Source organism: Ictidomys tridecemlineatus, chromosome 10, assembly GCF_052094955.1.
Source record: "Ictidomys tridecemlineatus isolate mIctTri1 chromosome 10, mIctTri1.hap1, whole genome shotgun sequence".
In the NCBI taxonomy this organism is placed as follows: Eukaryota; Metazoa; Chordata; class Mammalia; order Rodentia; family Sciuridae; genus Ictidomys; species Ictidomys tridecemlineatus.
Window position 1 is genome coordinate 115,203,788 of NC_135486.1, and position 60,948 is coordinate 115,264,735.

The following is a 60,948-nucleotide window of genomic DNA, read 5'->3' on the forward strand; positions in this document are numbered from 1 at the left end:
TCCTGAAAGAGAGGGAAAACCAGTATAGTTGAAGGAGGTAATCAGAGAGAGAGAGGATTGGAGGGCAAGGGGAGGCACTGCGAAATGGAATTGATTAAATTATGTGCATGTATGAGTCTGTCACAATGAACCCAACTATTATGTATGATTACGATGCACCCATAAAAATAAATAAGTAAGTAAATAAAAAGGAGGAGGAAAATCACAATATAATCATGTGGTAGATTGGAGCAAGAATAATCCAGGAATATAAATGCATCAAGAAAAGAGAAAGGGGCTGGGGATGTGGCTCAAGTGGTAGCGCACTCACCTAGCATGCGTAGGCACTGGGTTCGATTCTTAGCACCACATAAAAATAAAATAAAGATATTGTGTCCACCTAAAATGAAAAAATAAATATTAAAAAAAATAAATAAAAGGGGCTGGGGAGGTGGCTCAAGCGGTATCGAGCTCACCTGGCATGCACAGGGTGCTGAGTTCTATCCTCAGCACCACATAAAAATAAAATAAAGATGTTGTGCCCACCGAAAACTAAAAAATAAATATTTTTTAAAAAAAGAAAAGAAAAGAGGAAACTACATGGGTGCTACCAACATCTTGATCACTTGAAACAATGCCTCACATGGAATCCCCACTGCACAGTCTCCTCAGTGATCTTCTGCTCTTCAAATCCTAGATCCAAAATTTAAAAAAATAAAAAATAAAAAAAGTGTTTCCAGACTTTGGTTTTACTCTTTTCTTCTGTGCTTAAGACTATTGTAAATCAGAGATAACCATACATGTTTGCATTTTAGTCTCCTTGTGTTCTAAGGTTGTAAAACAATTTTTCTTCCATCCTGTATTTATTGGCCATTGCTAATGTTTTGAAACATAATGCTTTTCTCCATTTTGGATAGAAATTTTTCTAAAATGTATGCCATCTTCCTGCAGGTGTATGGTTAACTCCTTTTTACTGACTCCATCAACAATACAGACATCCTACATACAATGTGCCCCCGCAACTTCATAACACAAATGTTCTCACCATACATTTCTTTTTTGTTTAATATTTTTTTTTAGTTGTAGATGGACACAATACCTTTATTTTATTTTTTTTTATGGGGTGCTGAGGATCAAACCCACTGAGCCACAATCCCAGCCTTGTACATTACTTTCTAAAGAAAAAGTAAACAGAATCCTCATATACTCAGATAATTTGCCCAAATAAAAGTGAATCCTGGGCTGGGGATGTGGCTCAAGCGGTAACGCGCTCACCTGGCATGTGCGGGGCGCTGGGTTCGATACTCAACACCACATAAAATAAAAACAAAGTTGTTGTGTCTACTGAAAACTAAATAAATATTAAAAAATTCTCTCTCTCTCTCTCTCTCTCTCTCTCTCTCTCTCTCTCTCTCTCTCTCTCAAAAAAAAAAAAAGTGAATACTGGGGCTAGGAATGTAGCTTAGTGATAGAGTGAGTGTTGAGCATGCACAAGGCCCTGGGTTCCTTCTCTAGTGCCTCAGGGGAAAAAAATCCTTCTTTCATGTCACTCATTGTAATAATCTGTGGATTTGAAAATTTATAGTAATTTCCAACTCAAGAAGTCTGAACTTGATAAAATGCCATCCTTGGAAAACTCTAAGTCATTTTTTTAAAAAACAACTTTTTTAATATTTTATTTTTTAGTTGTAGTTGGACACAACACCTTTATTTCACTTATTTATTTTTATGTGGTGCTGAGGATCAAACCCAGGGTCTCACATGTGTGAGGCAAGCGCTCTACCGCTGAGCCACAACCCCATTTTTTAAAAAACATGGTTTAAAACAAATGTTTGCTTTGAAATGTTCAGAGAAGAACTCAAAGCCTGTTTAAAAATAAAAACAAACTCTATCCTGTCCTTGGGGCTTAGCCTTTATTTCTCAAACCTTATTTCAGACTACCCTGATAGTTTTTACTCCATTTACGTGGCAAATTAATTTACAAGAATGAAGTGATTCATACACACTTGTTTTCCAATTTCCTTTTGGCCAAAAGTTATAAAACATTCAGTTTATGAATATGCTCTGTCCACAGTCATCACTTTTACCTCCATCTCACTCACATCAGTAAAAGGTCCTTTTCATGGGAGCAAACCTATAATTACAGTCTGGTCCCAACTACATGGTTCTGCTGCTGAAATGTGAGGAACTGTCTTACATTTTCTGCTGCTATAACAAAATACCTGAGACTGAGTAATATATTTAAAAAGCAGAGATTTATTTGGTTCTGGAGGCTTGGAAGTCCATGAGCATGATGCTTCCATCTGACTAGGGCCTTTGTGCTGCATCATTGTGTGGCGGAAGGCAGAAGGGCAAGAGAGAGTGAGAACAAGACAAAGCCACTGTGGTGATAACTATCCTACTCCCACAGTAACAATGCTAATTGGTTCACCTCTTATTAGGCCCCACCTCTCAACCCTACTGCATCTGGAAATTAAGTTTCCAATACATGATCTGTCAGTAACACACTCAAATAATATTCTAGCAGTATCATACAACATCCAGGGAAGTTTCTTGATCCTGCCCACTGTTGACCTTTTGCTTCTGAATCTCATCTCTGTGCTTGCCTTGAGTACACCTCTCTTGGTGGAACATAATTTTCAATAAGCTTCCTGAAACAGTGCCTGTGGAGCCAATATTTTGAAACTGAGCATATCTGAAAATATCTTCTTTGTTTCCCTCATAACTGTGTTTTTCATTTGGGTATAAAATTGGAGTTTGGAAATTATCGTCATGTGAAATTTTGCCTCCAGACTTCCAATATTGTTATTAAGAAGTCCAACAGCGCTCTGATGCTTAGCCTTTTATGTGAGACCTCTTTGTTATTCCTGGAAATCTTTGCGTTCTAAACTTTCATATTGACTGAGTTCTTTTTTTGTTGTTTATTTGTTGTTTCTTTCCCATTCATTTTAGGAGAGCATTCAGTGGACTTTAGGTATCTTTTATTTTTGAGAAATTTTCAGTTTGGGGTGTTGGAGATTGAACCCCTAATTTCACACATATCAGGCAAACACCAAACACTACCACTGAGCTACACTTCCAGCCCCACCCCTACTACTACATCATTTTCTGAGTTTCCTCTGAAATTCCTTCAGTTCTAATGTCCTCTCCTGAGTTGATGCCCTCATTTCCTTATGGTTTTCATTCACAATGTTAATCTCTTTACCTTTTTCTCCTATTTGCTATGATGTTTCCTTAATCCTTTCCTCTATTTTTTTTTTTTACTTTTGCTCTCGAATTTTTCTATTTCCAAGACATTCATTTTGTTTTCTAAATGTTCCTTCTATGGATAATTCTGCAGTTTCTTCTCCGATCTCAAAGGACATTCACTAACTGCAATGGGTTTTGCTAAGTGTTTTCTTCTGCTCCTTGCACAGTCCTGGTTTCCCTGCTTTCCTCCCTTTGTGGCCAGTGTTATGTAAACCACCCAACGATGGCCCCGAGTTGTTTTTGTTTTTGTTTTTTTTCACAGTGTGTTGCAAACTTAGCCCAAAGCCCACCACCCGGTGCTGAGCTCAACTTCTTACACATTCAGTTGCCTTAAATATATCCTGAATAAGCATGTTTAGACATTTAGAGCCTGCCAGCTTTGCATACCCTGCAAAAATACATCCAACATCTGCCAGCCATAGATAAGATAAACCCTCAGGGCTATAAAACCCCCACCTATTGTGCTGCAGAACTGTCTGACCCAGAGCCTCCCCTCCCTGCCTTGCTGCTGAGTGATGTCCCCTACACCTAAGCACCCTCTCTGATCCCTTCTACCCTGAGTATTTCCGTGTCCTCCTCCCCTTCAGGGTCCCTGTAAGGTCTCCTGCTGAGATGATGTCTTCTTTGTGCTCCTGTCAGAACCTTGCCCTATAAAGTTTGTGTACCAGGATGGTGGCAAACACCTGTAATCCCAGGGGCTCCGGAGGCTGAGGCAGGAGGCTCAAAGCCAGCCTCAGCAACTTAGCAAGGCCCTAAGCAACTAAGCAAAAACTTGTCTAAAAATAAAAAGGGCTGAGGATGTGGCTCCCCTGAGTTCAATCCTTAGCACCCAAAACAAAAAATCTCATTGTGTGATACTGCCACATTGTGACCATGACCCTGTCATTTTCCCTGATGAGCCCCAAATCCTCGAACTCACCGCATCTACCCAAGAAATGTGAGTTTTCCTCAAATGTCTGGGCTATCCATTCACAGGTCAATGTGGGGCTCTGGGAAGCTGTCTAGAATGCTCTAGATGTGGGCAGGCTTTGTCCACAATGAGCTTCCCTGAGATGATCTGGTGGCTGACAGTATCTGTAGATCTTATATTTTGGTCATTTTCTCCTGAGAAAAGTTTTGGTCTCCTTCCTGAGGGTTCTAGATGCCAATGGAACTTGACCCTTAAAGGTGGGAGGGGTATAACAGGGCTGCCAGTCTATGGTGGGACTGAGATTCCACAGCCTGCAGGTCAATACCCAAACCCCAGCTGGACTGGGAAAGCACCAAGCACAGGCGTGGAGTGTCACGGGCCATCCATAGGTTGCGTGTGGGTCACCGCTCATGGAAGCCTAGTGGATAGAAACATCTGGTGTCTGGGAATGACCAGTGGACATTTTCCCTGGTCACCAGAGACATTATGAATTTCCATCCTGCTCTGCCATGGCCCACACAGCCCCAGAGATGGGTGTGACCTGCCAAGATGTCAGTCAACCTGCTGACTCCAAAACATCATCAAGCAAGACTTGGTCCTTGAAACCTTATCCCTGCCTTTGGTGTATGTTCCCCCTTAAATGAACCACCAGAGCCATCTTTCATTTGTCTAGTCCCAACTCCTGTGTGAACTGGATGTATCAGGGGCTCAGTTTTGTAAATATACTTCCGACTCTTTTGTCTTTTGTTCTTCACTAATTATTTTAGACATTTAGGTGGCTTACACCTTCCTGAACAGGAAAAAGAACCCCCAATGAGATGCTGGCCATTGCCCCCATTAGTGGAAGGTGTGGGTGCTGTACAGAAAACATGGAGATTAAGTAAATATTCACCTTCCAGATGTTAAAAACCTCCTCTACTCCTGCCCAGATGTCTGCTTGTTCATAAAACAAGAGACTGCAAACCTTTTCTATAGAGAGCCAGGTGGTGACCACTGTAGGTTTTGCAGGCCACAAGTCTCCCATTATAGCACAGAACAACCTTTGATAATATGTAAATGGAGGGGCATGCTGTATTATAAAAATAAGTGCATTTAAGAATGCTAAATTTTAAATACCATTTTATTTTCACAGGCCATGATTTTTTTCAACTACTATAGAAAAAGTAAAATTCTTAGATCCCTGGCTGAACGAACAGGTAGCAAACTGCAACTGTCCCAGCAATCCCTGTCCTACACCTTCAGGGAGAGTTCATTGTCAAAGGCCTCTGAGCCTTTCTAAAGCTTCCCAGCATCAATTTTGGTCTGTAGGTACAAGGGTTAACTTTTCTTTCTTCCTCATGCAGCCTCTGCTACGTGCCATGGAAATTGCCTTGGAATGGAAAAGGTAGTAACAGCAATTCTAAGAGTTTCTGCCAAGTTCTACCCTTGGTAGAACAAGTTGTTGATTGTTTCATTTCCCTGAGTTTTAACCAAAGTGATAAATAAGTCCCAGTGGGAGGACACATCTGGAAAAGTGGAGGCCCTGAGACAGAGGGTTGACTCCTGGCTGAGTTTACCCAAATCAGAGCAATAAAAACTCTTGTCAGGGGTCAGGGTTGTGGCTCAGTGTGGTAAAGCACTTGCCTAGCACGTGTGTGGCACTGGGTTCAAACCTTAGCATCACATAAAAATAAAGGTATCGTATCTATCTACAACTAAAATATATATTTAAAAATTTTTTTAAAAAAACACCTCTTGTCAGTAGAGTAGTCCTCAGCTAGTCATAGCTTCAAATGATCAAAGAAAAAATGTCCCCTTTCTTAGTTGCAGGGGCAGAATTGGGGTATCCAATAAAAAAGAGCTGCTTCTGGCCATTTGCAAATGTATAGTTGGGAGCAGGTCAGTGATCTAGCTAAACCTCAATGTCTTAATCTTTTTTTTTTCTTTTGATACCAGGATTTGAACTCAGGGGCACTCAGCCACTGGATCACATCTCCGGCCCTATTTTATATTTTATTTAGAGACAGGGTCTCACTGAGTTGCTTAGGGCCTCTCTAAATTGCTGAGCCTGGCTTTGAACTTGAGATACTCTTGTCTCAGCCTCCTAAACTGCTGGGATTACAGGTGTGCACCACCACACCAGCTCAATGTCTTAATCTCTTAATCACTAATAGTCATTACCAAATTAGGTACTTGTGTAGATTAATACAATAACATAAAAAGTCCCAGGATGGGCGTGTAGTTCAGTGATAGAACAGGTGTCCAGCATGTACAAAGTCCTGGGTTTGATTCTAGCATCACAACATAAATAAACAGATAATTATAAAAGTTCCTGTCCTGTAAAGGGTGCTCAGCGAGTGGCAGATATCATTCCAATTTATCTAGACAAGGAAATTCAGAGAAGTTAAGGCAGCATGCAAAGGGCACATGTCATGTGGAAGCAGAAATACAATGTGTTTTCTTGTCTTTCTATTTAATATTCTTTCTTCTACCTACACTGCTGGAAGAAGTCTTTGTTCTTTTTTACTGCATTTGACACACTAAAGTAGGGATGGTGTCAGGGCTGTGATATATTAGGAAATAAAGATTCCCTTTCTGATAATCCCCATCCCTGGCCTGGTGACAGACCTTCTTCTTTCAAAGTCAGACTCAGGGCTCAGTTAACCTCTCTATATAAGAAGGATTGTTAGGGCCAGGTGCAGTGGCACACGCCTGTAATCCCAGCAGCTCAGGAGAATGAGACAGAAAAATTGCAAGTTCAAAGCCAGCCTCAGCAATAGCGAGGCACTAAGCAACTCAGTGAGACCCTGTCTCTAAATAAAATACAAAATGTGGCTTAGTGGTTGAGTGCCCCTGGGTTCAATCCCTGGTATCCAGAAAAAAAGAAGAAGAAGAAGAGGAGGAGGAGGAGGAGGAGGAGGAGGAGGAGGAGGAGGAGGAGAAGGAGTAGGCTTCCCCCCTCATTTCCACTTCTCCTCCCTGGTCACCCTGCCCAATCCCTGCCACCTCCTGATGCAGGCTCTCTTGCCTGGGCAGGGCTTCTATGCCTGGACAGTTACAAAGATTCTTTGTAATATGTTTACAGGATGAAGGTTGAGAGCCTGGGTCTGGATGTACTGGAGCCACATGGGCCCACCAGCCCTGTTTACAGAAGGAGAGAGGGAGCCAGAACACATGACCCTGTTGCTGAGGGACCAGGATCAAACACATCCCTGAAGTCCAGAGCCCTGGTGCCTCAGCCTTCTTGTTTCTGGGCTGCAGCACCAGAAGCAGTGCAGAGGAGTTTGTTTACTTGCTGGGTGAGAGACGTTTGCACAGGGAAGGTGTCAGCAGCTGCCATCTGGCTGTTCTGGCTGAGAGCACAGCATTTGCAGGTCAGGCCTCCTCTGACCTCCTGTCCCCGCCAGCACTGCATCTGAGATCCTCATCTCTTCTTTGAGAGTGAATGTTGACAATACAGGAGAAATTGGGTGTTTTTTTTTTTAAGAAAAGCCTATTTTTACATTTTCCTCCATATAATACATACCAAAACCAAAAGAAAAACTGTGTAGGATGTTTCCCTGTTTTAATATGCAAGGTGGTAACAAAGGCAGTTTTCTGTGCTTACAGAATGGTGAGGTGGGCTGGGGTGTAGCCCAGTGGTGTGCACAAGGCTTGCCTGTTGTGCACAAGGCCCTGGGCTTGATCCCCAGCACCAAGTGGGTACCTATAAAGTACCTTGCAGTTTACAAAGCATTGCCATTTGCACAATTTCATATAAGCCTCAAAAGAGCTAGGTAGGTAGCTATCGCCAAAATCATTCCTAATTTACAGATGAGGAGCAGCAACATAGAGAAGTCAAGTCAATCCACAAAACCACACACCCAACAAGAAGCTAAGGCAGAAAATGACTCCAGATCTTATGCTCTTTCCATTCTGTCATCCTTGCTCCCATTGGCTGAAAGTAAGGCAAGCAGAGAGCCTGTTCCCATACACAACCACCTTGCAGAAGTCTCCTGGGAGAAGAACCTCACATCTCAGGGATGTGGTGGAAGCCAAGATGGTGAGCCAGAAGGGCACGCTCCAGGATCCTGGGGTCCATCCTTGGATACCACCAAGAGGGCTTTCCCTACAAGCCAGATGAACCTTTCCATGGAGAGACTGAGATCCAACCTTGTGAAATTGCAGGTAACATTGAGTGTCCTGCCAACCAACTGAAATCACAGAGGTAAGGGAGTCAGCAAGTGACAGAATTATGGAAATTTCCTTCCAATGCTTGCCCCTGTCTCTCTGCATTGAACCTGCACACATCCACCTATGGGCAGCTGCCCTGACTACTTCTTCCTTTTATAATCCCAAACACCAAACCCACCCAATAGGCATCTTTCCATCTTCCTCCCCTTTCTCTCTCTACCTCTGTCCCCAGAATCCAGCTCTACAGCCCAGTCCAAATTGCTTGGATCAGTGCAGCCAGTTAGAACTTCTCTGACCACTCAAAGGCCTCGGCTCTGCCTCAGCACCCATAGTCAAGCCACCAGACTCCTTCCTGGTTCTCCTCTCTTTCCCCAATTTCTCCCTCAGTGATCACCTTCCTAAAATAATAAACATGTTGTTTTGTTTTTCAGTTTTCAAAGTACCTTTGCGTATGTGCATCTATTCATACATTCCCACACATCTTTTTCAAGGTGCAAGATCTCTATGCATTTCCCCCATAAACTATTTTTTTCTGTCTTCCCTTTCAGTATGCATGAATTCTGCTGGTCACCATTCTTGCAATCAACCCACGTTCAGCTGTTTCATCACCTTCCTGATAAAATGCTATTTATAATCTTTCAAGTTCCCTTCCCACTGCAAGGCCTCCCTCCCTTCAAAATTCAGACTTGACCTTCTCCTTTATCTTTTTTTTCCCTCTATATTCAGGGACTGTCATAGATTGGTAAAATCATACCATAACCCCTAGAACCAGAAACTCTTGGGATCTTGTGGCAGGTAAATGACAGCTCAGCCCATAGCCATTCCACCCTGTGCTGCCTGGATGTGTTTGTGTGTCTGTTGTGTGCTGTCTTGTGCTTTAAAGCTCCTTGGAGCTGTGATGCATGATGTTCCTTTTTCTTTCTTTTTTTTTTTTTTTTGGTACTGGGATTTGAACCCAGGGGCACTTAACCACTGATCCACATCCCCAGCCTTTTTGTATTTTATTGAGAGACAGGGTCTCACTGAGTTGCTTAGGGCCTTGCTAAGTAGCTAAGCCTGGCTTTGAACTTGCGATCCTCCTGCTTCAGCCTCCAGAGCCGCTGGGATTACAGGCGTGAGCCCCCACACCCAGCTCCTCTTTCTTTATAAATTACTCAAATGTTCAGAATATGTAATGGATTGGTTCATCGGCTCTCTAGATTCCAGGCCAATCCTGACATGTGCTCCCTGTCCTCTGGGATATGCTAGAGGCAAAATCGGAGAGGTGTTGATATAAGTGACTCCCAGTTTTTCTATGATTGAAACCCTAGGGCTGGAGTTGAGGCTCAGTGATAGTGTGCTTGCCTAGGACATGTGAGGCACTGGGTTTGATCCTCAGCACCATATAAAAAATAAATAAATAAAATAAAGTTATAAAAGGTGTTTAAAAAAAGAAAGAGAGAAAGAAACCCCAATGATCAAAAAAGACTTTGTAGATTGCTATCAGGAGCAGGGGGAGGGGCCCAGCTCCTAAAAAAGAGCAGGATCAAAGCCTAAGTCAGTCCTAAATGGACTCGTGCCCTAGGCAAATGCTTAAATCGAAACATCAGGCACAGGAAAAAGGTAGGAGTCCAGAAACAAGGACTAAGAAACAAGGTAAAAGGAGACCTGGTTTCTCAAACCAAATAGAAGTCTAGTTATGAACCTGGTGCTACAGGTGAGGGGCAGCTCATCTGTGGTTGGACCAATGGTCCCAGCTGACAGGACTCAAGTAGAACTTGACTTTCTCCTCCTTCTGGATCACCTTTATGTTGCTTTCTTGTACTTACAACTTAAGGACAGAAGAAATGGCACCCTGGTCCAAAACCACGATTTGCCAGATCTAATATTCTGTCATTATGAGGGATATTTTTCTAAATGTGCACATATATCCTGAAAAAAAAAATAAATAAACCCAAATGTATTCTTAGCTGGGCATGGTGGCAAGGAGCTGCAATCCCAGCAGTTTGGGAAGCTGGGGCAAGGAGTATTGCAAGTCCAAAGCCAGCAATTTATTGAGGCCATAAGCAACTAAAGAAGACCCTGTCTCAAAATTTTTAAAAAATAAAAAGGGGGGCTAGAGAGATGGCTCAGTTGTCCTGGGTTCAATCTCTTGTACTTTAAAAAAAAAAAAAGTATCCTCAAAACAGCTAGATTGATTGATTAGTTGATTTTTCTTTTCTTTTTTTTTTTTTATACTAGGAACCAAACCCAGGGACGCTCAACCACTGGGAATGTGTTCCCAGCCCTTTTATTTTTTATTTTGAGACAGGGTCTCCCTAAGTTGCTGAGGACTCGCTAAGTTGCTGAGGCTGGCCTTGAACTTGCAATCCTCCTGACTCAGCCTCTCAAGCCGTTGAGATGACAGGACTTGGCAACAACTAGATTTTTTTTTATATACAATTAATTAGAGATTTATGAGTTACGCTCCTCATCCTGTCCAGGCGCTGGTCAGCCTCAAAAAACCTCAGGCTTGCATCTTCCACTGAGCTACCACAACCCTGATAAATGCACTTTAAGGGATCATCTAGTGTCCCTTTTTTTCTGATACGATATTCCCAACAAGAAAGGACCCCTCTCGGGCTGTAGCTCAATGGCAGAGCGCTCACCTAGCAAGTGTGAGGCACTGGGTTCGATTCTTAGCACCACATAAAAAAGAAATAAAGATATTGTGTCCATTTACAACTAAAAAATTATTTTAAAAAAAGAAAAAAGAGAGGACCCCTCTCTTTGACCATCTTTGAAACTATCCTTCTCAAAGGCAAAGCTTTTTCTTATATTTCATAAAGCTTTTGCTTACCTGGGGCCAGAAGCGACATTCCAGAGGCTAGAGATTTACACATGTCTTTGCCCTGCCTCCTGCAGTCACAAAGAAGAAATCTTTTTTCTTTTCTACATGTAGAAGCAAGAGTCACACTCTGTTCTGAGTCAAATTGTGCCTTCCTCTCAAATTCACATGTTGAAGTCCTAACCCCCACTACCTCAAAATGCATCTATATTTGGAGATAGGGCCTTTAAAGAAGTCATGAAGTTAAAAGGGTGGGCCCTAATCCCACATAAAAGGTATCCTCACAAGAAGAGGAGATCAGGACACACACACACACACATACACACACACACACACACACACACACACACACACACACACACACGAAAGACCACATGAAGGCCCAGGTTGAAGATGGCCATTAGAAGCCAAGCAGAGAAGCCTTAGTTTGGACCCAAACCCACCTTGATCTTGGACTTCTGACTCTGGAATTATGAGAAAGTAAATTTCTGTTGTTTAAGTCCCCACAGTTGTGGCACTTTGTTATAGTAGTTCTAGCAAATTCCATGGGCGCTCTCCCAAAGTCCTCAGCCTAAGCACACCCCACTCCTCTCGCTGAGGCCAAAAAGAAGGTTTCTCTGTCCTTCCTCACATTGGCAACTCTCAAGCGGCTACACTCCAATTTGTTCCAGGGCCTGGAAGGTTAAGCCCGGCATCCAAGTGACATGGCTGTTATGAAGAAAGTCACACATCTCTGTTGGACTCTGTGCTGCTGTCCAAGGACTCCAAGAATTTTTTTTTTTAACTTTTATTGACTCACACTCTTGAAACTTTAAGCTTAGAGTCTCTCTCTTTTTTTAATTTGGTATTGAGGATTGAACCCCTTTTACCACTGAGATCCACCCCTTGGCCGTTTTATTTTACTTTTCTATCTTAAGTCAGAGTTTTGCTAAGTTGCCGATGAACTCCCTAAATTGCTGACACTGGCCTAGAACTTGTGAACCTCCTGCCTCATCTCCTGAAGTGATGGATTTATAGGTGAGCACCATAGTACCTGGCAAGCTGAGAGTCTTAATTTGCTTTCTGTTGCCATAACAGAACACCTGACACCAGGTAATGTATAAAGGATAGAAGTTTATTTGCTCTACATTTCTAGAAGCCTGGAAGTCTAAGAGCATGGTGTTGGGCTTTCTTGCTACATGATCATGTGGCAGATAGCATCACATGAGCAGAGCAAATGTATCAGCTTGGGTCCTCCTTTTCTCATAAAGTCACTAATGCCCTGAGGGGACCCTAACTGCATGACCTCTTCTAATCCTAATTACCTCCCCCAAACCCCTCGTCCAATGACGATTAACAAGCAGATTTGGAAAATAAGTCTCTAACACATGAATGTTGGGGGGATACCTTCAAACTAAAGCAGAGCTCATGAAGAATTCCAGGCCTTGTTCACTCATATTGCTGTCAAAAAAAAAATCATCTCCCACCTACAGTTATTTCATACTCAATTTTTCTAGACTGATGCCTATCTCGAGCTTTCTAGCATAGGCCACCCTCACAAAGATTTGAGACCCAAAATCACATGATCTGAGTAGACCAAAGGCTTTCCAGCTAAATTTAGTTCTTAGTACATAACAGAATCAAATAGAGATTTTATCTGTGGGCTTTACCATAAATCCAGGGCTCCATGAGCTCTCACAGAGAGAACCCCAGGGAGCTTAAAAAAATAAAAGCCTCACTAGATTCAAGAGGAAACACACCCTCAGGGTCCCTAGTATGTTAGCAACAAAGTCAGTCTGTTTTTATTAACCAGCTTTTGCAATACAAAGTAAAAGTTGGGAGCTTGTGATTTCTAGTGGGGCCTTCAGGAACTTTTGTTTATTCAGGGCAAACTGCCAGTCTTCAAGCAGTGTATCTCTTTGTAATTATAAATCATTATGTTTCATAATTCTTTCAACACTTTTACTTTTGAGTTCTTTCAAAACTCTTGGACAGAAGCCACCCAAGCTCGTTAGGTGAGTTTGTTTGCAAACAGGTCTAGAATATCAAGGGTTACCAAAGAGTATTTCCTGTACTCCCTAGGACTATTCGTGGAACAGCAACCTCATTTCTTGGAATCTATCCTTAGGAAACAACCAGAGATGTCTATAAAAACATCTTGTTATTGGGCACACTGGTGCACACCTGTAATCCCAGCGACCCAAGAGGCCGAGGCAGGAGGATCACAAGTTAGAGACCAGCCTCAGCAACTTAACAAGACCCTAAGCAACCTACCAAGACTGTTAGATAGTAGCTAGCAGTGAGCAGTGAAATGCAGGCCAGGTCATAGTGTTCTTTAAATTACTTTAGGGTCTGCTTTAAACTACTTCCAAAGTAGAAGAGAAAGCAAAGAGTGATAGTTAATTTGTAGAAAATAAACAGAAGCAAGGGAGCTAGTTGAAAATCACATCAAGAGAAAAGGATTAATGGGACTAACTTTTTTAATATATACCTTTATTTTATTTATTTACTTTTATGTGGTGCTGAGGATGGAACCCAGCGCCTCACACATGCTAAGCAAACGCCCTAACGCTGAGCCACAACTCCAGCCCCTGGGACTAGCTCTTGACAGAGTCCACTGAGTTAGGAATTAAGGCTCCTGGGAAGGAAGATTCCTTTGGTAGGACAGGTGCACTAAGGTAACTTCTAACCAGCTACTGACCCCAGTGCCCACATTAACATGGGATTGACTTGTAGATGAAGCCGCCCCTAAATAGGATGGCCACTAAGAAAGTTCCAGAGAGAACCAATTAAGGTCAAAAACTCCACCGCCCAACGTGAAGGAGGAGTTGAACACCTGATTGGCAAAGAGTACAGAAGGTGGTCCCCAACTCTCCTGGTCAACATCAAAGAGTCATAAAATTTGGGGACAGCATTGTCTCTTTTGTCCACCTCTGCACAGAGACGGCCCTCTCTCTCTCTCTCCCCTCCCTCTCCCTCCCTCTCTCCTTAAGCCTCACTCTTCTTTTCCTTTTTTTCACCTCACTTTCACTTAACAAGAAAGTTCTCTTGCATGGCTTATGGTGTCTGACTTTAAAGGACTGGAGATGTGGCTCAGTGGTTAGCCCCTGGGTTCAATCCCAGTATCAAAAAAAAAAAAAGTCTTGTAATGCACAAATATGTGTTGCTTTTCCCATAGCTTCACTGTGAAATTGTCTCACTCAGTACTTCACAGTATTATTCTCTCCCCCACCACCCCACCATGGATCTAAGCTCCATCATTTGCAGATTAAGATTATGACAAAAATAAAAATAATGATCAAGTGATAAGTCACTTCAGTGTTTACTGAATGCCAAGCATTTTGCTAGGCACTTTATACAAAGTATGTCATTTAACTCTAAGACCTTCTGATGTTAGTATCCTGATGGCCATAATCAATGATCAGCAATTATTAATGATCACAATGGGATGTCCCCCAAAAGCTCAAGTGTGAGACAATGCAAGAAAATTTAAAGGTGAAATGTTGGATTATGAGACCTTAACCTAATGGGTACATTGCTCCACCTGGATGGAGTAGCTGGGTGGTAATAGCACACAGGTAGGGTGTGGCTGGAGGAGTAGGTCTCTGAGGAGGTGCCTTTAGGGCAGTTTATTTGGTCTCCTATGAGTACAGCCCTCTCTGTTCTTCCTTGTTGCCATGTCCTGAGCTGCTTTCCTCCTCTACACTCTTCCGCCATGATGTTCACCCCAGACCCAAGGCACCAGAATCAACCATCTATGGTCTGAGACCTCTGAAACCGGGAGCCCCAAATAAACTTTTCCTCCTTTGTGTCATTCTTTTGTATCTTTTGGTCACAGCAATGGAAAAGCTGACTAAAACCCACCATTTTACAGATAAAGAAACTGAAGTCTCTTCAGTCATTCCAAAGAACAGGCAGATTCTCTGAAGAAAAGATTCTAGACACTTGTCCAGTATGGCAGACATGTTGGTTAATCTACTTATATCAGTGCCCCTTACATATGTATAAGCCAGAGGTTGGACGCACTTTATGTGCAAAGAAGTAACTTTTTTTTTCTTTTTGTGGTGATAGTAGAGATGAAATCCTTGTGCATGCTAGGCAAGTGCTTTTCCACTGAGCCTCAAAGAAGTGACCTGTTTAGCTGTTTTCGATGGAAAGGAGCCAACACTTCAAACAAAGGATTACGTCATATTTTTGATAATATGCTGTCAGTTTCCCATGATATGGTTTATTTTAACATCATTTACTGTATATCACTCTACAGTATACTCTGTGCCAGTGTCCTCACAAAGGACAGCTATTTTGCCCCATTGATAATTTGAAACAGAGGACATTCCCTCAAAATAAATTGACCTCTTAGTTCTATAAAATACTTTGACAAATGCATTTCTTATATTACATATCATCTAAGTGTGTAATATTTTGTTCAGTTGAACATTTAATAGAAGTAACTTTTGCAGCAGCAGTTTATTATGCCATTTTCACAATAAATTCAAAAATATTTTCAAATGTTCTAATCATTTACCTATTACTTTTCTAAAAAAAAAAAGTCCCCTGGGGCTGGGGTTATGGTTCAGTTGGTAGAGTGCTTGTCTCGCATGCACATGGCCCTGGGTTCAATCCCCAGCAACACCTCCCCTCCCCACCCCCACCAAAAAAAGCCCTCTAAGGATGGGGATGTAGCTCAGTGGTAGATTATTTATTTGGCATGCCTGAGCCCCTGGGCAGGATCCTCTGCATGGCAACACAACACCAAAACACATATACACACAATAATTATTTCAAAGTTACTGTAGGTGGTATATTTGTTGCTCAGATTAGGTTTTTATTATTTTATCCCACATCTGAAGCAATGGAATGAAAATGGTTAAACTGAGACTGGTATTTCTAATTTAATATTTCCTTTTCTTATAGAGAGATTTATGTTTTGGTTTTGTTTTCTTCTAAGCTGGAAATTCCAATTCTTCTGTGTTTCTTATGGTTTCTGTAGAACGTGTTCCCTATCTTTGGGAAAAAGGAAAGAATAACAGAAATGTGATCTACCAACCTGTACCCTCCACCCGGTCCCTCATCACACACACCTGACAGGTGTTCCAGGAAGGCTCTTTTCAGTCAAAGCCACATTACCCACAGTGCAAATCAATATTTGAGTAGCACTTATCAGCAGCTTTCTCAGGCACTAGCTCATCTTGTCCTGGGTGATAGAGAGGGAACTACAACATTGTTTGGTTCATTGTTTTAGTAACCTATTGTAACTGGGCAAAAGGAAAAGAAGGATTACACAGTCAGGCAGTGTTGACTCAGACCTATCTGAGGTGTCTTTGCCCTGGACTTTTTCTTCTGTCCAGATGGCCCATCGCTGGAATATTCTATGCCTGCTTTTTCCTGTTCCAGCTATCCACCTTGCCTGTGAAGTATCAGGCCTCCTGCAAGCAGGGCCAGTGGACACTCACAGATGCCATGTGAGTCACTACCAATTCTGAGGTGCTGAGGGCCACAAAAAAAGTGTTGGGAAATTTATTCTGGTATAAGATCATGAGGCCAAGAACCGAGAACAACCAGCTGCATCTGTCAACATTCAGGGCCAATTTCCTCCCCTGAGAATCTCTTGAGCTCACTTCCAGGATGCACAGAGAATTTCCTCTTGCAACTTGAAGAAAAAGACTCAATTTCTTTCCTTTCCAAGAAGAAAGGAAGGGGAAGGTCAGCATCATCTCATAAGCAGGTGGATCTTTATTTACAGAAATCCCTTAAGGGACTTTGTTTAATAGAAACAAATTTTTACCTCCTCATGGACCTCCTTAAACAGGAGGTAAAAATTGGGCCACTCATTTTCATATTGTCTGCACACAACAAAACTCCTTTTCCTGGAGCAGAAAAAGGCACAGGTTACAGAAGGCCCCAAGGGTGGGCAATCTAAATAGATTAAAAAGTCCAGAGTGAGGAAACTTCAGCCTGGTCTCAGTCAACAATGTCTGAATGTTTAATCTTTCCATCACTTCATCTTGCCCAACTAAAAAAATACAGAGGGAGGGTACATGTGTATGTGTTTTTATGTCCTATGAAAGTAAGTTTATTTGCTGAGTACTATTATTTATTTACTCATTTTGTGTGTGTGTGTGTGTGTGTGTGTGTGTGTGTGTGTGTGTGTGTGTGTGTAATGCTGGGAATCTACACTAGGTCCTTCCTCACAATAGGCAAGCACTCTACCACTAAACCACACACCCCCAATCCTGCTGAGTACTATTTAAAATGTGAGAAATTTTTCTCCATTTTGAAAATTTCTTTTAATGACTCTTATTATCTAAAAATCTGAGGGGTTTTTTTTCTTCCTCTTCGAAAAATATGACTATGGTTATTTCAAGATCCTACACTGCTTAGCCACACTAGTTTGAAGAGCACAGGCCTCTCACAGCCAGGTCATGTGCTGGACAGACAGGCAGCTCCTCACAGTTCCACCTCGCCCCAGGGAACAAATTAATTTATCCCAGCCATTGATAGCCTGCTCTCTGTGGGCTTTCAGGGAGGAGAGTGGGGAAGACTGACAAAAAAGAATTCAGCCCTCAGTAGAATAAAACTCCAAGAGATTGTTAGGATCCTAGAGGAAAGGAGACATGAGGAAGAATTTGGAGGAAGCAGAGGGCTTAAAAGGAGGGTGAGGAGGGCAAGCATTAGAGAGCTGACCAGGGACAGAATCTTTATGACTCAGAAACTTAAAAATGTTGAATGTTTACCTTAAGATTTTTCCAGTTCTGTGCTGTTATAATCTTCTCTGTATATTCAGAAACCAAAGATAAAATTTATTGTGCATGATAACCTAATGTTAGTGGATCTTTCAGGAAACAAACAAAACAAAAAAAAAAGGGAGGGGAGGGGGTGTTATTCCAAGGCAGGGGACACAAAGAAGACAAAAAAGTAACAGCAGGACAAGCAGCTTCAACCCAGTCAACCTCTTGGGTTTTGGAAAATGGGTAAAATAATATGAATATGTATTTACATTTGAGAATGCATAAGAAAAAGATAAATTAAACCATTGTAGTTGGGTTAAGGCAGAGGGATTATAGGTGATTGTTTTTCTCCATTTTGCAAATTTCTTTTAATGACTCTGTAATTGATTTTGGAGCAATTTTTACAGCTAGCAGGTCATGCAAAAGCTATTCAGTTCACTATCTCCCACCAGCCTGTCTTGGAACGCAGAAGACAGTCACAACCACTGAAGCCTGTGGTCACTTTTAGACAAGGCAGAGCTTGATTCCTGATTCACACCCCCCTACACACACATACCTCAACGCCACCCCCCCAAAGGTGAGGGTGCTAATTATTGTAAGCTGGGAAAGCACCTTGAAGGCAAAAGTGTCTGTGATCACTCTGAACACTTCTTTTAAACTGCTGTAATGGCATATGCCACATAAGCAAAGCACAGAACCTTATAACTAGCTTGTTTGTGAAAAGATGTCCTTTGTCCACAGGTCAAGTTTTTAAAAACACCACCCACTCTATTGGCATACCTCTCCAGGGCCCTGAGAGAAGTTACCAGGGCAGCTTCTTGAAACCAGCCACCCCTGGCTTCACTTTGATCTTTCTCTGTCTACACCCTTGCTTCAGTTCCTCTACTACACACACACAAAATTACTAAGTATTATTATTGCTTGGTAATAACTATAATTACTACAACGACTACCAGAAATGGAAAAGACAGGAGAAATGGAATTCTCATATGTTTGAGCTGGAGAATCTTTGCTGCAGGAAAAGTCTGTATGCCTCTCCCATTCGTCCTCCTAATTACTGGAAGCAGACAGGCCAAGGGGAGTCCCCTCAACGCAGACAGCTTGACTACTCAGGGACAGGGGCCAGGTTTAGAGCTCCAGGAACCGAGATGTAAAGTCCTCCCAGGCTCCTAGAGCGGACCCGGAAGCGCAGCGCGGTCCCGGAAGGCGAGGTGCTGACATACTTCCGGCCTTTGTGACTCATTGTGTCTGTGTGGAGGCGTCGGGAGGGCCTGGGTCCGTGTGCGGTGCCCTTCGGCCGGCCTGAGCCCCAGAGTCAGCTCCCCTTTCTCGCCCAGCGCCCCCAGGCCGCTCCCGGGGCACACGGTGAGACTTGGGGCCGGCCTCTGGGGAGGGCGGGCGGGCCGCAGGGGGGTGTGCGTGGGGTGGGCGCTCCAGCTGCGGCCTGGGGATCCCCTCCGGCGGCCCCGGCGGAACGCGAAGCGAGTCCCTGCCCCTGCCTCCTCCCCAGGCCCAGCCGTAGGAAGCGCTATCTCCCGGGGAGACGCCCCCGCCCCACCCCTGGCACCGGGCGAGAAGGGGTCAGGGTTTCAGTGGCCGGGTCGCTCGGAGACCTGGGGAGAAGCCGTGTGAGGGCCCCTTCCGGGCCCCTAGCCCGCTGTGTCATCATCCTCACTTGACGTTTCTGAGGACGGGGTCGCTATCGAACTGACCCTTGTCTGATTTTTTTGCTCTCCGGTTGTCGCCATTTGCTTTGATTCCGGTGAAGGGTTTGGGGGTTGGCTCTCCCCCTCCCTCTGGGTCCTTGAGGACCTTGAGGTGAAAATGCGGAAGGCCGAGAGCTGGACACGTTTCGAGATGCCGCAGACGTTTACAGATCACCTGCTTTTTTACCCTTTCCCCTCCGCACCCTCAACACTGAGCTGTGATTAAGAAGTATTTGAAGCCTGGTGAATAACGACCTAGTAGCGAATCATAGACAAACTGCTCTCTTTTAGGCTTATGGAATGCTTGAAAAGCACTTAAAAATAAGTCGTCAGGTTAGGTGGATTTTTCAGTTCATCCTGCTTGACTTGGAGTGGGTGAGGAGTGAAGAGAATTTGTGGAAGTCACACTGAGTCATTAGGAGACTGATTCGCTGAGTGACCTTGGATAAGACAAAACATCGTGTCTTAATTTTGTCATCCATAAAATTAGATTTTCTCAAAAGGTCCTTCCAACTTTGAAATGATTTGGTCAGTGGAATTGAAAAAATTCAGCTACAGTTTAGCCTGACACTCCCCCCACCTTCCCCTCCCTTTCCTGCAGTGCCTTCAGTACACAAAAAGATACTTTCATTATAGAGAGTGGCTGTTACATGGACTGGAACCAAAGAAAGCATTTATTGTACCGGCCAGTGCTAGGCGGATTGGAGGCGGTCAATAAATACTTGTTGAATTGTGGAGAATTCATTGTAACCACATCAACAAAGCACTGTTAATGTATATTCTGGCTAAGTATAGAGAAATAGCTTTATTAGGTAGGGAACTACAATGGAGATTTGCCCCAGAATGTTTTTCCCAGGTTTATATCCGTTCTGCATCACTACTCCAAGTTCTTGTTCATTATTTCAGATAGTTTTTCACCAACCTCAAAATGGAAACAGGGAAGCCACCTACTTAATACAGTCATCTCTTGCTGATTCTCTGGTAAATAACCTAATGCTTGACCTAAGCATTTAAAGATTTTTTCCAATATTTTATACTACATCTGACTACAAGTAGGCTAATATTATGTTTAATATTACATTTTCATTCTGTGGTAGAATCAGTTTTTTTGATACCAAGTTGTCTTTTAAGGGTAGCTTTTTCATATTTTAAACAATTTGATATCTCTGTAAAAAAGTAGGGTGGAGGAGCAGATTATTGAAACTTTGACTATGCCCTGGAAAAGATACTGGGAGATTGAGAAAACAGCCTTTGAAATAAACTGAGCTTATAAATAACCCAAGATGTTTGATAAAGTGTTCCTTTTTATCCTTGGTGAAAATTGGTTGCTGGAGGTAATCATATCAAGTGAATGGTATGTGGAATCTTCTTCATCTCAGAGGAACTCCAAATGTAGTTTTCTACTACCCCTCTCACCACTTGACTGATAAGAATACTGAATGTCAGACAAGGTAAATAACTCACTTAGGAGTGGGTAACTTCTGTGTGGGAGACCACATTCACTTTTTTTGGACTGTGCTGCTTTAGGATTTCTCCCATTGCTAATCTTTTAAGCAGGCTGAAAAGTAGAATATACAGTTATAACTCTTAACTTTATTTTTTAAAAATTAAAACGTCTCTAGGGCCTACTAGATGTCAGACACTGTTAAAAGTCCTCTATATATGTTAACTCACTTAATCCTAACGGCTCTATGAGACAAATGTCATTTTTTATTCCCATTGAACAGATGAGGAAACTGATGCATAACAAGGTTAACATGCCTAAGATCAACTAGTAAATGGGGAAAAGCTAACAAAGTCTTCCAAATTCTTCCAAGTACCCTGTAGAACAAATTTGAGGGCAAGATTGAATGCACAAGGGGCAAAAGAATAGTAATATTTAAATTTAAATATTTAAGAAAAGAAATGGAACTAATGCTTTGCAAGGAATCTTGCTGAGTGGCATAAGTAGGAAAAAAACATTTTTAATAATAGTCTGGGGCTGGGGATGTGGCCCAAGCGGTAGTGCGCTCGCCTGGCGTGCGTGCGGCCGGGTTCAATCCTCAGCACCACATACAAACAAAGATGTTGGGTCTGCAGAAAACTAAATAAATAAATATTTTTAAAAAATAATAGTCTGATTGAGGGGGAACTCAAGAAAAATCCTATTACAAAGAAGGAAGCAGCATAAGAAATTATGATCATGACTTAGGGCCTTTAGAGGCTGACGAGAAGTGGTGTGTGCTCAGGTTATCTGGGGAACCTTTGAGAAAAAACTCACCCTTTCCATAGCTGTCAGAACTCTTCTCTGGCATAAGAAAGAGCAGGAGAAAAGAAATATTGAAGGTAGAGAAGAAGACCTGTCCCAGTTGGGAACAGAGGGATTGGGATTTTGCCCATTGTCCTTGTCTCCATCCCTGTGGTCTCACGACCTCCTCAGAGTCTCTTCTTACTGATTGCCAATAACTCAAACAGTGTCTTGCTCCACAGCTGAAACAAGGATAAAATTTTCATAGTAGAGCTTTCTGATAATTGGTCTAGCTAGCTACCACACTAATTCCACTACTTGGTTATCCCCCACTTCCATCGCCGCTTTGTCCCCTCTTAGGGCCTCAGTCACACAGTAACTCAGGTGAAAATAGTAGATGGTAGATGAGGCCTATTCCTGAGCAGTCACTCTTTATAATCACCTTCATAGTGTTTTCTTTTAGAAAGGATCTATGTATCCAGAAGCCCTTCCTTATCCAACGTAAAAATGGTTTAATAGCTTACACTTAGAGTCTCAGAGTTAATTTCAAATCCTATCTCTGCCATTTACTTGCTGTGCAACCCCAGGTGAGTTATTTAATGTCAGTAAAACCTCAGTTGTACCAAGTGAGGTGATAACTGTGGCCATTGCTTAAGATTGTTGGGTGGTCAAGTAAAGTGCTTAATGTAATGGTATTTGGAAAGCACTCAGTAATGCTGGCTGTTACTAGAAGGTTCTTAAGCGGTCATGAGGGGCAAGTGGCATTTCAGCTTGGCTTTGAACAATAAGTAGAATTAGAAAAGGCAGAAATGGGGGCTGGGCATATGGCTCAGTTGGTAGAGCGCTTGCCTTGTATGCACAGGGCCCTGAGTTCAATCCCAGCACCACAAAAAGAAAAGGCAGAGAGGACTGGGAGGAAATTCCAGCCTTTGAGTATGATTCAAAGAAACAGTGGCTGCCAGAACACAGGGCATCAGCAAGACCTGCTGATTAGACTCATTTTGCTGGATGGGAAGGGTTTTTGCACACAGACTGCAAGGCTAGAATTGAGATGAATAATCTGAGAATAAGGTAGCCAATGAATTATGGGAGAGTAGGGAGCAAATGAAGACAAGGAATCAAAGAAGACTAGATCAAATAGTATAACAGACTTCTCTCTGGTCCTAGGAGAATGGATGCCTAGAATGAGGGAAGCAATCAAAGGTGATCCTGAGTGATTGAGATATTAGCCAAACATCTCTAATATCTACTAATTGCTATTAATATCACTCATTGCCACACTCTAGGTAGTAAGAGGGCAGAAGGGAAACTGGAATAGTTCCTCTTGTCTATCTGTGCAGTTTAATTCAATAACATCTGTATAGAATTAAATCACCAGGTTCCCTAGGTAATAAATACAAAAGAAGATTGGAGTCACTGACCTTGTCCATGGAGGGCTTCATTGGGAGGTGACAGACAGGAACTGCAACTCAAATAATGAGAATATAATTGCCTTAAAACAGAAACTGCTAAGGATGTTCAAAGGAAGAAGGTACCTTATTTAATTTGGGGTATCAGGAAAGATTTATGCATCTTGAGCAATGAATAAAAATTCAACCAATAGAGTTGGTACAATGGGAGAATGTTTACAGCAGAGGAGTGAAGGTGAAGGATATGGCCCATGCTTGGGAGCATTGATGGACCGCAGAGGCTGAAACACAAGGCGGGTAAACTTGGAAGAGAAAAGTGGATTGTGTTGTGAACGTGGAAGCTCTTGAACACTGAATTGGTAGCAGTACTACACAAATCTTGGTATGTATGTTGTGTGTATTGGGACAGTGGAGAATGGGAGGTAGAGAAGCTATATGGAGCCCAGGTCCTAATCTAGGTGAGATAGGGATCCTGAATTAAGGTGGTAGAAAGAAATTCTGGGAGTCACAGCAAGAGAGTCTTTCTGCTGTTCATAATGAATTGAAGAAGAAACTATGGCTTCTGGGAAACATTTTGCCTCCAGCTGGGAAAAAGCCAGCCAAAGGAATGATCTTGGGCAACTCCAGTCACTCACTGCCTCTTACAGAAGCATCCTGTCTATTCTCCATGTTCTAGGGGACCTCCTCCTGGAAGTGCCTTTCTTGTATACCTGTCAGTTCTCAGGGCTCCCCTAGCACTTGTATTGAAACCTTAGAACATTCTTTTTTTATTATTTGCATGAAAGAATCATGTTTCTCATCTTTTTATTTCCTTTGGATTTACAGGACACTTTGAAGATTATTTAGGAAGTGAAATAATTACAGCTGAAAGGCCTTTTGAGGGAAAGCTGATCTGGAGTTAGAAAACCAACTATCCCAGCAGGGAGGGTGGGGTGCACAACAGGTCTGAAGGCACCAGTGGGAAAGACTAGAAGATGGTTTGTAATAAGATATTTACCAATTCAAAAATCATTGAAGAAATTAATTAAGGACATGAAGATGAGGTAGAAAAACTAGTCTTATGATAATTCTCAAGATTGAAATAATAATTTTTGTGATAAAACAGTCATCTCAGCTAGGTGCAGTGGCACACGCCAATAATCCTAGTGGTTTGGGAGGCTGAGGCAGGAGGATCGTGAGTTCAAAGCTAGCGCCAGCAATGGTAAGGCACTAAGAAACTCATTGAGACCCTATTTCTAAATAAAATACAAAATAGGGCTAGGGATGTGGCTCTTGGTGGTCTAATGCCCCTGAATTCAATCCCCAGTTCCAGGGGCGGGGAGTGGGGAAGATCATCTCCAAACTTCGCTTTCCATACAGCAGTCCCTCCTTATCTTTGGAGAAGATGTACCAAAGATGCTTCGACCATGTATAGTACTAAACCTATATATGTTGTTATTTAGGTGATGCGGTTTAATTTATGTTGGGTGCAGTGAGATTAACAATAATAACAAATGGAGTAATTAATTCGTTGCAATAAAGTTTGTTTTAAACTTAACGAATTGTTTATTTCTGTTAATTTTCCATCTTAAGTTTTCAGACCACAGTTGATTGCAGGTGACTAAAACCACAGAAAACAAAATAGCAGATAAGGGGGACCACTGTACATTCCTATCAGTAGAAACTATAAAAATTACATACATGCACTGTTCTACCGTTGTTTTGTATAATAAAACAAAATGTATGAAATTGTGCTATTAAATTACCCTAAAACAATTTTTGTGTTCTTAATTGTATATAACCCCTTTTCCACCAGAATTGTTAATTATGTTTTAGGCAAGCTGTGTAATTAAAAATGCTTTTCTAAAAGCTAGGGATGTAGCTTCGTGGCAGAGTGCTCCCTAGCATGCTCAAGACCCTGGGTTTAATGCTTTGCTAGTTTAAAACTTTGTTTAATTTGCTGGGATACAGCAGTTAGATGGTCTGTTTCTAAAACTTCAATTTGGTGCTTAGTTTTGTTGTTGTTGTTGTTGTTGTTGTTTTAATGTAATTTTAGACCTTTATTTTAGTTATTTATATGTGTTGCTGAGGATCCAACCCTATGCTTCATACATACTAGCTAGGCAAGTGCTCTATCACTGAGCTACAGCTCCAGTCCTGGTGCTTAATTTGATAGCTATGGAGGTGAAAGTGATGCTTCACAAAGGTTTATAGAGGTGGAAGAATCGCACACATTTGTTCAGGTCAGTAAATCATGAACCACCATCCATACTAAATATTTGTTATTGAAATTCAGAGAGTGCATTTTCATTTTCCATGACCTTTACTCAGTAGTCTGCAAATTAATCAGAAGGTTGGGCTTTATTCATTTTTTCTTTTTTCACGTCTATAAGATTTTAAGCAGGTTAGAAAGTAGTTCCACGTTTTTAAAGAATGTATATACAAAGATATTTTCAGTATACTTTTGGTATCATTTTTGGCACTTAGAATTACATAATAATAGGAACACTTGTGTATCTATTCCCTTAATTGTTTTTACTGCACTTTTTTTGAGCCAGCTGCTTTCTCACTCACTGGTGAGTTTTTGTTTAGATTGATTTTAGTTTTTACAATGTAATCCGACTAATACCTCCTCGCTCTCCATAGAAGCTTCAAGTGTTATTTTTTTGTGTTTGCATCATGAGTATTTCCTCTTTTTTTTTTTTTTTTTAAAGAGAGAGTGAGAGAGGAGAGAGAGAGAGAGAGAGAATTTTTTAATATTTATTTTTTAGTTCTCGGCGGACACAACATCGTTGTTGGTATGTGGTGCTGAGGATCGAACCCGGGGCCGCACGCATGCCAGGCGAGCGCGCTACCGCTTGAGCCACATCCCCAGCCCGAGTATTTCCTCTTAATTGTAGTCTCTGCAAGAATCTTTAAAGTTGCTGGTCTTTTTTATGAAGGTGAGGTTAAAGGTAGACAGGAGAGGGGCTGGGATTGTGGCTCAGTGGTTGAGTACATGTTTCATACATGTAAGGCCCTGTGTTCAATGCTCAGCACCACATTAAAAAATAAATAAAGGTGTCTATCTACATCTTAAAAAAAAAGAGAGAGGATGATTGATGATTTCGAATAAAAGTAATAGAAATCACTAGATGATATATTAGCAAGTCCTGGGGCTTCAATTTTGACTTCCTGTTGACTATACTGGGTATTCACCTGCTACCAAAAAAATAATTTAAACTGTCTTTAAGACTCGGTTATATCATCCGTCAAATGGTACTAATAATGCTGCTGGGGTTGGTGTGGGGACAAAAGAAGATTGTGCATGTACTGTGCTTAACCTGATACTTGGCACTCTGCTAACTCAGCCCTCTCCAGGGTAAGCACCGTAAATGCAGCATTTCATAACCTGCTGGCCACCTGGAGGGAAGTTGCTCTGATTCCAGGCAAACACCCTGGGGGTGAAGGTTGCCTGTTTGAGTTTTCTATTTGCAAACCTTTATATCTGGAGTGACAGTGAAGACAGCGTGGCTTTGTGGGGTTGTTGGTTGGTTTTTTCCTTTCCTTTTTTCTTTTTTTTAACTAGGAGTTGAACCCAGGGACACTTTTTACCACTGAGTTACATTCCAGACCTAATTTTTTTTTTTTTTTGAAGCAGAATCTTTTTAAATTGCTGAGCCTGGCCCTGAACTCAGAATCCTCCTGCCTCAGTCTCCCAAATCCCTGGGATTACAGGCATGTGCCACAGTGTCCAGCCTCAGAGGCATTTTAAGTGCCTTCTTGATGTGTAGCCTGGTGTGAAGATTAGTACAGGTCATTTTTATAAAAGTGCTAATAACTTTTTTCAATACTTCAGGAATAGTACAGAAACAAATATAAAGCATCTTCTAGGACAGAAAAGCCAGCACAGACCCGGTTTTCATCACGCCAGTTCCCTGCGCCTGAATGATGACTGCTGAATCAAGGGAAGCAACAGGTCTGTCCCCGCAGGCTGCACAGGAGAAGGATGGGATTGTTATAGTGAAGGTAGAAGAGGAAGATGAAGACGATCACATGTGGGGGCAAGATTCCAATCTGCAGGAGACACCTCCTCCTGACCCAGAGATATTCCGCCAGCGATTCAGGCGGTTTTGTTACCAGAACACTTTTGGGCCTCGAGAAGCTCTAAGTCGACTAAAAGAACTTTGTCATCAGTGGCTGCGACCAGAAATTAACACCAAGGAGCAGATCCTGGAGCTGCTGGTGCTGGAGCAGTTCCTTTCCATTCTGCCTAAGGAGCTTCAAGTATGGCTGCAGGAGTACAGACCCGATAGTGGAGAGGAGGCTGTGACCCTTCTGGAAGACTTGGAGCTTGATCTGTCAGGACAGCAGGTAAGGTTGGTGTGAGAAGAGCATGGACTTTGGAGCTAGGAGAAAATCACTGATTTAATACTCATATTAAGAGTCTTTGTGGTGATTATTCTTCCTGCTCTCCTGGGCTCTTACAAAGTATTTGGGGACTGGGGGTGAGTGTTTGTCATAATGAGGCTCCAGTTTCAGTCCGTGGCAATCCCCAAAAATATGTGTACTGACCTCCTCTTGCAGCTACTCACATATTTATGGTCTTTGTTTTAACATTTTAAAAATGATTTACCCACAAGCTCAACCTGATTATCTACAGGTCCCAGGTCAAGTTCATGGGCCTGAGATGCTTGCCAGAGGGATGGTGCCTCTGGATCCAGTTCAGGAGTCCTCAAGCTTTGACCTTCATCATGAGGCTTCCCAGTCCCATTTCAAGCATTCATCACGGAAGCCCCGACTCTTGCAGTCCCGAGGTAAGAAGCAAGGTTTCATGCAGTGAGAAGCAACTGTTCCAACATGAAATTGCCCTATCCATGTTGTCAAGTGCCTGGGTAAAGAAGCATCCTTTTTATTGTTATGCATAATTGTCGTTGTCACTAAATATTAGGAAAGTATAACTCAGATCAGTGTCAGGAGTTAAATATGGTAAGAGGTAAGTAAACTGCATAATGAACTGGGCGGACATAACATTATTTATTGATTTGTTAGCTTTCAAGATGTCTGGCAGATTTCTATTTTTTTTCATGCAGATTTCTAGTCAAATATTGGGAACAGATGATACACTTCCAGCTAGGTTTTGAAACATTCTTATGTCTTAAATTATCTTTAAAAGGAACATAAATCTTTTTAAAGACTCATTTAAAATGTATAAAGATACCATATGGCATGACTCTTTTGTTATTTTTGAAAATTTCAAACAGAGGAAAACATTTTTTTAGTTGTGCAAATGATAAAAAAAAAATCAGTTGAGGGTCTTATTTTAAAAATCTGTTTTATTTTTTTTCCTTTGAGGGAAATATATCTTTATCCAAATTTAGAATCAAGCAGGTACATATGTCAGTAAAATCAATGAAATGCTAAAAGTACATAATTCAAGAAGTTGATCAAGACACATTACTTAACCAGTGTGTGTGTTCGTGATGACATCTAGGGTGGAAATATTAGATCATGGAGCTTAAAGGGATGTTCTCTCTCCCATGCATCCTAGAGCACAATCAGCAGACATGCTGGAGAAATGTACACAGACCCATGCACTAATGTTGAAATATACCCTTCCAGGACTTGTGGGGTATCTTTACACTCCATAAGTAGAAGTCATAGAGAGTGACATTAGGAAACTAGAGAAGATATTAGTGGTCAGCCCACTAAATTAGCACTTCAGGTTGCCAGAGAAGCAATTTTAGAGACCCAGTGCAGAGTTGTCACTTAGTAAATCGTTCTTGAAAGACTTGAGACATACATTTATTCTCAGTTTTTCCTTTGTCTGTTCATCTTCCAGTGTTTCCTTACTCTCCAAAGATTTCAGTTCAAGATTCTTGATATTTTTGTGTACTTTGCGTTAGTTCTTGTTATTTTACAATTGGAAATAATTACAGGGTTTAGTAATTCAATTTCAAAATCATTTCTGTAATTAATACCTTTGTGGCTCAGTACCATCATCTGTCTACCAGTAACATTTCAGTAGTACTTGGCAAGGGGAGGAAAGAGGGAGCTTAATATTACTTTTATCATTTAAATTTTTTTCTGATTTTTATACATTGCAGCCATTGTGATCATATGATGTGTTATGGATGTCTTTTATTATGTATGTCATCCCATACCTCATACATTCATAAATGTCTCATCAACATTTGAACCATGTATATATTTTATTTAAAAACTTTATTATAACCAAGTGTGAGAAAAGTAGTGGGACAAACATAGCAAAACTTACCTAGAGGTAAGAAGACTCCTGTCTTACCTTATTTTTCTAGATATTACTATGTCAGATTTTTAAAGCTAGGTTGCATTTTTTTTACAAACGTAAGCACAAATGGGATTCTAATATCCTGGTACTATTCCTTAGGCTAGAGGAAAGTGTAAGTCAGATTTGAAACATGATTTGAATGTAGCTGAGACTAGAGTCCTCCCTAGGTTCCAGACCTGGTTCCCCCATTCCTGAGTGACATTAGAAAAGTTATTCACCTTCTCCAGGCCTCAGTTCCCCCCTTTTTAAAGTGGAAGGTTTGGACCAGGTGATTTTAAGGCACTTTTATGACTCCTGTGACTTGCTTAAGAGTAGAGGTCTCAGGAAAACTCAGGTCCTGCTTTCTTTCATTTATGTTCTCTGGAGCTCTCTACTCAGTAGTTAAACATGGAACAGTGAACTTGCTGGTGCAGAAGTGAGAGCGCCTCAGGCCATCAAGGGAGGCTCTGAGCAGAGCTGATTCACTCACAGCTCCTTTCTCCTCCCTCAGCTCTCCCTGCCACTCACGTTCCTGCCCCTCATCACGAGGGGAGTCCCAGAGACCAGGCGATGGCATCTGCACTATTGACAGCAGATTCCCAGGTGAGCTATGGGCCCCTCTGCCCTATTGAGTCCCCATAACTGCCTTCTCCTCCTGGAGCTCCTCTTACAGTCTCCGCCAGGCAGTCATTCTTGATGCCCTACCACAGAGAAGCCCCACTATCCCTCTTTGTTAGTTCTTGCTGCTGCAAACCCCCTCAAGCCCACAAAGCTCTGGTCACATGTTCTTCACCAGTGTCCTGTAGAGATGCCATCAACTCTGTCCCTGACTCTAGGTGTGGGCAATGGGACTGTCCCTGAGATTTGGGAGAACTGAGTGTGGGGAATCTCCTGTTATTTCAGGCAATGGTGAAGATCGAGGACATGGCCGTGTCCCTCATCCTGGAGGAATGGGGATGTCAGAACCTGGCTCGGAGGAATCTCAATAGGGACAGCAGGCAGGAGAATTATGGGAACGTGTTTTCCCAGGGTAAGACTGATGCAGGATTGTTATCTGATAAGATTGTTTTGCTTCTCTGTTAGTTGTGGGAACTCTCTGATATATTCAGTTGAGTGTTGATAAGGATTTTTAAGACTACTGACTATCTTTCTTCAGAACAGGCAGGGAGAACCTTTGTGCTTAGTGAACTCCAAAAGCATAGTACTGTGACTCCCTGATTCCCAGTGTATTTTTGCTCTTTGAAATCAGAAATCAACTCTTGTGCTCTGAGCCTCATCTCTTCAACCACTCATTTACTTGAGAGAATTTCGGTTCCCTTCCCCAAGGGCCACACTTTAGGTTCCTCTGTCAAGGGAATATCTTTTTCCTGGTAGAGATGGCCAAGTAACTGATTATCAGTCTAATCCCAGCCCCTTGAACCTACCAGGCACCCTTCTATGGGCTTCTGTCTTCTTCCATTCTGTGAGAGCATTGCTTGGAGACAACTTTACATTATCCCACTAACTTGCACCTGAAGCTGTCTCAGGATCAGGTTCCCAGTTTTCCAAAACAAATCGTGGTCTTCCACAAAGAGCTCTTGAGTAAAAGTGTGTAGTGAATAAAGAAGTGCAACGGGCATCAGACAGATAAGACAAGGTGATCCAGCTGCCAGTCATTCATGTGATCTCTGCTAGATCTTAACCCCTAGGAGTTAGTGCCACCAAGGAACCCTTAGATATGTACAGTAATAGGGAAGTTCACAGCAAGACTTTATCTTGGGAGGACAGGAATATTGAGCAAAGGGTGAACATAGAGTATCACTAAAAAAAACTCAGGTTTTATTTAAAACCATAGATATATCTGGGCTTTGTAGTTTCTAGGTACTTGCTCTTTGTTCTAGATGGAAATTAAGCCAAAGACTTGATCTGTTTTATTAGCTGTTACTTGCTCTGATAACTTGAAAAAAAAACTTTTAGTAACATTCTGGGAACTGGCCAGACAGTGAATGATGTTGATTTGGAAGTCAAAATGTATACCAATTTCCTCTTCATTGTAATTAGTTCTGTATTTATGGTAGTTTCATCACTAAAGTCAGAAGCTGAATATTATTTAGCTCCCCCATCATTGCCTTCAGGGGTCTATTGTGACACATAGACCCTTAAAGCCAAATAAATAAAGAATAGAGATATTTGGGGTTTCCCAGACAAATGTAAACATAAAATTGTGTATGTCTGTTATATAATTTGCAGTCTTCACTTTTTAAAAGCAACATGACTGGGCCGGGGTTGTAGAGTACTTTGCCTAGCATATGTGAGACACTGAGTTTGATCCTCAGCACCACATAAAAATAAATGAAGAAAACAAAGGATCTATAGCTTAAAAATATATTTAGAACAAACTAAAAGCAACATGACACAAACAGTATAGCAACGTACAATAAAAATTAAACTTTAGTGTTTAAATACACTTAATTACTAAAATGAAGGGGTTAGCTCTACATTTGAAAATTGTTGCATCTTTGTGGGCTGTGCAGAATTATTTTCAGTTTCTTTTCAATTATTCATTGTCAGTTGGTGAAGGTTTTTAATTCTGTTACTAGCAAGTGCCCCCACCACTCTTCACTCCATCTCCATCACTTGAGCACAGCTAGTTCTGTGCTGCTCCCCTGGTGGAAGGAGACTGTTCACTGTGTGTGAAGAGCCCTGCGACCTGCCAGCTTCTGAGTTGTGCCTGTTAACCACCACCTTTTTGAGAAAATGCCAACAGAACTGGAGGAGTATTTGCTTTTCCTTCTTTCACTATATTCCTTTCTGCTAATATTTTCTAGAAAGACCTGTATATTCTCATTTTTAAAAAACTTACAAATATTTGCTGTAAATGGAACATGAGTTTTTCAATATGTATTCCTTTAAATTAATTATCTGGGAATCAAATAATAGAATTATGACCTCCAAATTCCTTTAATTCCTTACCTCACCCTTAACTGGTTTCTCTTCCCTCTGCCCCTTCCCCACTGCCTGTTTATTTCATGTTCTCTCTGCATGTACCCTTTTATTTTCTCTTCTTTCCACTCTGCTTGCCCTCTCATTTTCCAACTCTACTCCACATTGTCCCAATTTTTTCCTTATTTTTTTTCTTTTTATCCTTGATTAATACTGTGAAGTCATTTTGCAGGCATAGAAGCTTCTTGGAAAATAATGTCACTTGATTAATCTTTGTAGTCAAAAGGAAAAGGTGCTATTTGTATTTTCTATTTATTGTGCCAGGTTGTGAAACCAGAAATGAGAACAAGGAGTCGACCTCAAAAGCTGAAGTCACAGAAGACTCAGCATCACATGGGGAGAAAGCAGGAAGATTTCAGAAAGAGTTTGGAGAGAAACGCGAACATCAGGGCAGAGTAGTAGAAAGGCAGCAGAGAAACCCTGAGGAGAAAACTGGAAAAGAGAAGAAAGAGTCAGGTCCAACTACAGCCAGGGAAAAAAAACCTACCACGGGGGAGAGAGGTCCGAGGGAGAAGGGAAAAGGGCTGGGAAGAAGCTTCAGTCTGAGTTCAAACTTTAATACCCCTGAAGAGGTTCCAACAGGAGCAAAGTCTCACAGATGTGATGAATGTGGTAAATGCTTCACAAGAAGTTCAAGCCTTATCCGCCATAAAATCATCCACACTGGAGAGAAGCCCTATGAATGTAGTGAGTGTGGGAAAGCCTTCAGTCTCAACTCAAACCTTGTCCTGCATCAGCGAATCCACACAGGAGAGAAGCCTCATGAATGTAACGAGTGCGGCAAGGCCTTTAGTCACAGCTCGAATCTCATTCTGCACCAGCGCATCCACTCTGGAGAGAAGCCCTATGAATGTAACGAGTGTGGGAAGGCCTTCAGCCAGAGCTCAGACCTCACCAAGCACCAGAGGATCCACACAGGGGAAAAACCCTATGAATGTAGTGAGTGTGGGAAAGCTTTCAACCGAAACTCGTACCTTATTTTGCATCGGAGAATCCACACCCGAGAAAAGCCCTACAAGTGTACCAAGTGTGGCAAGGCCTTCACCCGAAGCTCAACCCTCACTCTGCATCACAGAATCCATGCCAGAGAGCGAGCCTTGGAGTATAGCCCAGCCTCCCTGGATGCATTTGGAGCATTTCTCAAAAGTTGTGTGTAAAGCAAGAATTTGTCATCAAGCCATTTCCCCCTTTTGTTTCTAAAATTATTTCAGAAATGTGTGCCCATTGAGGGGAAAAAAACAGCCTCAACAGATTTTTTTCTTTTTTTAATTATGATTAAGGATCCTTAGAGTTACATCAGCAGTGTTCTGCCTTTGTGTTGTCTGTGGGCAGGTAATTCTTCCACACAGCCCCTGCAGGGAAAACTGGTCAGATGGGTAATCCATACAATATTTCCACATAAGATAAAAGCACACACGCAGGAAAACGTCAAGCTTTTCAGTAATGAGGATACCTTTAAGGAGCTCTTTGAATCGCAGCAACCACAGCATAAATTGAAAGAACAAGATTGGCTCTGTGAATATGCTTCTGAAGTTAAGAAGCCACTTGCTGCAAACAAGCCCTACCTGGCCAATATCTTGCTTATTTCTCAAAAAAGAGAGAGTTAAAACAAAAACTACATGGGGACATGCTGCTGCTCAAGCTAGTTATATATCCCATAAGTTATATAGCTGATCACTGGTAGCCTACCAAAGCTATAGAAATCTAGGACTGTGCTGATCAGTATCAAACCAAAGATTTCTATCTCTTCCTGAAAGAGAGGGTACGTGCACCAGTCTACAGTTCCAAAGGACTGCAACAAATGTAGATGGTTCTATCCTCATCACTGAGATCAGTTCTCCTGAAACAGCAACAACAATTCAAAACACTTCTCTCCCTTCTTGAAGTCCCTAAAGCACTCTAGCACTCCTAAATGCATTTCTCCACAAATTAGCACTTGATCATATACTGACTTTTAATCCTTCATTGTTTCATATATGGAAGTTTTTATTCATCCCCCAAAAGAGATGCTTCGGTTGTCAAGAGATATAGTTATGTTCCTGACAGCCCGGCACTGTACCTAGTGCTGAACCCATAAAGAGACACTCCTTATATCCTATATCTGACTTCTAACAGGACTTTCATATTTATGATAAAGCCCTGTGAATCATGAGTACCTGAAATATGGTAGCCTGGCCCAACTTTGAAAGAGGACCTTCACAGCCACACGGCATGCTAAGCCCTCTAGGGCCAATGCTAATTTTGTCCTAAACATAAACGAAGGCACTGATTAGCTGCCTGTATAGACTCTTTCTAAACATGGATTGGTGAATAAATACTACAGAATGTCAGAAATTTACTACATTGATACCATCTTAAGGGAAATGTGAACACTGACTAAGGTCATTTTTTGACATCTTTCCATGGCAAAGATCTTAGCCAGAATTCTCTTCAGTCGGCTGCTGAACAATATGATGATTTAGGCACTTTCTGAATTGTTTGTAACTTAAGATATTATAGTTCAGAAGATGTGTTTTGTTGCTTTTCAGAAAAAGAAAAGGGAGCATTTTTTTCCACACTTTTCCAGAAACTTTCAAAAAGAACTTACCATCATTAGCAGGCAATTATGAAAGGTAGTTCGTTGCTCTGAGCAGTTCACTGATAGAATATCAGAAATGGTTGATTGTGTCATAGTCATAGTGCACGGTATCTTTTTTTGTTACTCATCACTAAAGACTGAAGTGAGGTTATGGAATTATCTCCATTTGTGCAGCTCAAGTCAGGTGGCTCTCTAGAAGCTGCTGGTGGAGACTGTTTCACATATACAGGGGACCCAAGTATCATGGACTGTGACGGTATCAAGGGTTTGGTTAGAGAGGGCTCTGTTCATGAGATGAGAGCTTTCAGATGGCCATGGATAGCCCTGCAGAAAGCTAGAAACCGGCTAAAAACAAATCTGAAGACCATCAGCATGAACACCCTGTAACAGGAAAACCCCATTTCAATTTGAGATGTTCCCTCAAGAAACAATAAAACTAGCATTTATCAGTCATTTGCTGACCAGCAGCAAAAATCCACAAGATAGCATGGTGGAACCAATGAGATGGAGGCATGCATGGGCTCAGCTCCAGACCACACTAGAATTCTGCACAGCATTCATTCTTGGTCTCTCTTTGGCTTTCTTACTTGGACTAACCGCAGCTTCTCTGTAGCTTCTAAGCAGTTTCTTCAGTGTTGACTGGGGAGACCACGTAAAATAAGTCAGCCAGTTACCAGAATATTTCTATCCATCCAGCTAAAAAAATGATATATTCTAGAAGAGTATATCTAATTCACTTTCTGTAGAGAAATGAAAGTAGAAATTCATCAAGAATTTTCTTCAAAGAATGAGCCACAGTGGTGGTTGCCTAGAATATTACTGGTGCTTTTGAGAGGACTTTTGTCCCCTGAAAGCAACAAAATGAAGTGCACAATTCCAGGCATCCATTCCAAACTCTCTGCCTTTGTTCTTAAGAGGGAAAGGACTTTGGTCAGTTTCACATTGGCTTCGCCCCCACTTCCCCCACTACATGCTGACAAAATTCAGCTGTCATTTTGGGATTTTGTTTATAAGTGAAATTTAAATATGACCTGTGCCCCTTCATTTGGCTCCCATTTTATTGGGATGTTCTGCTGGCTGATGGATAGCTACTGGGGTTGCTTCAGATCTTTGGCAGATGCACTCTTAGAGGCAGCAATTTGAATGCTTGTTTCCCGAGAACAGGCTATAACTAGTTATTAAAACCATTTGCATTGCATTCATTTATCAGATGCTCAGTGCAGAGGTGTCATTGGGCCATGGTCAAAAACTCTGGCAACATCTAATTAGTGCTCAGGATAGACATTCAAAAGTTCTTTACTGGGTGAAGTCTGTTAACAGTTGGTACACTATAGCTGACCATCAGCATGCTAGTTGACCTAATGGGACTTTTTTGAAGTTTTTAAAGATACACCTTAACCTTGCCAGGAAGAGAAGTAAAATTATTCAGGTTGTGGGTATTTGTTTCTACTCCAGCCTGACAAGCAAGGCTAAACTTGAGAATATAGATATGTGAGACCTTTTGGTATTTAAGGCACTTAATTAAAATTAAAGTCATAAAGGTAAAACTACTAAATGTGTGGAGAGAGTGACATGTTTGATATGTAGGACGGTTCACATATATGTCAGAGAATTTATTCCAGAGAGGAACCTCTTGAATGTGATAAGTATGGCAAAGCCTTTAATCACATCTCAGCCCTTAGCTCAGAAAGCTTACACTGTAAATAAACTTAATAACATTATATGTGAGGAAAATGTTCATGTATAGCACTCATTGCTTTGGACAGAAAATGAATTCCCTCGGTATGTTCTAGTCATGCGATAAATTACAAAACACGGCAGAAGGAGCTCGGTCTTAACTCCACAGGATCCACAGAAGAAAACAATGTGGGGAAATGCGAAAGAAATAGCAAAATATACAACTTTAAAAATTGTTAATGTTGGGTACTTCTATACATTTTGTATGGCCATAATGTCACTGTGTTTTGTACCTGGACCCCTATTATTTTGTACATTCCCTTGTAAACAGATAATGTATTTTAATTTGACAGAGCACATCACTTCAAAAGAGAGAGGTTTTGAAGTGAGTAGTGAAGAGATTGATGTGGTAATGGACAAAAAGTCAGTTCACAGAACTGAGAAGTGGGAGGATGAAGGGGAAAAGACCTTCATTGTTTGGTGCTTATTGAATTGAGAGAAGAGATCAGTAAATTCATGAGGAGAGACAGGCTAATAGGGCACTAAAATGAAACAACTCCTCTAAATATCTGCAACTTATCAAAAGAGTTTTCAAAACTGGGAAGTTGACCTCTGAGCTGCTGGGTCACTACTGCAAGCAGAGGGAGTAGATGGATTTGAGCTTGTTGGGGGAGGAATTGAATCAGTGAGTTGAGAGTAAGACATACTGCAGTGGCCAGTGGGACTAATAATCTGACCAGATTCTGTAAAACCACAATCTTGCCTCCCCGCTAACTTTTAAATCTTTATGCTTAAAAATTGGGGATGTGAAAACACCAAGATGGGCAGTTTCCTGGGAAATAAGTTGACACTGCAGGAGGGTTGTCTGATGAGTCTCAAGAAGCATTTTGCAAGATTCCCTTGGGCTGTGCTCCTGTGTACCTTCCTTGTCCCCATGCTTCCCTGGTTTGACTGTTAGGAGAGAGGGTTTGTGAAGATTCATAGTTGTAAACATTGTTCTGTTTTGTTTTTTGATCTAGAATTAGTCACCTTCCAGGTAGGCATGCTGGTCCATTTATCCAAAGCCAACTAAACCAGTCCATCCTGACATCCTCATGAAATACTGTGTGAATTAGAGTAAAAGTATTGAAATACAGCCCAATAGTGACAGCAATACTTGCCCCAGGAGCCCTATTTTTGTGCATCCCACTCTGAGTAACTTCTCAGAAATATTTGAGGATGCTGGGGTTTCCCATTGGGGAAACTAAATCACTGCAGATTAAGTGAAACAGACTCAGAAAAGCAAATTAATTGGTATAAATAAGTTGTTCTATCATAGAAATTAGGGTAGATGTTCATTTCAACTACTGGAGAATTTAATATAAAGCATTATTGTTTGAAAAGTTTTCCTAACATAGATTTAGTTTTCATTTTTAAAATGGACACTCTACCTTTAAAAGCTGTTACTTATTTTGCTATTCAGATTAATTTTTTATTAAATCCAAAAATGAATTTATTTGTTTTGCTTTTCAAAGCTTTGTAAAACAAACTTGAAATTAAAGGGAGGTAAGCCATCTCCTGTTCTGCAGGTCAAAAGTTTGGGAAATAGTTTGGCATCCCATAATATAAGATGTATTAACATGAGAACTTGGCTTCATACTGTCTGGTTCTCTTTACTAGAGGACACCACCAACCCCCTGCTTTTCTCTGTTATCCTAAACGGTAGAAGAAAGTAGTCATTAGGTAATCTCTAAACCATGGTTTGCTGTGATTTTAATAGTTCTTAATCGTGAAGATGCTCACACCTCCATTTACTAAAAGAGTCATGATTCACTTCAGCTTACATAGTAATCGGCAAAGTTAATTGGTTTTTTGAATTAAATTTTCTCCCCTCAACAAGCATTCAGTAAGCAGTGAGGCCATTTGCTTGGTGATGCAAAGAATGAGGTCTGTGTGGTTGAAAGAGGCAGCGCTGGTCTGGGGCTGGGGCTCAGTGGTAGAGCGCTTGCCTAGCATGTGTGAGGCACTCAGCACCGCATATAAATAAATGAATAAAATAAATGTCTATCAACAACTAAATATATATATGAAAAAAAAAAGCGGTGCTGACACTTGGATTTTATTCCAGTTTCAGATTTGGCTTTTAAGTTCCTTTGGTCCAAGGAAGGAACCAGGCATCTGTAGTCACTCTCAATATTGTGCAGTCTCCTGACAAGGTTGGGTATGTTAGCAAGGAGAATTATACCAGCTGGAAAAGGGAGAGAAAAACCTGGGAATGTGCTGGGCTTCCTGCTCCCTTGCCTTTCTCCTTGCCTCACCTGGGTAACAGCATTCAGCTGCTGCTTGAAGTTTCTAGTCTGCCCTAGCAAGGATAAAGCATGTTAGATGTAGAGGTGCTTCTGCTGGTAGCAGGGGTATTATTTGAAAAGATATATGGGGGTGGGGGGGCGGGAGGAAGCAGGTTGTGATTATGCAGGAAAATCCTAAAAAGTGTATGAGTGTAGGGGTAAGGGGTGGGTTGTGCAAGCAAGATCGTAATTATTTTAAAATAAGCATATGTATTTTTATTAACTTTTAGTTAAATATAGATTATTACAACCAGGTCAACATAAGGCTAAATCTATATATAGAGCTAACTCAGGCATTGTCTTATTTGTAGACTAGATAAAACAACCTGTCCTGTCCTGTCAGTTCCCAGCTTCTTTTAGAATAAATTTAGACCAAAAGAAGAAACTTGTCTTTGTATACCCGCAGAATTAAGTTATTGCTGTTCAAAATTGGATTTTTCATTTTAACAGTCTCTGAAGAGTCCAGGTGCTTAGTAGATGTCTAATAAATGATTTTAAAATTGAATTTGTTTGCTTACAATCCTCATTAACATTTCCAGAAAGGCTTCTTTCACTAAATAATGACATCTTAGAGGAAAGTGGTTTGTTTAAGAACTAGGGAACTCCTTCACTAAAATAGTTTGAAACCTTGATTGAGGTATAAAATTTCAATCATAAGAGAAATGGCAGCAAAAATTCATAGTGGTCCATTTTAGGAGGCCAGTGGTATCTGATAAATGTTAGAGTAGTGAAGTTGGGAAAGGAAATTGTGGGGATTTGTAATATTCTCTTTGTTGTTTCTCTTCTGGGTCATGGTAAAAACAATAAATTATCATCTCTAGGTGGCAATACTTGTGTTTGGTTTTTCAGATCCACTTAGTCATCATAACTGCACAAATTTGCCAGGTGTGGTGGCACACACCTGTAATCCCAAGGGTAAGGCTGAGGCAGGATCAGGAGTTCAAAGCCTGCCTCAGCATCTTAGCGAGGCCCTAAGCAACTCTGCAAGAACCCATCTCTGAATAAAAAGGGCCAGGATGTGGTTAAGTGCCCCTGGATTCAATCCCTGGTACTAATAGTAATAATTGCACAAATTTGGGATAAAGAAAAAAGTAAAACTTCAAAGTTAAACACTGGAACTGCAACCCACAAAACTCAATTTTAGTTTTTTACATTGTCTATTTAAACAATTCACCAGATTTAGTGATTTACTTCACCTGAGTAGAGGTGAAGCCACTCTAGTTCTCTGTCTCAGGCTCCTTAAGATTAGAGTGCTCAGTCCTCCCCTGCTTGCTTCAGAACAATGGTGGAATAAATGGGTCAAGGGAACTTCACCCTGTCTTGTCCCATCCTTGAGCAGAGGGCTGGTGTGCGGATGACTTAATTTAAGAAATAATTCCAGAGAACAAGAAGGTACTGGGAAGAAATCCAGTACATATTGAGTTTGGTCACGGGGATAAGTGAGGCCCAATATCCCCATGACAAGATTGCCTACTCTGGGAACTGCAGGAGGGAGCATTTATTCAAAAGTTGCTCCATGGAGTGACAACTTCCTACTCCAGGTTTGCACACCACGGAGGCCAGGGAGCAAGTGCTGCTGGGTGCACCTGCAAAAACTTCACTCCAATGGCCTGGGTGAAAAGTGAGCTGGGGAGATGCAGGGCAGGATCCATAGTGTCCAAAGCATGATCTGTGAACTGCTTCTCCTCACAAGACTGCTGACACCAAATTGAGGGTTTCCCCACACCACTTATCTCAACACCAGATGTCCTATAAGCAAGCAAATGAACAGCCAGAAGGCCTGGTCTAAGGTGGGCTTGGAGAGGTGCATGAAGCTTCCATACCTTCTCTGGGCAGGTCACCCTCCCAGCATTTCACTATTACCCAAGAAGCTTCACAAGCCTGGGGATTGGGAAGTTTATGGAGTTTTCATTATGTAGGCATGAATGGTTACATCTTTAATCATTGGTGATAACACACTCCAGCCCCTCTGTTCCCAGCAATCAGGGAGTCTGATCAGGGGCTTCAACCCTCTAACCATTCTCTGGTCTCTCCAGCAATTAACACCTATGCTGAAGCTATCTAGAGGACCCCAGTCACCAGTCATCTCATCAACATATAAGTAACACATCTCGGGGCAGAGCATGGTGACACACACCTGTAATCCCAACAACTCAGGAGGCTGAGGCAAAGAGGATTGCAAATTCAAAGCCAGCCTCAGCAATTTAGCAAGGCCCTAAGCAACTTAGTGAGACCCTGTCTCAAAAAATAAAATGGACAGATGTGGCTCAGTGGTTAAGTGCCTCTGGGTTCAATCCTCAGTATAAAAAACAATAACCACCAAAATAACCCACCACCATTCTGGAGAGTCCAAAGGTTCTAGGAGCTGGGTGCCAGGAAATTAGGAACAAAGACCAAGTTGTGGTTTTTTTGTTTTTGTTTTTATCATAATATCATACCTTCAAAAACTCTGAAAACTGCCTGCCCTTGAGGTAGCAAGATCGTATTGTATTTGTCTTGGCTGGTCCATCTGTGATTCTGTAGGACAGAACCTTCCAAATCTGTTGATGAGGGGTCCCTGTGTGAGAGTCTAGGTTGGGCATGGAAAGGACCAGAGGCTCACACTGTCCCCACGGCACCCAAGAGCCACTGAATCATAAGGCTCAGGGTTTACCTCCCGAGACCTCTCTTCCTTCACTCCTGTCCTGTCGAGTGCAAAGCCTGGTAGCTTCTTCTGCTTCCTCCATTCCTGGGCCTGGCCCTGAGAGCTGCAAGAAGGAAAATATGCAGACATGACCTCGTACAATTTTAGGCCACCTTCATTCTTAACCCCTGCCCTTGGTCAATCCTAGTCTCTTGTCAGATTCCCATGTTCCGTGCCCCTCAACAATCTGAGTTTCTCCTGCTCCCTAACCTCACGTGCCTCCCACAGCCTTGCCTCACCCCTTTTCAGTAGATGTCCCTCAATATTTTTTCCAAGGACCTCACCTATCCAAATGTGCTTCCTATTTGCTTGGTCTGACCCAGCCAGCCTGCCCTGCTGACTTCGAGGCACATGACCTCCCTCTTTAGTGCCTCCAGGCTCCTCCTCACCTCTGGACACTTACCCTATGTCTGAATAAGCATAAACCTTTGGTTTTAAGGGACAAAAGCAAATTTTTAAAAATTATGGCACATGCCTATAATCCCAGCTGCTTGGGAGGCTGAGAGGCAGGAGAATCACAAGTTCAAAGGTATCCTATACAATTTAGACCATCTCAGAACAAAATGAAAAGAGCTGTAAATGTACTCAGTGCTTGCTTAGCAGTTGTGAGGCCCTGGGTTCGATCCCCAGCACCACACAGACACACACATACACACACATAAAAAAAATCTTTGGTCTTTGCTTAATCTTTGTCAAGAGCTCTGCCCTTAACATAGACCACATGTGTTTGTATCTTTCCACAATGTCACAATTTATTGAATCATAATAAATTCACAAGCTACATCACTTTCATTGTCGTTAATTCACCAAATACTCATGGTTCACTTGGTAGCAATGATCAGTTTCTTTTATTCCATTACAATCTTAATAATATCTGTAATACTTAAGTCATATATCACACAATGATAGATGGGTTATAGAAAGTCTAAGATAAAGCCAGACATGGTGGCACACACCTGTAACCCCAGCGACTTGAAAGACTGAGTCGGGAGGATTGCAAATTGGAGGCCAGCCTCAGAAATTTAACGAAGACCCCTCTCAAAATACATTAAAAAGGTTGAAATATGGGCTGGGGATATAGCTCAGTTGGTAGAGCACTTGCCTCACATGCACAGCACCCTGAAAAAAAAAGGTTGAAATATAGCTCTGTAGTAAAACACCCCTGGATTCAGTCCCAGGTACTATAGATAGATAAATAATGCCAAGTTTATCTGGCTCCAGCAACTAGTTTCTTTTCACTACTGTCTCTTGTCCTCCTTTATGAGCTTGACGATGCTCCCATTTTCATCCATCACTACTGTGACCCCAAATTATGTTTATGGAGCATCTTTGCATAATGGTTAAGCACACAAGCATTTGGAGCGGCAGCAATTCAGATATTCAAATATGTCTGGTGCTGCTGGAGGTCCTTGAGGAGGAAGGGAATTTGCATGGGGAGGGCTAGACCAAGTACCCATTGTGATCTCCTTTCACTTGGGTTATGCAGACCTTTTCTGGGTTTTTTTCACAAACAAGAGAACAAGTCAGCAAACTGTTATTACAGAAGGAAAAGGTCTTAGCAGGATATATTGCTTTTCTTTTTTTGGGAGAAGGCAGAACAGAGGAAGAATTGAGGTAGATGGAGCCACATCTATCCCTGGTAGATTGACATTAAAAACAGAAAGGAGATTGGGCTGGGTGTGTAGCTCATTGGTAGAGCTCATGTATGAGACCCTGCCTTCAACCCCCAGCACCAAAGCAACACAAAACAACAGAAGATTAGAAATAATATCATAGCAAAGTGTTTTGAGGATTTAAAATCCCTTACTATTTGTGAATGTTGTTTCTTTACCAAGCCAGTTAACTCTCACATGCATGCTATAATTAATCTTTCTCCAAATATTTTAAAGTTGTGGGAACAGGCAATAATATGTGCCCATTTTTCAGATCATTAGATACCCAGATCTTCCAAGTTTCATTGGCAACAGAATTCTGGTTCTAAGGTAGGGGGTTCTGACAGATTCTTTACTTGACCAAACTTTAGTCAGTTTACTAAATCTTTTAGACCCCACCTGTGTACTTCTTGTAAAATTCTGTTTCAGCAATAAACCCTGCTAAGTCAGTTTAGCTGTAATCTGTCCCCCCATTCTCCATATCTTATCTCCTAGATACCTGATTGAGTTCCTCATCCTCTGCCATGCCCTAGGTGATGTCTGATATCCTGGCCTTTGTCCATAATTCTGTTAGGTTGCTTTAGCCAGAATCCTTCCTTTTTTTTTCCTATATTTTATCTTTTTTAGCTACACATGACATTACAATGATCTTGGCAATTCATACATTTGAATCATTGGGGTATAATTTCTCATTTTTCTAATTGTACAGATTGCAGAATCACAATGGTCATAGTCACCTATATACAAACATCTTTCTTACATCTGATGTTTATTCTTAGTAATTTTCCATCCAATTATCCCCGCCCTCTGATCCTATAAATTCCCACTTGCCAATGCTGCATTTGGAGTAAGGCCCAATCTCTGCCTTTTACTGCAAAAATCCCATTTCAGTAGTCCCTATTGGTATCAGTCCCCAAATTAGGTGTTCCTTGCTGTACTCTAACAAGGACTCAGTAATTTTTTCTTTTAATATTTTATTTTTTAGTTGTAGCTGGACACAATACCTTTATTTCACTTATTTTTTTTTAATGTGGTGCTGAGGATGGAACCCAGGGTCTTGCATGTGTGAGGCGAGTGCTCTACCGCTGAGCCACAACCCCAGCCCAATTTTTTTTTATAGTTGTCTAACTCTAGTTTTATTCTCTTTTCATTTTCTTTGGCAAATGTCTTTGCAGCATTCCAGCATACTGTATCTGTGAACTCTTTCTAGGAAGAAGATAGGGAAGTGTTCAGAGTTGCAATAGAAGGGAAGCTTGCCTGGCTGTGTTCTAAGAAAAATCAAGTTTTGATCACCCCCTACTGGGCAAGCCTGCTGATGGCAGCAAAAATAAATGTGGAAGAAATGAGCGAGGAAAACTGAGAAAAGAACCATTTTAGAGAAAAACATGACCATGCTGGAAAAGGAGGAAGGGAGTCAGGGACAGCATTGAACATGAGTAGTTTTTCCCCCTTTTGGATTTCTGCTACAAAGGGCACAGGAATCTGACTTCTTTTGTCAAGCTACAATAATCTCCCAAGACAACAGAGAATGGAACAATGTTCAGCAAGTAAAGTGGGACTGTCCAGATGTCATTTAAGGGAGTTCAGGTCCCCAGGCACCACATTTTATGCTCCAGGATTCAGAAGCAGCTTCTAGGCTTAATCATAAAACTCCTACCTCTAGGCGAGTTTTAGGACAAACACATGAGATTACTTTTCAAATATTTTAAAGGGCTAACAAGAACAACTAGAGGTTTTTTTGTTTTGTTTTGTTTTGTTTTGGGAGGGATACCAGGGATTGAGCCCAGGGGCACTCAGCCACTGAGCCACATCCCCAGACCTATTTTGTATTTTATTTAGGGACAGGGTCTACATTGAGTTGCTTAGCACCTCACTGTTGCTGAGGCTGGCTTTGAACTCGAGACTCTCCTGTCTCAGCCTCCCAAGCCACTGGGACCACCACACCCTGCACAACTAGAGGTATTTTGTGAGATAAAAGGACTAGGATCAGTGAGTTGTAATTATATGGAAGCATATTTATTTTTTCATTTAAAGAACTTTAAGCAATTATACATCTCCAAAAGAAGGAAATTATCTTCTAGAATTGTACCTGGCCACAGAAACAGAAGTCCAGGCCAGCATAGAAGGGATAGGGCAAAAAGAGCTTAGACTGTGGGTACTCACAATGACATTCAGTCTGCATTTATTACCGCCTTCTCAATCATCATTGCCCGTATCAGTAATTATTTGTTTAGATATCTGCCAAGAATTGTATATTTTTCATTTTAAGTTTTTCATATCCTATCACAATGCCTGGCATATTATAGGTTCTTAATAATTGTTGAAAGGGACAGATGAGGCAGGACACTGAAGACAGCAGGAAGCAGTTTTATTTGGGTGCAGCCAGGTTCAGAGGGTAAAGCTTTCACTGTAATCAATTAATCCCCCTGAACCCAGAGTTCAGGCAGTTTCAGAACTTTATACCCAGTGTGTAAGGGGTAGGGCTCAGAAGTTCACAGTCTGTAGAAGTTCACACAAAAGCAGTTTTTTCTTTCACTGCTCTGGGCAAGTTTACCCTTCAAGGACAACACCTGAGAAGGGGAGAGCTGCTTCTCCCCTTTCTTCCCTCCACCTGCCAGCTGTTTCCATGAAGTCCAATTAGCAACATCTTCTCTTATCTTTGGAATGTAAACATCTCTGTGAAGCTCCAGCTCAAGGCCAGAGGCCTCCTTAAAAGAATGTTTTGTTTTGTTTTTTATCATACTCTGTATTTGCAGACACACTTCCCTTGAAAACCTTTACAAATAGTAACAATATATATAGTTAAATATTGTAATATATAGTTATATATATTGTAACTATATATAGTTACAATATATATAACTATGTATAGAGCTGTACATGTACAGAATATATATGTATGTGTGTGTGTATATATATATATGCACACACATATTCTATGGAATATATATATATATATATATTCCACAAGTGTTTGTGAAAAATTTGTAAAAGATGTTCAGCACCTAGAGTGCTGATCTCTTTGAGACCCCTGGCCAAATTTAATTGTAAGATAGAGCAACAGGAAATAGGAAGCTTAAGTACACTGAACTCTTTTGTAGAGATTCTTTTGCTGATAGTCCTAAGATCAATTATGGTGAAGATTTCTGGAGAAGCTTAATTAAGATTTTCTGTGGAGGAGGGGGTGCCACTACATAAACTGATTGGGAATCAAAACCATTCTGAAGAGGAAGTGCATATGACACATCACAGTGAGCCATAAGTCACATCTACTAACTTTTCCTTTGTCTACTCTTTTGGGGTTTTATCTTGTGGTTGTGGTTATATTAATGGAAGGAAACAATGGATCATCCTAAGTTAACTTTTTGTTTTTGGTACTGGAGGTTGAACACAGGGATGCTTTACCACTGAGGTACATCCTCAGTGCTTTTTTTTAGTTTGAGACAGGATCTCACTAAGTTATGGAGGGTCTTGCTGAGTTGCTAAGGCTGGCCTTGAACTTGCAATCCTCCTGCCTCAGCCTCCTAAATGCTGGGATTACAAGAGTGCACAACCACACCAGCTTATTATATTAACTCATTTTAATACAGTACGATTTAGATGGATAACATTGAAATAATTTTTAATGACTTTTTAAAAAATCTCTTGAGGGCTGGGGAGGTAGCTCAGTAGTAGAGCACTTGCCTAACACACATGATGCCCTGGATTTGATCCCCAGCTCAAAAAAGTTTGAATCTTGCCTAATGTCTTCTCTGATAAGGGGGATGACTCAAAATGGTGTTGGGAGGGAGAGCAAGGGAGGAAGATTACCTCTAGATAGGGAATAGGGGTGGGAGGGAAGGGAGGGAGAAGGAGAATAGCATCGATGGTGAAAGGAGACCCTCATCATTATACAAAATACATGTATAAAGATGTGAATTTGGTGTCAACATACCTTATATATAATCACAGATATGATAAATTATTGTATAATTAAGAATTGTAATGCAAAAATAAATAAATAAATAAATAAATAAGTGTTTGGATCTTGACTCTCCCACCAATTAGTTGTATGATATTGGAAAAGGTACTTTTCTGGGTCCAAGTTTTCTGATCTTTAAAATGGAAAATTTTAATATTTCACAGGGGTAAGTGTTCTCAAGATTATAATATTTCATGGTATTAATATTTCATAAAGTAATGGAGATAAATGTGTGTGTGTAGTCCATTGTTTCCAAAGATGCTTACATTATCACTCTTGCAGCGTGACCAAGAGATAATCCACTTTTCTTCCCCTTGATTCTGGGCAAGTAACTGTTATAAAAACAACAACAAAAAAAAATGGTAGAAATCATGCTATATAACTCCCACTGAAATTAAGGCATCTACAAGTCCTACCCTCTTAAAATGCTCCTTTTGGGGAATCTAGTCATCAAGCCACAAAAAGACCCAAGCAGTGAAGTGGAGGGACCAAGCCCCCAGGCCAATATCCCCAGCTGAGTTTCCAGTCTCTGGCCCAGCACCAATTGGCAGCCATCGCTGCTCAAGTGACACCATGGAAAGCAGAACAGGCCAGCCAATCTGTATCTTTGTGAGGTGATGTGGAAAAAATTAAAACAATCATTGTATTAAGGTATTAAATTTTAGGGTAATCTTTTATGCAGCAAGAAAGAATTAACAAAATGCCTAACAGTACCTGGCCCATGGTAAGGACTCAAAAGGAGGTGTATGGAGGGAATGGCAGTGGTAAATAAGTATTATGAAAAAGTTGGAGAGAAGGGAAAAAGTTAATATGATCTGGGCAAACGATAGAAAAAAGATGTTGAAGTTTATCTAGCCCAACAATTCACTGTGTAAAACCTCCATACCCATCACCTAAGTGCTCTCCCATTCTTCAGAATGGCACAGGATGTTGGAGGACACGAGTTCACTTTTCAACAACCCTAAAAGAATGTTTTTCCTTTTATTGAATACTTCCATTATTTCTATTCATTGATCTCATCCTACCTTCTGGGATCTCATAAAACAAATTGTATTTCCAAATGAAAGCACTTCACCAGTACTTGAAAACTAACATTGCTTTATAATTATGCTATATAGCTCCCACAGCTGAAACTAAGGCAACTTGAAGGCATTCCCCACCTTGTTTTCTATAACAAGGAATAAAGACAAATTCTGCAAGTTCTCTTAGGATGAATGCATGGTGTTCAGGCCTCACATCTTTAGATTTGCTAATGTAATCTTTGGATGACCACTAGCTTGTAAATACTCCCCTTAGGATATGGCACCTAAGACAGGCCAGTCTCAGACATCTGACCAATTCTGAAAGATTGGCTTTATTTCAAAAATTCTAAGGAAATGATAATTATGTCAGAGGTTTACTGCAAAATAATTTGGTAAGGAGTGGGAAGTCCATGACAGAATTAAGAAAATGAGACTAATTTTGACTATTATGTCATTTTTTAAAATATTTTTATGCTTTTGAAAATAATTTTTTAAAAATGATACTAGAAAACATCGAGGGGGAATATCTAAATTTATGATATATATGGACAGGGAATTTCGTGCTCAGGCATGCATTCATGTTCCTGTCCCTCAACATATGTGACTTTTGCAACACCAGACAAAAGCAATCTCTCTAAGGGATGCTGGGTGGGGGGGGACTGAGGTCGAAAACAGCATCTTCAGTCTGGGAACCTACAGCTGCACAAGACCATAAGGGAAAAGACAAGCAAAAACCTCCTTATCAAGTCCTGCAACACCCAGAGAAGCGCAGCCCCTATGATTTATTTCTGCAGGGGAAGGTTAGGACCCGCAAATACACACGGCCACTTCGGACTGATACCATGACCCGCATCTGCAAGTGATATCTGTACCTCCCGCTTCACGGGCCCAGGTACGTAAACGTGGTGATGGGCCTGAGGCAACACAAGAGAACCCGGCGCTGCAGTCTGCGAGGGGCCCTAGGTTGCCCCCCAACCCTCGTCCCAGGGCGTCGGGAGCTATGCTGGAAACCCGACGAAGCGATCGCCTGGTCGGTCCGTCCGGGTAGAAACGGGCAGAAAGCTGTCTGACTCCTGAAGGCCTTAATCTCCTTTAAGGGCGATTCCGCTTTTCCAAACGTTCCTGAACCAGGGCATCAAGAAGTTTCCCGAATTCCTAGAGGGGCCACGCGGCCCCGCAGCAACTCCCGCGGGGGCGGGGCTCTGACGCACTTCCGGCTGCGCCGTCCCGCGGCCCGCCGAGCGGTCTCCCCGCGCCCTGAGCGGCTGAGACTCACGGTGAGCCTGTTGGTCCCCGGTTATCGCGGCGGGTGGGGAGGGGTCGGTGGCCAGGTTTAGGGAGGGACAGGGGGACTGACTTAGCTGCTGTGGTCTCTGGGAATCTCCACTAGCGGGGCTGTGGGGAGGAGCCCCGGTCCCTGCCCAGCCCGTGCTGATGGAGGCGCCTGCTCTCTGGAATGGCTTTTCCACCCCCTGGGGCTTTAACAAATGAAACCTTGTCTCCTCTGCGCCCCAGAGGAGCTTTCTTTTGTGCTCTCTCTAGCCGAGCCGTTCGTTAGTCGGCCTGGGGCTGCCCGCCCTTCCTTCCGTGGCTCTCAATTAGGTCTGAACTCGGGGCTCATTGTTATAAGTAACGTCCGATGGGTGGGAACCTCCTGTGGGAAGCGGCATCTTGGCAGCCGCGGGCCGTGCCCAGCCCCTTCGGGCTGCGCTCAGGTTGGAAAGCTTACGCACAACGGAGATCTGGTCCGGTTTGGAAACGTTTTTTAGAGGACCGATTATAAGTAGGGTGTAAAGAGAGGTGATTTGGCGGGGGAGGAGAGATTTGGAAAGCCATGCTATATAAGGAAAAGTTTAAGTACTGTGGACCGGGGGATAAAAACCACGGTGGAGAGGAAACAATCTAGGTAGCTCCAAACAAAATTTCACTGTAGTTGAAGACCATGTGAGTTGTGTGAGCCTTTGTTTTCTCTTCACTTGCTTTTTGAGTTTATGTACACTTTAAGAAAAACTCGAATGCCAAGACCAGGAGAGCATCCCAAAATGAATCTTTACACAAACTCCGCGTGACCAGATGTTAAATTACTGGTTTGCTTCAGGGAGGGAAAAAATAATAATGTCAAGACAGTTTATTATCCAATTTTTAAATGTTTAAAATTCTTGCCATTGAAGATTCCAACGTCCGTGGAACCGTTTCGTTGAGGCTTTAATTTGCCTTTCTCTTCTCTCTCCCCACTTTTTTTTTTTTTTTTTAGCGTGCACTCACTGTTGTTCCTGCTTACTTTGAATTTGTAATTCTCCTGCCTCAGCCTCAGTGAGCTCCTATTACAGGCATGCATCACCACATCTGGGACAGTTCTTATTACTAAGATTGTGCACGTTTTTCTGAATTAATTAGTAAGCTGAGACAGGAATGAAACAGAATCCTACATGATTATTAGATTTTAGTGGAATATAGAGAATAAGGAGAGGAGTGATGAGACCTAGTGGAGAGATAAAGGGCCAATTGTGATTCTGTCTGTCGAGCACAATCATGGCGCTTTATTCCAGGAGATTAGTTGGTACTTCTCCCCCGCCTCTGTTTTTCTAGTAGTCCTGCACTTGGGTGATTTGGTGGCTATACTAGGTGCAGACAGAGACCAGTGTGAAGGTGCTGAAGCTGGTCCACTCTGTCAGAACATCTAATGGCATCTCTTAGGATGCTTCAGGATTTGTGTTTTTAATAAAAAACCTAAGTGTGAGGCTGGGCATGGTGGCAGGTTCCGTAATCCCTGCAGCTTGAGAGGCTGAGGCTAGAGAATGCTGAGTTCAAAGCCAACCTCAGCAACAGTGAGGTGATAAGCAACTCAATGAGACCTTGTCCCTAAATAAAATATAAAATAGGGATGGGGATATGGCTTAGGGGTTGAGTGCCTCTGAGTTCAATCCCTGGTACCAAAAAAAAAAAAAACAAAACAGGGTGTGGAGGTTGGGGATGTGGCTCAATGGTTAAGTGCCCCTGGGTTCAATTCCCAGTACCAAAAAGAGAGAGAGAGAGAGAAAGAGTTACAATCTTAAAAGTCTGCAAGCTAAATTGACCAGGGCAAGTTGTCTAGCATGAGGGAAACAACACCTAAATAAACAAAATAAGAGTATTGTGTTCATCTACAACTCTGTGTGTGTGTGTGTGTATGTATTTATTTATTAAAAAAATGAATCAGAGCCAGGCTGCCTTGTTCAGTGCTAGATTGCTTCATCCAGGGTTCTTGAGGAAAGAATCTGGGTAGGACATGATCTTTTCTCTAGGCACAGTATGTTCTTGGTCTGTACTGGTTTCAAACCTAGAGCTGTTTTTACCTCACTAAGGGAGCATTGTAGTTAATTTTAAGTCCAGTTCATTCATTCATACACTCCACAAAATCTTTTGTTTTAAGAGACAGGGTCTTCTTCTATTTCCCAGGCTAGCCCCAAACTCTGGCTCAAGCAATCCTCGTGCCTCAGTCTCCACTCCACTTTATTGAGCATCTGTTATATACCAGACGTGTGCTAGACTCCCATTCTATTCACTCCTCAGTGAATAGTTTACATAGTAAACTAAAGCTCCTGTTCTCTTTCCACTTTATATTGTCTTACCTTCAGCTACAACTTATCACTTGAGCTTTCTGCTGCTCAGTGACTTCTTCAGAGATTCTTCAGCCTTACCCTCAACTGTAGGGTACTTCCCAAGCTAGTTCACACCCCAGATCCAAGTAGCTTTTTTAATATTAAAAATACTTTGATTATTTAAAAATAACATTCCTCAGCAGGGATACAGCAGCCACGCCCATAACCCTAGTGACTTGGAAGACAGTAGAATAGCAAGTTCGAGGCCAGACTGAGCAACAACAAGGCCCTATCTCAGAATTTTAAAATAAATAAAAAGGGCTGAGGATGTAGCTTAGTGGTAGAGAATCCTTGGTTTGATTTCTCGTACCATAGAAATAAATAAATAAATTTCTTGGCTGGTTAAATTTTTCTTACTACATCAAAGGATACCACAAACTCTCCATATTCATCTTTTCTACAAATTTTTAAAGACTATTGGCTTTCATTTCCCAAACTGACTATTCATTGGTAGTTCCTGAAGATGGAGAATGGCATTTTCCTATTTTGGAGTATTTGGGGAAAGTGGTAGCATTGAAAATATCCTAAGATGTTCCATAATTTAAACAACAAAAACTAAAAGTCTTGTTTGGTGTTGGCTAACCCCTTATTTCCTAGCCTCAAATTTAGCCAGAGAATCCTTTATTTGGATGATTGGCTTTAGTTATGAAATAGTGCTGTATGTTTTTCTTGCTATGCCGTAGTTTCCCTTCTCATGTTTTGAGCTTCTTGCTGATGTTTGTGATTCTATTGCTAAGCATTCCACCAACATTAATTTCATAAATACAAACTTTCTCCATACAGCACCAGCAATAAAAACTATTTAGTTTGTCAAAGGACTATTTGTAATACCTTTAAAGATTTTTTGATTACGAAAGAAGTAATATATATTCTTTTTTAAAAATTTGGAAATCCAAACAAGAAAAGAATCTTGAAATTCTCTATCATTATATAACCCAGCAATGTCACTGTTAATTAAGTTTTGGTCTTTTTTCCCTCGTTATGTTTGTACTATGCACATATTTATCACTTTTTAATACCTCGAGGTGCTGGCAAGCCAGATCCAGGGAGATTGATGCATGTACAAAACTAGCTTAGTTTGGTGTTTTAATGTGCTAGGTCGAGATGTACTACAAGTCCTCCTTCAGGTTTTATAAAGTATTTATAGATCCTCTTTACAGTCTTTACAGTTATTATCAGTGTAATTTCATGTAGGTGTTTTTAAGTATTTCTCTTTTTTAGGACTGGCAGAATTTTGCTCTTCTAGATAGCCATATTCAACATAGGATGCCTAGGTGTCTTGAAAGATGCTGCTTAAGATTTGAAAACAGGAAGATCAGTCACAAACATAAGACTTTGATTAATTTATGTATTTTTTCTAAAATATGCTTAATAAGTGCCAGTAATTATAGACTGATTCTCTTGTCTATTTATTTACCATCTCCCCTATTATAAAAGTTTGAAAGCTCCCAGAGGGTGGGGTGTGTGTTGTACTTGCCTACTGCAGCCCTAGCACCATCCGCATGACAGGTATTCAGATATTGAATGAATAGACTTCATGGCAAATGAAGAGAATCGAAGTGATTATGTTATTACTTGTGTGTTGGTATTCACATGTATCAATAGCCTGAAAGATTTAGAGTATTTAAAATTTAAAAGAAAAGACACTAAACATTTTAAAAAATATTTTAGTTACAGATGCACACAGTACTTTTATTTTTAAGCGATGCTGACGATCGAACCCAGTGCTTCATAGATACTAGGCAAATGCTCTACCACTGAGCTACAACTCCAGCCTTACTTTAAGCATTTTTTTTTGTTTCCTCTATTTTGAGTGACATTTTGTCAAAATAAATATCACAATAAGAATACATGTCACTTTTAGTCTATTCTCTATCATTCAACCTGCCTTTCTGTTAAAAAGCTAAAGACATTTAAAAACTTGCATATGCCCTACTTAAAATGGGTCAAGTGAAGCTCAAAATTATGTCTTTAATTACACTTCATTATTATATGTTAATTAATTCCAACCTCATACCTGGTTATGCCAACAAACCCAGTTATTTGACTACTAAATTTTTAAAAAATATATTTCTATATAGATAGAAACAATAACTTTATTTTATTTTATGTGGTGTGAGGATTGAACCCAGTGCCTCATACTAAGCAGGTGCTCTACCATTGAGCCACAAACCCAGCCCTTGACTAGTAAATTTTTAATGTTCAAGTTAAATAAATGTCTTAGGTTCAAACAGACAGTATTTGACCACTAGATAGCTTGTTGAATGTTTCAGAAACTAAGGTATCTCTAGTTGTAAGATTGTGAAACAGTTTTTGGAGCAAATTAATCTGATTTTAAAATTATGCCACACAGCACTTTTTAGGAAGGTAGAGACACAACACAGTAAAATCAAAGTAGGCTATTAAAGCTGACTCCAGAATAATTTTGAATAATAATTTTGGTCGTAATTTCTGCAATTTCCTGTACTAAAAGTATGTCGATAAAAAACAAACAAAAAAAGTCACTTTTTCATTTGGTGATTTTATGGTGACTGTATTTTCATAGGTTTAACGTGTGGCCCTAAGAAACCAGAAACCCAAAAGAACCAAAACTCCTGCTCCACAAAGCCTGCCCTAGAGAAGCCATTTCTGGAGTCTGTATGATGACCAAGGTGGTGGGCATGGCCACAGTTCTGGGCCCCAGGCCCCCTCAGGATCAGGTGGGGCCTGTGATTGTGAAAGTCGAGGATGAAGAAGAGAAAGGGAAGTGCCTTCCCAGCCTGGAGATGTTCCGTCAACGCTTTAGGCAGTTTGGGTACCATGACACCCCTGGGCCCCGGGAGGCCCTGAGCCAGCTCAGGGTGCTCTGCTGTGAGTGGCTGAGGCCGGAGATCCATACAAAGGAGCAGATCCTGGAGTTGCTGGTGCTGGAGCAGTTCCTGACCATCCTGCCCCAGGAACTTCAGGCCTGGGTGCAGGACCATTGCCCAGAGAGTGCCGAAGAGGCCGTCACTCTCCTGGAAGATCTGGAGCGAGAACTGGATGAACCAGCACTGCAGGTAGGGAAGGGGGGCTTTTTTAATTTCAGATATTAAAAGCATAGCATTCCCTGCAGGAACACGGATTTGTCCATTCAACCAAATTAGCTGGGTAGAATTACTGTGAGTTGGACCATTTTCCTTGTAAGTTTTCTTCTCCTGTCCTAAACTACCTTTAATCTTGAGGATCCAGTAGGATGGATGTTTTTCTTTTCTTTCCCTAGTTTTTCCCTGAGATATTTCATTCTAATATGAGCTGTGCACAAACTCAGCCATTTCTTACTGTTTCTAGGTTTCAACTCCAAATGAACAGAAACAAGTGTGGGAGAAGACATCATCTTCAGGAAGTGCCAAGGCATCCCTGAGCAGCATGCAGACACAGTCTGTGGAGACCAGTCCCAAGTATGAATCCTGGGGGCCTCTGTATATCCAAGAGACTGGTGAGGAGCAGGATTACACTCAGGATCCAAGAAAAAGTCAAGGTGAGCACCATTTCACAGGGCCCTGGCCTTCATAGTTGAAGAAGGAGAAGGATCCATAATTTCTGGTGTGTAGTGACTCCTGGATTGACTTGACTAGCAGGCTAACTAAGCAAAGTAGTTTCCTTTCTTCCCCACATTTAACTGTATCACCAGGGTCCTGGTGTGGGAACAGATGGCACACTCTTAGAGGGCCAAGTGAAATGAGTTAGGTAAAGGACTTTACAGAGTTGTGGACAGCCAATGACGGGTAGAGCACCCTAGACAGCAATGTAAAGGTATTATTATCACCAGATGTGGTGGTGCATGCCTGTAATAACCCAACTATCAAGAGGTTGAGGCAGGAAGATTATAAGTTCAGGGCCAGTCTGGGTAACTAAGCAAACCTTGTCAAAAAAAAAAAAAAAAAGTAAAAAGGACCAGGGATAGGAATGTAGCTCAGTGGTTAAGCTCCCCAGGGTTCAGTCTCCAGTACCATTTAAGGGAGGAGGGCATTACTCTCTATGAGCCTAAAGAGTAGAGAAAGAAGACCTGTCACCAGAGTCTGATGAGAGCTGTAGCCTTGGTTGAGGGAGGAGGGAGGTCACTTGATAGGAGCTGTGGCTGCAGACTCTGTCATCAGATAGAGAGCAAAAGGAATAAATACCCCAGTTTGACACTGCTCTTGCCCACACATCTTCTGCTAGTGTTCCCTAGACACCCCTGGCAGCCAGATCAGGACAAACAAGACAGTTGTACAGTCCTCTAGCAGTTAGTTTCTTGCGGGTACAGAGCAAGAAACAATGGATCGGGAAAGAATGAATGGAAGATAACCGGCAGCCTCCTTTCTGAAGCTAGCAGGTCACAGCTGTATTGGGGTAGCTGTACTTCCCTGCTCAAATCCACAGATCATAGTTTAAAGAACAGTCTTAGACACTATAGATGGTTTTCCCCTTTGTTATTTCATACTAATGGTTTCTACGCTCATACTATCATTTCCTAAAAGAATTACAACTAAATCTTAAAATATTTAATGTTTAGTTATGTTTATGAAAACATGGGACATTATTCCAGATCTTATAGTCCACCAGGACTTTGCTCAAGTGTAGGTGGTGTAATCGCTAATCATGTGTATGTTGTGCTTTCATGAGCAGAGTCTATAGCCCTCAGAAATCTCCATGAGATGTTACCGTGTCCCACACACATGGAATTCCATCTTAGAAACAAGGGTGGGGTTTTTGTTTGTTTGTTTGTTTCTATATTGGGGATTGAACTCAGGGGTGCTTAACCACTAGCAAATCCCCAGTCCTTTTTTTATATTTTATTTTGAGACAGGGCCTCACTAAGTTGCTGAGGCTGGCCTTGAACTTGTGATCCTCCTGCCTCAGCCTCCCAAGCCATGGGGTTATGGGTGTGCACCACCATGCCTGGCTGGAAACAGAGTTTTGATCTCTGTTAATCATATTCTCTGGGAAAAGTTTAAAAAAAAAAAAAGGGAACTGTCTGGCTAAATTTAAATGGTTAATGCCAATTCTTCTCTCTAGTCATTTGGAGCCTTCTGGAAGTTTCTAGACTACTTAAAGTTATAGATAGCCATAATGGTTAGTTTTATTTTCTGTTTCTCTTGGCATAGTCACTTGGCAGTGCTACCCAGAGGAGAGGTTGAGAGGAAGGATTATCAGAGCCAGTAGCAGGCTCAGGTTTTAGTGTCCAAATGGGGAGAAAAGACAGGTTCTTGAGCCCTCCTGAGGGAAAGGAAGTTTCTGAAAGCCTTGCATGAAGACCCAAAAGGTTATACACTAACTGTAAAAAGTCTTGTTAGGCCCAAAGAACGATCCTACTAGCATGGGATCCAGAACCGAAGTTTGCCAATCTAAGTGGAGATAGAAGCATACTCGGAGACATTGAAACCCTAGACAGCTACCTTAGTAGGAGATCTGACTTTGTTTTACCTGAATGGTACAGAAACCTCCAAGCCAAGAAGTTAACATAAGCCTTGGTTCTCAGTACGTGACAGAGCAAATGTGAAGCCACAGACCGTGTATTCCAGCAAATTCTAGACTATTCCAGGCTGTACAGTTATTTAGAGTGAGAGTTGGGGGGGATAAAGCCTTTCTAAGAAATAAAAGTTATAAAATTATGAAATACCCAAGGGAGAATAAAAGTCAGTAGACACAAACAGAAGGAAAATTAAAGCTCAATTATCTATGATAATGGAACATCGATGTAAATCACTTTATAATATAAGTTGGTTTCAAATAAATTAATACAAATCATTGCAATCTCAAGATAGTAAGAAGCTGTTGGGGGAGGGATAAACAGGCAGCTTTAATTAAAAACAAAATAGAGTTTCTGAACATGAAAACTGTGGTCAATAAAATGAACACAGTGGCTGTTTTAAACAGTTAAAGAGATGATTAGTGGACTGAGGGGTAAACTGAGAAAGTTACCTGAAATGCTGCATGGAAAGAAGAGATGGAAGGCACAGAGAGTAGTGGGGAGTGGGCAGGCCATACAGCTCTGTTTAACATCAGTTCCAGGGGAGAATAGAGTTGGGAGAGACTGAGATTGTCCAGAAGTGATGAAAGACACAAATACTCAAATTCAGGAAATAAACCAAGTGAGCTGAATGTCCCTGAGCTAAATGTCCCTAAAAAACTGTTTTTTTTTTCTTTTTTTTTTTTAATCTTTATTTTATTTATTTATGTTTATGTTGTGTTGAGGATTGAACCCAGGGCCTTGCATGTGCTAGGCGAGTGCTCTACCACTCACAATCCCAGCCTCAGAAAACTGTTTTTCAAAGCCTGCTTCATTAGACTACTTTTGAAATCTTAACTTGTATTAAGTTACTTTTATTTATGTTAAGTAAGATGTACGTGCTACACAATAGCTCATGGCTCATTCAGTAACTCAAAATGTCACCAAGGGATTGCTTCTTATGAAAAGTGAATAGGAGGATGAAGAGAGAGAGAGAGAGAGAGAGAAACGGGTTCCATGGAGGTATAACAGTTCTCCACAAGAGCCTGTTTTTCAGAGTGCATTTCTCATAGTCCCCTTTTCCACAAATGGTTAAAATGACTTTGATGAAGTGTTAACTACCTAGAAAAATGCTTTAAACTGGTTCAGTCTGATATTGTCACTAATGATAAGACATAGCCAGCATTAGTTAAATGGTGAGTTAACCCCCATTCATATTAGTCCTAATCTGGAATCAGAATGAATGTAAATGGGACTGAATACCCTGAAAGTTCTTCATTACTTTCATATTCGGTGCTGTGGAAATGCAGGTTCTGTGAGTTTGCTGCTTAGCCTCATCTCCCTTAAGTTATTTTTGTTCCTTAATCTTTGGTCATTGTTCCTGCCTGAGCATCATTCGTCTCCTTTGCTCCTATTCAGATGTGCTTATTTTCCTGTTATACCTTGTGCCATATATATATATATATATATATATATATATATATATATATATATGAAGCTTTCATGGCAGAAATGTTCATGTACTCATCAGACCATTGTAGCTTGTGGTAGGGAGCTTATGTGTGACGATCCTATTTCTCTTTTAACTGTTTCTTCCTCTTAATAGGAAACAACAAGCATATCCTTTCTCCATTTCTTGTTTCAGACTATAAACTGGATCCCCATAATGAGGAATCAGCAGATGAGCAGAAAAGTTCTGAAGAAGAGTCTCATGCAGATGGACTCAAAGGGGATATCATTCCTGTGATTGTTGCCAATAAGTGTGGAGCCAGGTCAGAAAGGCAGTGGGGGAACCTTGGAAAGGAAAGAGGAGCAAAAACCCCTCTTCAAGACACAGGTTCCAAGAAAGGGGCAGAATCCGTACACACTAAACCCACCCCAGGAGAGAGACGTTACATATGTGCCGAGTGTGGGAAAGCCTTTAGTAATAGCTCGAATCTTACCAAACACCGGAGAACGCACACTGGGGAGAAACCTTATGTGTGCACCAAGTGTGGGAAGGCTTTCAGCCATAGCTCAAACCTTACCCTCCATTACAGAACACACCTGGTGGAGCGGCCCTATGACTGTAAGTGTGGAAAAGCCTTTGGGCAGAGCTCAGACCTCCTTAAGCATCAGAGAATGCACACGGAAGAGGCGCCCTATCAGTGTAAAGATTGTGGAAAGGCTTTCAGTGGTAAAGGCAGCCTCATTCGACACTATCGCATCCACACTGGGGAGAAGCCCTATCAGTGTAATGAGTGTGGAAAGAGCTTTAGCCAGCACGCAGGTCTCAGTTCACATCAGCGCCTCCACACTGGAGAGAAGCCCTATAAATGTAAGGAGTGTGGGAAAGCCTTCAACCACAGCTCAAATTTTAATAAACATCATAGAATCCACACTGGGGAAAAGCCCTATTGGTGTAATCATTGTGGAAAAACCTTCTGTAGCAAGTCAAATCTTTCTAAACATCAAAGAGTCCACACTGGAGAGGGAGAAGTACTATAATTGTCAAGTATCCCTCTTTTATTATTGTTTTCCTAAACTTTAGAACGTAAATGGTAGGGAGAAGCCCGTGATGCAGTAAACTCTGTTGATAGATTTTGTTCCACCCACCATCAGGGATGCCTGTGGAGTGACAGCTCCACAGCACTCAAAGGCAGGAGGTCCCCTCCCCATACTTCAGGACCCAGCAAACCATGCCAGCATTGCCTTCTGCATAAACTGATGTATATCCAGTATAATTAAGAAATATTAAAACTGTTTAACCTTTCAATGTATATTCCAGAGTTATAACTTGTGAAGAATTGATAACACTGAACACAATTTAATTGAATTCAGAATAAACATGTAACATCATATCATGCCTCAGGACTATTATTGTGATAAATGACGTACTATCAAAACTGACTATAAAACTATTACTACTGGTTTAGCTCTTAGAAATTTTGAGTTGGGGGTAAGTAAAGCTTTTGTTACTTGTGAATGTATATATGAGAGGTTGTGGTAGAGTGTGTATAGAAGCTACATTTTGGTCTACATTGTGCTTTTTTTCCCTACGTATTAAGTACATTTTTTTTTTATTGTTGGGATCATTTCGTCAACTTTATTTGCATTTTGGTTGTACTTATCCTGTCCATTCCAGAGTCTATTAAAATTGACTCTCCCTGGGCAGCTTCCTTCTTCCAAAACACAATTTGATTATCTTAAATCCATCCTGTCAAAAAAAAAAAGCCATCCTGTCTGTCCTGTCTGCAATCTCTGTGGCCTCTTAAAACATTTTTCCTTATGGTGTTTCTGGTCCAGAAACCTAGAAACCCAACTGCTTTATCTTCATATTATGATAGGTTTGTTTTGTTTTGTTTTGTTTTGTTAAGTAGTCACTGAAATAAATTTTTGCCTTCTTCCAAGCAGGGTAACAAGAAAGGTTCATGCTAGTACCAGTCTCTGGAAGCTGCCCTGTATGCCATCCCAGGATCCAATTAGGCCACAGTTCTAAATGATAGTCTTCATGTATCAGCCATATATTTGGGGTGGTGTAAGGTGTAATTACTGGAAAAAGAAATTTTTTCTGTTTCAAGTAGTTTGTTAAAGATCTGGGT

The 60,948-nt window shown here is 41.3% G+C and overlaps 1 protein-coding gene across 4 annotated transcripts; it reads left to right on the top strand.

Annotated features, from left to right (window-relative positions):
- The first annotated feature begins 19,014 nt into the window (after positions 1-19,014).
- Positions 19,015-60,205, top strand: Zkscan1 (zinc finger with KRAB and SCAN domains 1). Of its 4 annotated transcripts, XM_005328432.4 has the most exons (6): positions 19,015-19,168; positions 26,963-27,477; positions 27,767-27,920; positions 29,904-29,995; positions 30,296-30,422; positions 32,639-39,784. In XM_005328432.4, the coding sequence occupies exons 2-6, from the start codon at positions 27,052-27,054 to the stop codon at positions 33,529-33,531; spliced, it is 1,692 nt and encodes a 563-aa protein (XP_005328489.1). In that variant the 5' UTR covers positions 19,015-19,168; positions 26,963-27,051; the 3' UTR covers positions 33,532-39,784. The 4 variants fall into 4 exon arrangements, with proteins under 4 accessions (XP_005328489.1, XP_021584210.1, XP_005328488.1 ...); XM_078023769.1 differs by lacking the exons at positions 19,015-19,168; positions 26,963-27,477; positions 27,767-27,920; ... (1 more) ...; positions 30,296-30,422; positions 32,639-39,784 and adding exons at positions 49,498-49,551; positions 50,529-50,604; positions 54,461-54,953; positions 55,225-55,414; positions 59,013-60,205; XM_021728535.3 differs by lacking the exons at positions 29,904-29,995; positions 30,296-30,422.
- The last annotated feature ends 743 nt before the right edge of the window (positions 60,206-60,948 follow it).

Bases quoted from the DNA above. Each gene is read 5' to 3' on its own strand.
- Zkscan1 (XM_005328432.4), top strand. From the start codon at position 27,052: ATGATGACTGCTGAATCAAGGGAAGCAACAGGTCTGTCCCCGCAGGCT. The intron at 27,478-27,766 runs GTAAGGTTGGTG...GATTATCTACAG, and splicing joins TTGATCTGTCAGGACAGCAG to GTCCCAGGTCAAGTTCATGG. The intron at 29,996-30,295 runs GTGAGCTATGGG...CTGTTATTTCAG, and splicing joins TATTGACAGCAGATTCCCAG to GCAATGGTGAAGATCGAGGA.